Source organism: Musa acuminata, chromosome BXJ2-9 (genome assembly GCF_036884655.1).
Source record: "Musa acuminata AAA Group cultivar baxijiao chromosome BXJ2-9, Cavendish_Baxijiao_AAA, whole genome shotgun sequence".
In the NCBI taxonomy this organism is placed as follows: Eukaryota; Viridiplantae; Streptophyta; class Magnoliopsida; order Zingiberales; family Musaceae; genus Musa; species Musa acuminata.
The window spans coordinates 12,832,804-12,904,416 of record NC_088346.1 but is presented as its reverse complement, the minus strand read 5'-3'; the positions used below and the strand labels follow the sequence as shown (position 1 = coordinate 12,904,416).

Here is a 71,613-nt window from a genome sequence, read left to right as displayed (position 1 = left end):
ATATATATATATATATATATGTATATGTATAGTAATATCGAGATGTAAATTCAAAATTTCTTCTCAATATTCTTGAATATGATTAATTTTTTAATAGGACCCCAAAAATAAAATAAAATAATTCCACTCAAAAATAGTGTAGCTTAGGTTTTTTTAAAAAAATTATACCTTAAAAACTTCAGAATATAATATCATTTAAATGGTCTTTCTCCCACAGGACAGTAAATTCATCTTAAATTGGGTGAAATAAAAAAATATATACAATTTTCTATTTTTTATAGGACTAAGATAAATGAAAAATACTTATTTTAAAGCCTTAAGAATATAAAAATTATCATTTAAGCATCGGTAAGTTATTTAAAAGGTATGAGATGTGAGTTCATATCTCGTATCTCATAAGCAATTAAGCATTTAATCGTTTAAATATAATTTCATATCTTTTTGTTTTTTGAAAACTTATGAATGAGTTTATACCATTCTTGGATCCTCAAAAATAGTATAATTCAGATCCCAAAAAAAAATTATGCCCATAAGACTTTAGAAAATCATATGTGAGTTCAAGACCTCATTCAAAAATAATAAAACATAAAATCCTTTTTTTTTATCCTCAAAACTTCTAAGAATCTATTATAATAATATTCAAGTAGTTTTGGCCCAAAGGGGTTGTAAATTCGCCTATCCTATTATTTTTTTTTTAAAAGGGTATAATTTTAAGGTTTCAATGGCTAAAATAAATAGAAAAAAAATCCCTATTTGAAAGGTTTAAAAATAGAAAAAAAAATTATTTATAAGGTTTTATATAAATTCGAGAATTTATAAAATTAATATTGAACATTTATTAATTTATTTAATAACTTTATTGTTATTTATTTAAAATGTATAAATAATATTATCATATTATTTTTTCATAATATTCTACAATATGAATAAATTTTATTTTTCATAATTTTATATATTTTATATATTTTTATATTTTAAGATTAATGTTATAATTATTTTATATTTTGCTAATATGAATGAAAATATACCAATATTATTGACTATTATTTATTTTGGACCGATATGATGTTGACTTACATTGGTCAATATCATGGTAAATTTGTATTTGAGTATGACCTTTATGGCATTTTTGGCCAACTCAAAAAGTAATGTTCGCTTAAATGGGTCAATACAATGGTAAATTTGTATTCGCGTATGACTTTTAGGGCATTTTGTCCAGCTAAAAAAGTACGGACTTTCTAAGGAATTTGTCCTATTTTAATTTTATATATATATATATATATATATAATATTATTATTATTATTTAAGTATGACATCTTTGTTTTTATTTGGATGGGTTTAGATGGGCAAACAAACATTGTATGATATCGAATGTGATGGGATCTCATCACATCATTTTTAAGCCTTTATTTAGTTTTAGAGGCCTCCAAATGTGATCTTATAGTAATGGAGTAGGAAACTTACAGTACGTTGAAAAGGAAAATTAGACTTTTTTTTTTAAGGACTCCAAAATCCATAATGAGTAATCTTTTAAAAATATTTTTTTAAAAAAAATCATTATTTTCTCATAACTCTTAAGAATGTGAAACTCCATTTAAAGAGGCTTTGTAATTAAAAAAAAAATCAAAACCTAAACATGAATTATATCACACAGCAACCACATTTCTAATTAGCAAAATCAACACCTTACCTTCATATCTTGTTTTTGTTTCTCACTTTTGATTCAATCATCCCAAGCGATCGGTCAAACGGGCTTTGATCATTTTGTTTTAATTTAAAATTATTTGTTCAAATCGGAATCGGAATCAAATATCTCACTTTCCAAGAATATAATTTCTGGCAGAATGAATTATGAATATTTCTTGTATTTTTGTTTTTAAATTATCAAAATTGAAAATGATATGATTAGGAACATAACCAAAGAGAATGACTGTGAACCGTAGGAAGAAAGTGGAGTGACAAGGCCTAGTTAATCTCTAGAATGTTAATTTATGAACCTCTAAAATGTTAAAGTATAGACCTCATTGTGTTTACATATTTTTATATAATAAGTCATGAGGATGGAATTTGATTGTTGGGCTCACTGTAAAAAAATTATCTAATAAGGATGTGAAATATTAAATCTCGATCTTTCATTGTAGATATGATATATTATCATCAGATCATGGTTTTAGGTATAAGATTTATGGAGTAATATTTTGAATTTGACAAAATATAGACCATCCAATTTTTACTTCCTATGTGTGTTCTTTATGTCCTCATGGACAACAATTGCTGCAGAAGGTAGACATGACCAACTATCTATACATGATCATTCTAGAGAAGTAAAATTTGTATGTGAGTATTCTCTAATGTGTTCATGGAATCTGGTGAGCTGTCTATACTGTTAACACAGCAGCAATGAATACCCCTCTATTCTCACGACACCAGAGATTAAATTTCCTTTAATGTTTGGATGTTACATCCGATGGAATTTGATGGATGTTGCTTTCTTTATTATGGCTCCAAGCTTGGCCTAAGATGACATCCACAAAGGCTGTTTTCCAAATCAATAGGATGATCTTGGCATTTGATTTGCTAATTAAATTGATGACCATTCATCTACTTTTCATTAATATAAATCATAATCAGCAGATCACAAGTCTCGGTACAACAATGCTCAGAGAAGAAACTCTGCAGATGAAAACATTCATATCTCTGTACTATCCCATATCTATGAGATCAAAGTAGAGATATACTGATTAGAGCCCTTTTTTTGTCCTTTCTTCCTTTTAATTTAGGGATTACTGATATTACTGATGTAGTTGAGAAAAATTCAAGACAAGCCTGAAATAAAAACCTATTGAACTTGAGGTTCTTGTGAGGCTGTACTGTTCTCAACCAGCATGGCATTATAATAAGAAACATAGACACCAATTTGCAATGTGAGGCAGGCCAGCATTGGACCACCATTGTTACAATTTGTTTGCGTTTGTCATTTGATGCAGAAAAGTGCAGCATACACAACTGTGATCAGACAAATGCTACCACCGCCATGCCTGCAACAGGGCACAAGAATCAGGAGCACCCCCACACACACCCACCCACCCACACTGGTAAAAACTCTACCTTTGCATGAGACATGCATGAAAGATTACCTTGGGTAAGGATAGTTCATAGTTTATACAGTACTATATATCTTTTCTGTGCAACAGGGTTTATATATATTTATTTTCTTAGGATGTAAACAAAAGTAGGGATTTGTACATGGATAGAAAATTCGGAGAACAGTTTATGTTAGGATCCTTCAAAGACATACACTGTCCTATGGAGAAACAATCTATTGGGTCTTCTTGATAAGAGTTTGAGCTACAGAAATAATATTTTGATCTCCTCAGATCCTATACTGTAGAGAAACAGTGCAGATGAGTTGCACCAATCAAATGTGAGATATTTATGAAGGTTGATGGTTTATGTTCTTTGATTGCTGCTGAGCCCTCATTTTTCTCCATTCTCTGCCTCGATATTGAAGCACATGAACATTAAATTCTGGTCATATCACTTTTATTATACGAATCACCACAGACCGGATGGCTCACGGGGACTACAACTCACATCTTTGGTAGTTGGTTCTCCTTCCTCAGACCCACCAATGTACTGGAAATGCTGGAGACTTAATTAGTTCTTTCTTGTACTTAATGCCTTAGGCCCATGCATGCTAAATCCTGTCTTATCTTGCTTCCCCATCTGCCGCATGCAGAATAAAGAGTGAAAATATTTGGGTTAATCAGTGCAGTTCTGGTATTAGACAACGAACAAGTCAAGAGATTAGAATATATATATATATATATATATATATATATATATATATATATATATATATTTTTTTTTTTTTTTATAAGGGATCATTTGATCGGTCAGGTGCGGTCCGTAGGTTCGTGAGGAATTATCCGTTGTATGATAGGTGTACCCGTACAGTTTTATCCTTTTCGAAGCATGAAAACTCTAAAAGATAAGTTTATGAGTCCTTGATTCTCGTAATCATCAACGAAAATGACGTTATCATATATATAGTTGATTGTTACAATAATACTATTACATGAAGAATTAAACTTCTCCTTTTGTTTACATTTGCAATACATTTATGCTTCATGCTTACAGTTTTCCTTTAGAATTGTGAGTAGAATGCAGTAATAATTCACTTGCTTTTGATTCTGGAAAGCTTGGTGGAATCATCAAGAAAGCATGGCAGAACAAAGTTAGAACATGGACAATGAGCAGCAATCAACAGGGAGATCCATCAGCTCATCCACCTGTCCCGAGGCCTCGTCGAAGAGCCATTTCTCCAACAAGGACAATGGCGGTTGGTGGTTCTCCCCACCTTGCTTGGCTTCAGCATCGCCGAAGGACGCCTTCCCCGCGGCGGTCTTCTCCCAGGAACCGCCGCTCACCTTCTCGAACGACAGCAGTGTGCCGAGGTCTTCATGCGTCATGGCCGTGCTGCATCCCTGATCACCCGCAGCTCGACTCTTCTCTCTGACCGATTCTGCTGCAGTGGCGTCATTGTTGCTGCTGTGGCTGTCATCAGCAATGGCACGCTCTTGCAGCTTCCCTTGGGTGTTCTTCTTCGAGGAACGCGTCCATCCTTCGAGAAGCCTGGAGATGTTCCCGGTGCTGCAGGCATAGATAGGGGGTGTCAGGCGCATACTGGGGAGTGGGAACGTGAGGACGGTGATGTCTTGCTTCCTCGTTTCCATGTCATAACCCTCGGGCATGTAGTCCTGACAGCTGGGGCTCGTGCCAGAAGACATGTTGTAGCCATCAGCAGCTGTGTGGGACTTCTTGATCTTCTTCTTGAGGTGTGTGTTCCAGTAGTTCTTGATATCATTGTCTGTTCTCTGGGGAAGGTAAGAAGCTATGGCTGCCCATCTAACTTGGAGATAAAACCGCAACGGAAGAAGGTTAGAGAAACCTAATTCGAAGCTTAACACGCCAATTTGATCATGAAACAGATTGCAATGTAGCAAGATTGTGGGAGAAGTTGAGGAAGATTACTTGTTTCCAAGCAAGGACTGCAGATGGATGATGATTCCCTCTTCGTGTGGAGTGAAGTTGCCACGTTTGATTCCAGGCCTGAGGTAGTTTGTCCATCTTAATCTACAGCTTTTGCTACATCTCATCAGGCCTGCAAATCTCAAGATATCATTACCCGAAAAAGAAAAGAAAAACCTGCTTTAAAAACAGATAAAAATATAGAGAAGCAAGCATTACAACAAGACCACAAGATCATTGGAGCTTGGCATTTAATTAACATTAGTATCATGAGAATAAAGCAAGATAACAAAGAGAAAAGAAGTAAATTCCTTAAAAGAAAGGCAGAGGGAGAAGGGTAGGCATTTACTTAACATTAGTATCATGAGAACAAAACAAGATAACAAAGAGAAAAGAAGAAAATTTCTTGAGAGAGAGAGAGAGAGAGAGCGAGAGCAGTGCAAAGAGAGAGATGACTTGGGAGCAGAAAAGGTATGGCAACTTCACCGGTGTTTGAAGGAACTGATCTCCAGTTTCCAGGGCCATGCTGTTGGATATAGGAGACCAAGATGATGTCCTCCTCAGGAGTCCATGGTCCTTTCTTGATGCCAACCTTGTCACAACAGGGAGGCCTCCCCATTGCTACAGCTTGATGGCTTACTACTGCCTCGATGCCTCCGCCTCTCTTCTTCCCTTTTGTTCTGTCCCCTACAGGTGTCTCATGAGCATGTGAGGCTCTTATATACACACGGAGCTCCTTTTCACCTATCTGCTCCTTTCCCTTCTCTTGCTCACATGAATCATTTGCTTCCCAGAAAAGTAGAAACCACCAGATAGCAACTATTAAGCATCGCTCTCTGTGAAGAACCCTAGCTAGAATGCTGCATACTGAACTGGAAATGGCAGCAGACGAAATAAAGAACTCATGCATATAATTCCACCAGTTGGGTAGATCGATCCTAGTGTATCTGTCACTGCAGAAAGCTATACATAGGTTCAACAACGATCACACATAGCATGATGAAACAAGGAGTACGATTGATCCTTGTCATGGGTTGGCCGATCGAGAGTTACAAGTACCATGAACACATGCAACCCTCACGTACATGCAGGATAAGTGAACAACGGAGTTGCGTCTACATAACGCAAGACATGAATAGAGTTACCCGAAGATGCATTCCATGTGCAGTCGCTTTTGCTTGTGTACAAGTGCGTACGTATGTGTGCATTTTGATGTTACTGCATCCACCCAAGAAGAAAAATGCATGGGACCTCATGGATTTGATGCATTAGCATATGAACTCAACAAGCAAAAGAAAAAAACTCCAAAGTATACTAAACGCAGATGAAATTTGGAGGTAAATTATTTCCATGCAAGATATAAAGAGAAAGATACAATTCAGATTCTCGAAATGTGATCGTTATCACAGGTTTGATCATTGTCTGTAGATGAATCACAATGTTAATTGCAGATGAATCAATTCAAAATAGACAGGCTGCTAATCCATGGCCTCTCATATTTCACCGTATGAGCTCGGAACACAGTGTAGAGATCATTGCTAGGAAACCTCATGTCACATGATGAATTCTCCCTCCGCCATCCATGGTATACATTGAAACACAAAGTCAATCGAATGTATATAAGAAAAATACGAATATACTGTAGCCATCTGAATGTACATTGATCTTGTAGTGGATCTTCCGTGCCTAATAGATGGAATCAATACAAAGCATTAAAACTTGATAATGGATTAAATAAATCAATAGCTTAAATAGGTTTTCAGCGCCAATGATCAAAAGATAGGTTCAAAGGGTACACTTATAAATTGATCAGGTAACAGTCTAAATCATTCTATCTAATCTTCTTTATGGTACATTTATGATCTCCACCTTGACCAGGTCAGTGTTGATAAACAGTCAGTTCTTTTGAAAAGGATGAATGCAATATTATCAGTTGGTGCATTCTTTTATATTCTTCAACTTAGATTTATAATCCTTCGTCAAGTAGCTATTCAGCCATTTGTGACAATTGCTAGAATTCCGGAACGTTGAACCAATCGGGAGCATATACAGGAGAAATGGAAAGACATTAATTGATGAAGGATACAACAGCATTTAAACACTTGGAGGTTCGTAGAAAACTGAATCAATCATGTGATTGAGGAAGGTCAACCATTAGGGAACACATCATGTTGAGAGGCTGAGGAGAAAATTAAAAATAAAATCCAAAGGTTGATAATTAAAAAAATCTACGAGAAAAAAAATTAATATGGTTTGACAATTCTCATCTACATCCATAAAAAAATAAATTAAATTCTTTAATATCAGTTATAATATATTTAAATTATCGTCACTTAAATATGATTCTACTTATATACCCTCTTATATAAACATCCAATACAGAGAAATTCAAGAATACCCAAGGTATTTTGTCTCTCCTCTCATCAGAATATTGAGACTCAAGATATATTTATAGGAATAAGTCATAATCATGTAATGATTCTTTTTACTTGAAATCTTAATTAAATCTAAATTCTAATGTACCAAGGAGTTTGAATTTATTAGAATTTCTCCTAAGTAATTAGAATCTTCTAAAATACTTATCAACCTTAACAATCTTTACCTTGGTAAGTATTTTTTCACTTTGTGTCTCCTTCAAAAATTAAACCATTGGTTTGAAGAATTTATCACAACTACACAAACTAAATCAGTTTATTGCCCAACACCCGATTTCAATAAACCAGTCGATGCATCCTATGTCGTTGAAATCGAATCAATATCACTACTTGATTTCAAAGAGAGACATCTCACCATCTTACTACTAGTAGGATTTTTCTCATCATAATTGTTTGTATCCTAAAATCATAAATATTATCTTTCATTTTTTTATCATAAACATAACACGTTACTAAAGATACCTACCATCCCTACATGTGTATTCTAGTTTTAGTTGTTTGAGATATTTATAGTAATTTTTTATATACGATATAACCCTAGATGCAATCTTCCTTTCATTAGGATCATGCAACCTCGAGTAACTTCTAAAACTCTACCTCCAACCTTGTAGTCACTGTAAAAATCTAAAAGACTCAAAAATATTAAATTCTTTAGTATCTTTGAAATATAAACCACATCCTTCGAAGTTTGCACCATTTCATTAAATGTCTTAATCTTTACTTTACTGACACCCATGACCCCTATCGTCAAATTATCACACAAACTCAACTTATTAGTCATCTTATCATTTAGTCAATCAACAATGCAATCCCTTTGAGTGTAAACACAGGTAATGATAGGGCATATTTTGGCCCTAGATGAATCACCAACAACATCACACACCGTCAGACACCAATGCAACGCCACACGCCATCGAAACCACGGGGTGCATGCCATGTCAAGTTCAGTACCAATACACTATGCGACTTGACCTCCCCGAGAGCTCGGGGAGGTGCCGTTTGCTCTTGGGGCAGTGTCGTCTGACGCCACTCGTGCACTCCCAAAGATGTCATCTCGTTAGAGAAGTCGTCCCGCCCCCACGAAAGTCAGCGGCCACGCCAAACCGAGGCGCAACCAACCATCGCACATAAGTATAAATACCCTTGTCCGATGCCCAGCCGAAGGGGAAAAAAAAGGAGAAGAAACACAAAAGGGCGAACTGAACTGGCTTGCTCGTCGGAGGGGCCAAAGTCGGGAAGCACCTGACGAAGGCCATTTTATAGGGAGGTGGTCACCCCCGACTGGCGGGCGTCTTCTCCCCGAAGTCATCATCTAGTGCATAGAAGAGGGTGGTCCATCGGTTCGGATCCCAACCAACGCTAGCCTGCGCCTCCCATCCCAAAGGCACGCCCACGTTGCGAAGAAAGGTTGCTAACCACCTCGGGGACAAGAGGACACATCCCGGCACAAACGACACTCAAGTCGGTAGACCTCGGAGCGCCAACCCCTAGCCACTCGCGTGGACTCAACCGACTCTGCCGGTCCAACTCTCGCCCAAGACGCTCAAGAGACGCAGCCACCTCATCATCCTATTCATTCCACCAGAAGTTCCCAACGTTAGCCCGCGGACCAAACCATATTGACTCACTAGCCACGATACTTTTGTTCCCTAACAAGTAACATAAGTAGAATATAAAAATAAACTCCTTTAGAAAAATGCATTGTTACCTTTAGAGATTGTGATGACATCTTAATCATCATTTATTAAAAGAGAACATTTATCGGTCTCTTCTTTTATGTTTTTTTTCCTAAATAATTTTGCCTAACATATCCATACTCTTTGGATCTATAAAATTAAATATCATCCAAAGACTCTTGATCTTGACCAACCATATTGAGATCCACCCCTATTAGAAAATTATACTTTCATCCTGAGTAATTAATGCATCATCATCTATATTCTCATATTTATCCATTTTCGTTGGTAGGATGACACACTAAAGTTTCTTTAACTTATTATAGAGTTATTATATCATTCCCATATAATATCATTTTTATAAAGTCATCATAGGAGTCCATGAATTATGTAAGAAGCAACAATACTTATCTTTGTTATCGATCTTCACGTTAACTTTCTTCAGTTGATCTAAGATTTTTTTTAATATGTTTAGATACTCAACTAAGTGTTTATCTTCTTTCCTCCTCAACCTATATAACTTATTAGTTAAGTTTTTAGCTAGATAAAACTTTTCTAATTATCCTAAATAACCATGATAGAGCCTTCATCAATAACATTATTGATAATATTACCAGTGATGTAAAGATGAATAGTACTTACATATTTTACCTCAAGCTCCTCTAATCTTTGTCACTCATCTTTTCTAATTTGTCTGCTTATTTCTTTAGTATTCTTACTGGACCTTACCGAATAAGAAGATCATTTACTTATTTTATCATAGTTTCACGGACTTAGATTTGCCTAAGTTATGTGACACGCTTACGTGTCTGTTCGCTCAATCTCTTAGTAACCTCTTAGGATCCCTTTAAGGACCTAAAAATCGAAGATAGATAAAAAAAAAAATATTATACTCAGAACCCCACAAGTAGACATTTTAGTTTATTCCAGATAAAAGTTATAAATATAGACTTTACAAGGTCCGAGTAATCCTATGATATTTTTAAAGAATTCTAGGAGGTCCACTATGGTTAAAAGTTTTCACAATTTCTCACATGACACTATTGTAGAATAAGATAGCGAATCAATCCTAGATACTATCCCAAAAGCCTATCAAATTATATGCCACCTAGGTAGCACTAAAGTGTTATATTTGCTAATACTTTGCACTACTATATGGAATAAAAAAAATCTAATGATTGTTTAAATGATTTATTTTTAAGTAATTATCTCCACGCGATGACTATATATAATCTATGTGTAAAAGATTGAAACGACTACAAAAGCCATCCACAATGAAGCTACCAAGTCTACTATAAACCCGCTAAATGTTATGTAAAGTATAAACAAAATCGAAAGACATAAACACATAGAAATATTGTATCGAATATATTATGTACAGACTTGTATGTGATATTCTTCTCTACTTATCTGTAATATTCTTCTCGTCGAAACCTTTATTAAAACTACATCTCCTCGCCTTTGTTAATTCTCAAATCTTCTATTTTAGTTACAATGCACCTTCCTTGGTTTTCAGTTGCTATCCACCATTATTGTTAAGTAGTCGAACTTTGATTCACCAATGCTGCTTCAACTTACAAGTAACTCTAACTCCAATTTGGGGTTGGCCGAGTTTGGCTTATCTTCGTTGATTCCTATAGGTCATTCAAATGAAAGAAAAGACATTCCTTGTTATGCATCATTCTCTTAAACGTCTTGTGTCGCTTAAGTTGGATGAATATTTGTTAGAGATTTAACGAGCAGTATCTCATAAACTTTAAAGTTTTTAAGTTTATCTTTCGTAAAATTTACCCATCGATTATTCTTCTATTTAATTATCGCTTTCAAGTAGGATTGCTTTTGATTAGCATTCTATTGAGAAATGAAGTAAATAATTTACTTCTAGTGGAATCAATCACCATTGATGAAGATTTGATATCTATTGTCTTCCACTATAGCTCTTTGAAGGGTCTTTAAACAAGTATAGAGCTTCTGTATTGGATAACCAAGAGAATTTGGATACTCAATTTTACTCATTCTCTTAAAAGTTGAGAAGGCTAAGGGTACTTGATTTTACTTGCCTCCTCGAGAATTATACTTTATATATCAAGTTGGTTACTAGCCTTTGATAGGTGTCCTGCAAGCCAATCACGTGAGTGATAATACGTGTGACACGCTACGCAGTCTTTTTGTTTATTATTATTTATTAATATTTTCTCACTTTATGTTGTCTGTTGCATATATTGTGATGTTCATAGATCTGTACAATGAGAACTGGATCATGATGAGATCACGATAATGAGACAGATTCATCTTTAGACATAAATACTAATGTCTAAATATTAAATAATCTTAGTCATAGGTTACTTGAGAGAGATATTGAGATAACCAAATAGACTAGTATGTTATATACCCGTCTATGTAATGAAGGCGACTGATATCATAACTGCTCGTGTAGGGACACTAGGGATATAGTGCAGGTATTCATTGGAGAATGAGTTTACTGATTGATTTACTCATGAATTGTTGGATGGTTGATGATACCTTATTGTCAGATAGTGATTTCTTCATCCCAATTGTATATCTGATCTTTAGACTTGAGATATCAAAAATGTCTTATATGAGCACTTTATTTTTTTATACTGGACTTATAGGTATGAAAGTCTCAAACCTAACACAACTAGTCATTGGGAGTGACAGTCAACCTTACGAGAATAATTGAGTGTCGATAGAGGATCATCCGCTCTCGGTGTTATGAGAGAAATATCCTATATATTCTTGCTCAAGCAAATCTCTAGCTAGGGTCATTTGGTTTGAGAGAGAAAGAGTTCTCCAAAAGAATCTGATTAGAGTGAGACTCGAGTAGATTTTGTATGAACTTGATAATACCATGCCTAGTATATGATCTCTAACATATTAGATGGATGATAGACTATAGATACACAATAACTAAGGATAGATAAGTCCAATGGATTGGATTCCCCTATATCATTTGGAGATTGCAGCGTAGTGGCCTAGTACGTTCGTAGTCGATGAGTCAAGTGAATTATTACAAAAGATAATAATTCACTAAGTCAAAAGGTGTTCTGGAACGTATGACTCCCGGCCAGCTCGATATTAGGCCTAGAGGGTGTCACACATATGGTAGGTATTGCAACGAGTATAGATTCGAATATAAGATATCTACCGGAGCCCCTATCTTATTAGATACCCAATAAGCCCTTGAATTATTAGATTTTATGGATAAGATCTAATAAGAGCTAATGAGAGATTATTTTATAGAGATCCACAAATCTAAAAGGCTTTAGTAGTTGGATGAAGATTCAGTACCCAATAGGATATGATCCATTATAGTTAAGTTGATAGAGACATCTATAAATAAGAGGGAACAAAAGGGGCATAGGCTAGACATTTTTTAGTTGTCACCACCTATTCTCCTACCTCCTTCTCCTCCTTAGTTGACAACCCCATTTTGGCTCGCGAGGAAAGTAAGAAGGGCCAGCCCCTTCTTGATCTTGTGGTACACATGGAGAAAAAGATCGTGCAGTGATTTGAGAAACGTCTTTGTTGCATCTACCATGTAAATCACTACTAAGGAGGATGACAATTGACCTCCTTTATCCACTCCTACAGATATGAGATTTTGCAGGGATATATGATTTCTCTAGGTAATAAATTTGCCTTGATGCGTTCGATTTTTATTTTTTGTGTTTTGTTTCCCGCACCAATCTTCGCATTATGATAAAACCTTTTTCTTTGGAAAATTTAGGATTTTGTCTTTATGTTCTGTATGTAATGTTCTGTCTAGGTTTCCCAACATAAAGTACCCAAAGTGTTTACACTCCTTACACTGAATTAGCTACTATGATTATCTTATTATCACTATCGAACTTTTGGAATGCGAGAATTTTGCATAAAAGAAGTAAAATTTTACCCCAACTAAAGCAAGTCTTTGTTGGTTTTAGTTATCTCTGGGATTATACTATCTTCTATATTATTTTTACCACTACTCCTTTGAATAGAAATGGATACAATACTGTGTACTTCCTACTTATTTCTTAGTGGAGCACTTGCACATCGACCTAAAATCCTTATTTTTGACTTAATAAGAAGATACCAATCTTATAAAGTTTTTTAACCTCCGCCCTTTTGTTTTATCTTGGTACTTGGAGTGTTTTTGCCTTCTTCACCTCATCAGCTCCTTTCATGACTATGCTCTCTCCCTTCATAAAAATAATGAATCGATGACTTCACATAAGTCTCGACCCTACTATAAGTTAGTGCTTTTAAGCCCATGGTGCTATAATTCATTACTTCATATATACATCCATTTTCTTCATGATCAGTAGACTCACCCCTATGGCATTATGGTACTCTTGCAAATCCACCTCCATTTTTACTAATATTTGGTTTTTGGTAATTAAACCCTTTCATACTCATCGTTGCTTCCTCACTCTTCTTTACCACCTCTTTCAATGCCTCTATATTCTCTTTGGTTAATAAAAAGATAAACTACACCCCCATGTTTGGCCTCTGATATTATGTCTCGTGGCTCATGTCGTTCTCCTTTGTATCCTTAGTGGAAATATTTATTTACTTGGACTTATCCTTTGATCGAGATCCCTCGAGCAAATATAAGCTTTAGAGCATTCTAACTTTTCAACTATTCCAATCATACCTTTGTATGATCAAGTCCCTTCTATAGGACTCATCGATACTTATATTTGAAATTCTCCCTCGGTGGTACATGACCCTCATATGTTGATGACCAAAGCTTTCATCCGATATAAAATTCAATACACTCATGAATGATCCACATTTATGATATCATGACATTCACTTCTTGAATCTATTGCCCTTATTATTATCATATTATTCACTAAAGCAGAGCTCCTAGCAGCACTTGATTATATCTTTGTATGATCAAGTTCCTGAAAGGACTTCTCCTGTTGTATTGCATTGTCTCAAATTGTTCCATCATGATCTATTAAATCATTTCACTTCATAGTGGCATCTTCATTATATTCTAATCTTTATGTGATAAACTCGATCTATGATCTCTCCTTGTGTGACCTCCATCAATACATTGTAGAGCCTTTGTCATTTCTTATTGTGTTCTCTCATTTAGCAATCGACCTTTGTCCACTTGCTTTCGAGTCATACACAGACGAAGGGCAACTCTGGGATAGTTCGTTGCCTAATAGATCTCAAAATCCATCAACTTCATTAGTGGTTTAATGTGCCATCGACTGGATCTGAGACCTCTACCCCTAGCATAAGCTCCTATTGTGGCATCTCAAATGGTAATACTATGATATATCCTTCAAGAGCGCCCATTTTTATGTTCTATTGTCTCATGTCAATGTCATCTATCTCCAACTTTATCTCCGTAAGTTGAGGCATCTTATCTCCTTCATTAATTGTCTCGTTGAGATAAGATGCTTGTACCTTAAAGTTCTCTTTTAATTTTAACACCATACAAAATAAGTTCGCTCCTCAAAATGAATAACCCAAGGAACGATACAGTAAGAGTTCATATTATTCACCTGAATCCAATAAAAACTTCACTCCATATCCCGTAATGTTATGTCTAAACACCTTACCAAACATATAGCAATCGACAAATTGACCGCTTTGGCCAACTCAGTTGCAACTGGAGTTGACATCAATTTAATAATAGCAGACCACCATCAATTATATCTCTGATTGATTGTGCAAAGCTAACAAGTCGAAACAGTTGTTTTATTTGATGTAACTACTGTGGACTTCGAAATATGAATTTATCAACACTTATATTTTAGTTAATACATCTCAGACATAAAGATTAAGAGGTAACTTAGTTGGCATTAGTCATGAATTTGAACAAGTGTTTTTTTGTGTTTGCATCAATTTTGGTCGCCAATTCGAACTATGACCAAAAAAAAAAATTCACATACGTGAATCCTTTTTTATCATTAAACTTTGTATAAATGGATATCCTTAGTTAATCAAGGCTGTTTAAATCTTAATTTATAGTTTTAGTTCTCTCTATATCTCCATATTGTCTCATCTTGCCTATCCATAGTGTCCATAGATATATCTTTATGCATAATTTACATTGCTTTATATGATATTTTCTCGTTTTACCTGACATAATTTCTAATCTCATAATCATATTGAAAGGATAACAAATGTAAAAGCTATTCAAAAAATAGTTTATTGTCATATTTTGAAAAGGAAGACATTATTAGAAGTTGATGCTTATGGTGAAGCTTTGAATTACTCAAAATGAAACAAGATTAATGCTTAATATGTTGCCTATGTGTAACACTCCATGAGATGTGATTTAAATGTCCATAAATTTCTCTGAAATTAAATAATATTTTCAAAATTAAATCGGAAAAGGGACAATATACTTCTCTGGTGGTTAGATAATTAATAGCATCAGAATGCCATCTCATAATAGCCCAAACAATGATGACCAAAAGAGTACATGTTGAGATAGCGATACAGTTATGTAAGTGATGGCTTCAATATAAGAAACGTGGCAAGTTACATACCATTCTTATTGTAATTGGGGAATGCAGAAGAAACTATACATATCACTGGCATGGAAGACACAATTTATGGTGCAAATGTCTTCTTCCTCACTTTTATTGATGTCTTTCCCACTATAGTTCTATGCTTTTGTTTCAATGTTATTCATGTATGGTAATTGGAAGCTACTACAACCCAAAACCCTAATTTGGTTTGTGGACTAATGACAACATACATAGTTTGTCTCTTTAATCAGTTGGATTAAAGTAGAGTAAGTAAGTATTCAATGCCTTATATATTGTCATACACATAGAATTTGATTCTTATAATTGTTGATGGACTTGTTCAATTATGTTTTTCTTACTAAATTTACAAATGTTAAGGATAAAAAATGAGGGGAAAAAGAAAAGTAGATTCAAGTATTGGCTTAAAGTGTTTTCATGAATACTTCTATCTACAAGACTTAATCAATTAGAAAAAGCTTGCATATGGATCTTACATATTAAATCTATGACTTGAGAATTTAATATATTTTTGATAAATCTTGTGGTATAAACAATCCTTGAAAATTTTCAAGGTGATTCAGATGAGCAAACTTATTTCTTTCTTATTATATCTTAAACATAAACTTGATGATAATATATCATATCCATTTACTAAAGATTATGAGTTTAAAATTTCATCTAATGTTTTTTAAGATGTAAGAAATCTACTGATGGTGTTGTATCAGATCCAAACTCTCCTATTATTAATTTCAATTTGCATTTAAAGCTTTATTAAACCCATTAACATTTAAGGGTTGTTAGCGTCTAACTTTAAAAGTTTTTATCAAAAGAGAAACTCAAGTTTATGAAAAGTTTAAAAGTGTTGTCTCATTCTTTGTTGACATTGGTATTTAACATTATTTTATATAGGATTCAGTAATTGTTAGATTATATAATTCTATTTAATTGGATAAAATATATTATAGTTCTGATTAGGGTTATTAACTAATAGAAAAATATTTGGATTCTTCGTAAGATTGTAGTCTCTGCTTTATCTCTCATTAGAGTTGTACGAAGGATAAAAAATGAAGAGAAAGAGAGTCTAGTTCATTATGTACACGTATATTATTGCTATCTATGGATAAGACTATAAAATACATTCTCGAATCAAATAAATGTATGAAATCTAAAGATACACACATATAATCTTTAATCTATAATTATTTGATTTTAATTTTTGATATTAAATTTATTGATTATAGTTTTATGCTTATAATTAGTATTAAAGTCATGTTTTGAATTTAAATAACTTAGATCATAAAAATATATAAATTTATTTTATATAGATCTGTTTGTGAGTATCATTCACGATATTATCGATCTAGTTGTTTGTCTCATTTGCTTAGTCACTTGCTTACGGGTGGTGAAGTTTTCCTTACATAGGTGAAATCACGGAAGGAAACTTGCTGTCAAATCTTGGTTGATGAGCTACGTTGGTAACTTACTGTCGAGGATGACTATTGAAGGTCACAGCCTACATCGATCGTTAGCCTTATCGTAGGCAGCGATTGCGAAGGCATTGCAACGATAAGGCCAGTTGCTGTCAATGGCAGTGATGGCGTTGGGCGAATGGTTGCTGGTCGCATCGCGATAAAGGATTTGTCCAGCACGCACAACAAGTGGCAGTGGTTTGAGGGTTGTGGCCATTGGAGGTGGCCTGTGGCATTAGTTTGGGTGCTCCTACCGGTGGCGACCAAGGGCAACGATGTCGTGTGTCACAGGAGTTGGCAATGAGGATCTCTCCAAAACAGCACCACACAAGTGTTGTGTCCTTGGGCACTAGTCACGACCAACGTTGCCGAGGACTGTGACGTGGCATGGTGCATGCGAGCGGCGGACACCAACACACGGTCGATGTTGCAGACAGCATCGCCGATGATTGCACGGGTATAGGAGGTGGTGGTGGTGGTGGTGGAGCTGATCATAGCAGGGCATTAGCCTTGATCGGAGATAGCAGAGGCAATGTGCGACGATGGTACGGTGTCGCTCGCACACGGGCATGGTCATCGGACCGATGTGATACTAGGATGCTGACCGTTAAACCGATGGGAAGCCATGCACGACGAAGCTTGCTGTGGAGAGGAGATCTCATATGTGGTAGAAAAACCCGCAATAGGGATGCACAATTGACCTAATTTTGTTTTAGTCAAACCCTAATCTTGACCAAATACTGCCGTAATTCAATTCTGACTTTTTTTTTTATGTAGTCAAGGTTCTAGTTTGACAGATCAAACTTAATTTTAACTTGGTCAAATATGTTCAAATTGTTTTTCACCTAATTTTGACTTATCTCAATCAAATGTTTGATCGAAAGCTCAATTTTGACCTGATTTGAAATTTTGATCGGATTTTTATTTTGACTCTCATCAAAATATAATATTGATTTAGGACAACCTTAGTTTTGACTTAACTATATTTTGACTATTTGATTTATTAGGTTAGTTATTGGGCCCAATTTTGGGCGGTCCAATTAAATAGGTTTCATAGGCCCATTTGGACCTTTTGTAGAATTATATATATATATATATATATATATATATATATATATATATATATATATAAAATGAATTTCTTTTATAGTTTTTTATATAACATATAAGTAAAAATTTTATTTTTTGTAATAGTTAAATTTTAATTTTAATTTTTGAATATTTATTTAGTTATTCACATGTGTATACTTAAAATTATAAAATAATATTTAATTTTTACATAAAGATATATATTTTTATTTTATCATGATTATAGGGGGTAATTATAGATTATCCCCTATAATTAACTATAATTAGTATCTCAGTCTTATACTTTAAAAAATAATATTGAGATCTTTATACTTATGAAAATGAAACATTTAATCTCACTTATTCTCACATAGTTAATTTCATCGATAGAAAAAATTGTACGTGTCGTCACATGCAAAAAAGACACGAATGAAAAAGATAAAAAAAAATAATTTTATTATTTTTTAAATTATTACTTTCATATAAACTTCTCACTCACAACGTGGAGGCTTTCACAAAAACTGCTTTCCTCTCCTCCGTGCTTAAAATGAATAATATCTTTTGTAATTCAAGAGGTCTTATCTTTCATGACATGATGTCATTAGATTTATGGCTTGTATGCCTTGAAATAATTGAAATAGTTTGCACTATTTTGTTCTTCCCTTATTCTTTCTTGTTTACAATGATAAAATGAAAAAAGTTATGATCAATGCATGGTAGAATACAATTTGACAAATTAATACCATTATGATATGAAATATTTATGATTTACAATGATGCATGCAATAATTGTGCTTTCTAATTATGATGTGATGTATTACATATGATGTAAATCATGATTTAAAATGCTATGAGTTGTTGCTAAAATGATGTATGTTGATTTAATGCTTTGTGTCATGAATGTTCTAAATGATGAATGTTTGGTATCATGATCAAAATATTAATAAATAGTTAAAAATTTTAGTATCATATATGATATGCTCATAATGTTGATTGATTTATTTAATATCGTGCATGAATGAAATATAAGGTTTTTGAAAAGATGCATGTTTTAATTTGAAAATATAATGATGCACGAATAAGATTTATACTTACTTTTGTCATAATTGATGTAAAGGGTCTTCCCTTCTTTTTGACAATGACAAAGGGGGAGATAGCTAGCTTGCACAAGATAAGAGAAGCAAAAAATTACAAACGTACACATTACAAAAAGGGGCAAAACTTATTAGCTTGCTCATCTCAAAAGCAAGAAATGCTATCTTGTAATCTCAAGCAAATGTGTTATCTTGCCTATCTCAAGAAGCAAAACTTGCAACTTGCATATTGCAATAGGAAGCAAGAATCATGAGCTTACATAAGAAAGCTATCTTACATTTGCTTTCGAAATTTTTGCTAGCTTGTATGTAGTAAAACTTGCATATCGTAAAAATTACAACAGTTGCTATCTAAAGATGCTAAACATACTAAACTTGCACTTTGGAACGGAAGCAAAATTGCAAACTCAAACACAGCAAAGGAAGCAAAATTTGATAGCTTGCAACTTATATATTTCAAGAAGCAAGAGTTGCTTTTTGAACATCTCAAAACTGCTAGCTTGCATGTTCTAAAATGTTGTAAAGTAAGACTTGCTATCTTGTATATCTAAAACTTGATAGCTTGCATATTTTAATATGATATAGCACTTGCTAATTTTTTGCTAGCTTGCATGATGTAGCATTTGCTAAATTTTCAAGCTTACAAATTGCATGATGATAAGTTGAATTCTAATGTGATAATATCAAAATACTTGATATTATATTTTTCATGCAATAAGTTGAATTCATATCTCTCGAACACATAGAAAGTGACACTTCTCCTTTTTGTTGATGACAAAGGGGGAGAAGTATGATCATGATATGCATGATGATATGTTATAAATATTCATGATGAATATTTGCAATGACTTGAATTCGGCTTGAATTCAATATTCTATCAATATAACATATTGATAGGGGGAGTTTGTTTAAACTCCGGGAGTTAAGGTTAACTTCGTCATCAAATGTTTGTCATCATCAAAAAGAGAGAGATTATTAAATCTCGTATTTTAATGATGAAACCACTTGATATGTGTTTATGATTTAATATGTGTTTTGAGTGATGCAGGATGCTTCGATCAGGATGAGACAATTAAAGCAGGAAAATCATGTTGTGCCGAAGGAACATGTCAGGAGATTGGACGTCGGGCCGGTAGATCGGTCGACGTATCGATGGAAGGCTTCGGGTCATGGATTCGGGCATCGGGCCAAGAAGAGCGGGTATTGCGCTAAGGATATTGGAGTTGCGGAGCCAACTAGCCGATTGGGCAATAGGCCGCAAGAGAGGACGATGCACCAAAGAATAGGACGAAGCATCGAGGGACCAATGACATGCCGGACAACTTGATTAATTGCTTAGGATAAATTATCTCGATCAAAGTTTTGTTTTACATGTGTAGGATTAACTACGATAGCTTGAAGACATAAAGCAAGTCTACCGGATTAAGTTCGATGGGTGTTCGAGAGTCCGAAGATTCGTCGGAGATGCTGCCGGAACCAACCGAGAGGAAATCGAGGACTTGTCGGAGTTTTTGGAAGTCCGCCGAAGAGATCGTCGGAGGTTCACGGAGATCACCGAGAAGGCTCGGCTACTCGCTGAACTCGCCACAAGATCAGGAGCCCGCTAGGAGTCCGCCGGAAGAAATCCGAGGGTGTATCAGAAGTCCGCCGGAAGATCGCCGAAAAGCTCGCCGGAAGGAAACTCGACGTTGCTGATTATAAAAATCTGCTTAGGAATATGTCTTAACTTCGTAGTTTGCATATAATTAGGGTTAGGATTAAGAAATAATCTTATATCTTGGTTATGGGCCAAATGGGCCCAAATATGACTTGGTTTGGGCCATATCTAAAGCCCAACCAGTGACCTATAAGGTCGGGCTGTGGAACCGCCGGACTGGGTGGTGGCACCGCCTGGCACCGCCTAGCACCCGAGAGGTTCGGCAGTGGCACCGCCAGTACACTGTCAGTGTCAGACACTGACAGGCGATGGCACCGCCAGCATCGAGAACCTAAAAGTAATTCAAATTTGGAGCATAAATTTGGATCCTCTTTGGGCCTATAAATACCCCTCAATTCTCAGAGAGAACAACCTTTGAGAAGTTAGAGATTGAAAAAAAGCCTTAGCAAAGTCTTTAGCAAGTCTTGTTTTCAATAACTTAAGTGTTTACCTCCTTCTTTCTCTTTGAAAAATCTATAAGAGTGTGAACCACTTGTAAAAGTTTGTAAGAGGGGTATTTGTCCTTCCCCTTCAAAGTGATTTGCTAGTGGAAGTTGGGAGCCTCATCGAAGAAGGCTTCGCAAGTGGATGTAGGTCATTTGATCGAACCACTTTAAATTGGTGTGTTCTTTAAATGTGTGAGTGTTTACCTTTCTGAAACCTTTATTTACATAGCAGCAAGTTTTTGGTTTTCTATCTCCTTACTTTACTCGAACTACTTTTACAAGTCATTCTTTGTCGAATTGAAATCTCTACGCATTTATGAAATCGTTTTCAATTTTAATCCGCTGCACTAATTCACCCCCCCCTCTTAGTGTCGCTCCGATCCTAACACTTCTCACTCACAACGTGGAGGCTTTCACGTAAACCGCTTTCCTCTCCTCCGGTTCCCTCCCCTTCAGTTGTGCTGCGGGCGGTAGACTAATGGCGGGGTCGATGGCATGCGAGGTAGGTGGCGTTTCAGAGTAGATATAGGTGCCACCTTCAACCATAATCAATTTTCTCCTGCCATCCTCTTTCTAACCTACTCACCTGCCGCATTTGCTCGCTCGTCACCCCTCTTGTTGATCCTGCTCACCCACCGCACTTGCTTGCCCATCGCTTTGTTTGTAGAAGTAGAACCCTACTTATGCAGTGATCATCTTCTTATCGTTCCACCAATGGCCGACGTTGAGGACCACATCAATGTTGACCCAATGCTTGCAGTGTCAATGTTGGGGCATTGAGATGGATGGCAACACGAACGTGGTCAAGGGAGGCAAGGCAGGGTGACTGACAGTTGCAAGGAAGGGCATGGTCTAGTAGTTTTTTCATTTTTGTTTGTTATAGTAGTTTTTTCTTGCATCCATTCATATGTTTCTAGTATTCTATAGTCTCTTATTTAAATTATTCAAAATAGTTAAAATATATGTATTAAATGTTGATCTAGCCTTGCTTATTGAAAGATTTGCATGACTGATGAAAGTATTGTGAAATAAATTAATGAAATATATATTTAAAAATGATCTAATAGATATCGTATATATAATATTCATAAGAATAATAATTATAAATAATATTAAAACTTCTTTACCGCTTGTCACCCGAACATATGAATATTTGAGGATTATTAAAAATAAGTTTAAGTATACTAATAAGTAATTGGCTGACATGGCTCATTGATAGTACTCAATGATCATATTCATATGGTTAATAAGACTACAAAACTTAAAGCATTAGATTTGAATATAAATAAGTTTTTTCTCATGTAGTTAATTCTTAATTATCTTTCTTCTAACTTATTCAATATTTACTATAATATATATAATGATAAACAATAAATATAAAGAATAAGTTGACTAGTGTATGTATTTAAGAAAAATTAAGATAATAAGATGACTTACTTCCAACGCCTCCGTTGCCTCACAAAGCAAAGGAAGGGAAGGGGGCAACCTATGATCATGTTGTCATTAGCTCTCCCACCTCATTCCTATCCTCTATTTCGTGAGTTAATAGAGGCATAGGTAATGAGCTACTTTATTGTCACTAATGATATAAAGGAACAATGATTGTTTGTCGCTTAGGATGAAGACGAAGAGCAAGATAAAAAAAGGACAAACACAGAGATGAAGGATACGATAAAAAAAAAGGATGAACCATGCAACAATGAGAAAGCGAGAAAAAGGCACGATCGACATTGGTGGGGTGGAGACAATGGCAAGGAAGTGGAAGATCTTTTTTAGACTTAAAAAATAGGATGCTATTTGAGGGAAAAAAAAAAGAAAAAGAAGGGCGTTATCTTAGAAAAACAAAAGGAGAAATATTTTCAGAAAAACCGGTCAAAGAAAGAGGGAAATGAAAAACAAATGAAACGGTATCGTGTTCCGTTGACTTGACTTTCCGAGATGGTATCGTCTTCCCTCTGTCTCTCTCACTCCCTTCCATTGCTAACATTGCTTCAGGAGCTCCATTGAAATGGCGCGGTGGGCCACCGTCATTCAGCTCTTCTCTCTCGCCACCTACGTTGGCCCTGTCGTTGAGAAGATCACCGAGAAGGCCGTGGAGGGCGGCGTCATCGGCCTGCAGTGGGTCTGGGCCAACCTCGAGGCCCTCTTCGACGTGGAGGCTGAACTCGACAAGCTCCGCCGCACCGCCAAGCGCATCAGCGCCATCCTCAAGGACGCCGAAGAGACCCGCTTCATCGAGGACCAAACCGTCCGCGAATGGCTCTCCGACCTCAAAGACTTCGCCTTTGACGTCGAGGACCTCGTCGACGAGTTCCAGATCGGCCTCGATATCGCCAAGCTGGAGAAGGCTCGTCTCTCCCCTGGCTCCCGGAAAAGGAGGCGGCCGTGGGACATTCTTCCTCCTTGTCTCACTTGGGTCTACCGTAAATGGACGATCTCGGTAAAGATCAAGGAGATCAAGGAAAAGTATGAGGAGATCAAGCAGCGCAGGAATGATTTCCAGTTAAGAGAGGGAGAATCGAGGAGGAGACAACAAGACAGTACACAACAAACTCCTCAACATACTGGCTCGCTTCGTGGCGACTCTCTAGTTTTCGGCTTGGAGGAGAAGAAAAATGAGATTTTGAAGCATTTGAGGCAGGGCGGCGGTGTCAGTGGCGCCCCTAATCCTTCCCAAAGAGAGGGGAGAAGTGTGCTTGTCGTTGCAATCATCGGACCAGGAGGAATCGGGAAGACAACTCTGGCCAGGCTTGTCTTCAACGACGAGGAAATCGAAAGATCTTCTTTTTTGAAGATCTGGGTTGGTGTTTCGCGCGATTTCGACGTGTGTAGGATCACAAAAGAGATCATTACATCGATCACCGAAAAGAGTTGCTGTGGTTTGAGCTTGGATTTGCTGCAGCGTGAGCTTCGGGAGCTGATCCTCGGAAAGAAGTTCTTGCTCGTGCTTGATGGTTTGTGCAACAACGACCTTTCGTTCTGGGACACGCTGCAGGCTCCTCTGATGGCCGGAGGCGAAGGTAGCAGAGTCCTGATCACCGCCCGGAGTGAGCAGGTTCTGACATACATGCGCCCACGCCCTTCGTCCATAATATGGTTGAATGGGCTGGGTGAAAACGATAGCTGGCTCCTGTTCTGCAGCTACGCATTCCGACAAGCACCTACCGATCATGACGTTGGTAGAGAAATTGTGAGAAGGTGCCATGGTTTGCCCTTGGCAATTATCTCGATCGGTGGCCTCTTGTACTCCAGAACTGAAGAAGAGTGGCGGAGTATCCTCAGCGACATACCAGATCCAGAAGACGAAGCGCATGGCATCTTGTCGACATTAAAGGTAAGCTATGACTATTTGCCCTTGCATCTGAAGCAGTGCTTTGCATTCTGTTCCATATTTCCTAATGGTTATGAGTTCGACAAAGAGGAATTGGTAGAGTTCTGGGTCGCAGTGGGCTTAGCCAAACCTAGGGACTGCAGATCAGCAGAATATATTGGGTATAAGTACTTTGATTCTCTGCTCCGATGGTCACTTTTCCAAGGTTGTAATGGTCGTCACCACCAGAAACAGAAGTACAAAATGCCTGGCCTAATTCATGAACTAGCACAATCTGTTTCTACACATGAATGTCTAAGAATCGAGAATGATGCATCATTCAGTGAATCTGAGAATGCACGCTATGCATTGTCATGTAACTTCCCCATGGAGCTTCCAATATTTCGGAAGTTATATCAGAATAAGAAACTTAGAACATTTATATTGCTCGGTGAAAATGGCACTCCCACAAAGCAGGTGCCGCGTGATCTTTACATGAACTTAAGATGTCTAAGGGTGTTAGATTTGAGGAGAAATGAGTTGACAGAATTGCCAGATTCGATTGGAAATCTTATTCACCTGAGGTACCTTAACCTTTTAGGTACTCAAATTGAGAGGTTGCCTGAATCATTGAGTAGCCTCTACAATCTGCAACTGCTAGAACTTGGTGACTGTAAGAAGCTTGTGGAGCTACCCAGAGGCACGAGCAACTTAATTAATCTACGATATCTGGGTCTGCGTCTAGATTGGGAAAACTGTAGACATAGATGGAGTGATATTGTTATGCCACCAGGACTTGGCAGATTGACTTCTCTGCATACTCTTTCAAGGTTCTCAGTTTCCTCGGAGAGAGGAGGCGGGATAAGTGAACTGAAGGGCTTGAAACTTCGAGGAGAAATTTGCATCTCAAAGCTTGAAATTGTTGATGTGAGGGATGCCATGGAGGCCAGTTTAGGTACCAAACAACATCTCGAAACTATGATGCTGCGATGGACTAACTGCAGAAGCCCTGCTTCACAAAGTGGAGGTGGAAGGGATGTGATCGAACAGCTCTGCCCAAATAGCAACCTCAAACACCTATGGATAGAAAATTACAAAGGTGCTGAATTCCCGAGCTGGCTTGGAGACCAGTCCATGAATTTGGAAACATTAAGACTTTATGGTTGTGAAAGATCGGAGAGGCTCCCACCTGTAGGAAGGTTGAGGAATCTCAAATGTCTGTTCTTGGAAGGACTGCACACAGTCACAGACCTCGGTTCACTTTCTGGTGATGGTAATTTTGCAGGATTTCCATCATTGGAGATGATCACCATATCAAATTTGAAGACTCTTGAGAGGGGGTTTGAATTAGTACAAGATGAAATGCCTTGCCTCAGAAAGCTGGTTATATCAGACTGCTCCAACTTACTACAACTTCCACAACTTCCAAACTCGCTTGAAGACATTGAGATTAGAGAATGTCCAGCATTATCTGCTCTACCTATGCTTTCGTCCCTTCAACAATTGGTACTCGCAAAATGTGGACTTGCAATAATTGAATCAATTCATCAGTTCACCTCTCTTTCTTCTCTGACTATTTCCCAATTTCCACGACTTGGATCTATAACAAGAGAGCACCTTCAAGACCTAAGGTCCCTTAGGAAACTGAAGATTGACCAGTGTGACAATTTTGTTTCACTTTCTTCTCAGCATCTTGTTTCTCTTGAAACTTTGGAAATATCTCAATGTTGTACATTTTCTTCCTTGGCTGGAGAGGGACTGCCAGCGTCACTCGAAGATCTCCGACTACAATCTTGTGGCAACCTCACATATTTTCCGGGGGAAGGAATGCCTGCCTCACTGCAGCGCTTGGCCATTGGTGGATGCCCAACTCTAGAACAAAGATGTCAAGTAGGTGGACGTGATTGGCACAAGATACAGCATATCCCCCTAAGAGAAATTGGTGAGAACTCTACAGTCTAAGCTAGGGTTTGTGAAGGCCCCAGCACAAAAATTAGGAAACTGATATGAAGGTATGTAATGTTGCTTTATATAATCTGCCAATCCTTTGTTTCTTTAATTTTCTTTTAGTACCCAAGTCTCACATTTATTGAATTACAACTAGCATGTCAATAGAAGCATAAATGATATGTATATGTTACTCTCACTTCATGATATGATTTGTGATGTCTATACTTCATAAATATGATAAATGACATGCTTATGTTTTCTACTTTGAAGATTGAAGTACATGTTTTCCAAAAATATCATTCTTAGTATTCTACGAAATATTGGCTAAGTATGCATTAATATTAATGTTTACGTTAAATATAGTGCAACAACCCAATGTGTACTAGCAAACTTGAATATAAGATTAAGTTATGATAATAAGTATGGATATAGTGACTAAAAGTTGTAGATGAATTTTAATCAGTCTTAAGTGAATCTTAAGACTTGAATGAGTTTGAACACGATTAAAGTAAGGAAGTTTAAGTTTTAGACCTTATGTATGTAGAAAATAATAAGCTACTCAAGCATGGATAAAATAATAAAAAATTCAATGGAGATATAAATTAAAGAAAAGTGTGATGCTAAAAATACTAAGATACATAAGTGAGATTGAAAGATGAATTTAGATTAAAACATGGTAGATACTGTCTTGAGTTTTTATATAAGTTTTAAGATATTAAGTCATAAGCAATATTATGATAAGATTGATGACATGATTATATATTAATCTTGATTAATTTCAGGATTAGATACGTGAAGTTTGTAGAACTAAACTTTTCATTTAGAGGGAAGAATGTAATATTTTTGTCTTTCTGAGGACCTATTTATAAATATAGATATTATAAGGATTAAATTACAAAAGGTACAAAAAGAAAAAAAAAAAGGGAGTGGAGAGGTGTTTCTTCCCATCTCCTCCCATGCATCTCTTAATAGCCTTTGCCTTCCTCACGAGGAAAACAGAGACTGCATCTATGGGAGAGAAGGGAAGCATCTCTTAATAACCTTTGCCTTCCTCACGAGGAAAACAGAGACTGCACCTATGGGAGAGAAGGGAAGAACAGAGACTGGAGAAGGGAAGAATAGATAAGAAGGAAAGAGAAAAAGAGAAGGGAGTAAGGAGAGAGGAAAAGGAAGAGAAGGGAAGAGTAGAGTAGAAGAAAAGAGACGGAGAAGGGAGAAAAGAGAGAGAGGAAAGGAAGAGAAGATAGAAGCATACGATTGTGAGATAAGAGAAAAAAAGAGAATAAAGAAGGAAATGGAAAAGAAAAGAGGAAGAAGGAGAAGGGAGGAAGAAGAAGAGAGGAGGAAAGAGATAGATCTATGGGAAGAAAGAAAGAAAAAAAGGAATGAAAGAAAGGAAGAAAAATATAAAAAAAGATAAAAGAAAAGAAAACTTAAGAGGAGGTTTAATGGGATTGAACCATAGACCTCAAGCTATTCTCTCAGTTTTTCTCATGGAGACCAATAAACCTTAGCCCTAAGGAAGAAGAAGGTTTACCATTCCCTAGCACACTCGATCATTAAGAAATGTAACCTTTCACTAGCATATTCATTTTTTGAGTTAAATCAGGTAAGTATAAGCTTAATTCATGATAAAATAGTGATCGTATATATTATCATATGCATAATGCATTTTGAAAAGTATATTTGGAATGATATGATCATCTTGATCTAAATATAAATGTATGTATCTTGTAAGCATAAAAATATGTGAATTATGATAAAAATGTCTTATATGCAAGCATATATGATCATGTGCGGTGTGGGAGTACAAAGATATGTTTCAACGGGCAATGTGCGTATACTATGACGTGCGGTATAGGAGTGCACGTATGCATTATGACGTGTAGTGTGGGAGTATACATATGTATTATGACATGCAATATAGAAGTGCACGTATATATTATAACATGTAGTATAGGAGTGCAAGTATATATTATGACGTGTAGTGTGGGAGTAATTATAACGTGTGGTGTAGAAGTGTACGTATATATTACGATGACGTGTGGTGTGGAGGTGTATGTATATGTTATGATATGAGATATAGAAGTCCATGAATTTGCTATGTTTCCTACATGTGTATATAAGCATTTCGAATTATTCCGATGTAGAATTTTATATCCTGATTGTACATATACTATGTTGTAGAGTTATGCTTACTAAAGAAGTCACAGGATGATGTGTTTATTTTTAATTGTCTTATGATGATGATTTTAAAATATAATATACATGGAATGATGTATGCTCATATGAATAAAACTATAAAGATTTATATTTACTGAGTTATTACTTACTATAGACCCTATCTTGCATATAAGGATATTAGTACCCCACCCAAGTGATTAGATAGGGAAGTGAGTACATGCAAGGCCATGCTACTGTAGATATGAACGATGACCTATGGACATTTTATGTGTATAAATTTTGGACATGTTATATTTGGGCTTTCTTTTGATTAAATATTATAATTATGTGCAAGTGTCAAAAATATTATGTACACAAGAAACCTTATCCTTTTGTTTAATAAGATAGCATGTTTTAATTTTAAGATTGCCTACTTTGGGTTGCATTCATATCAATAGTAATAATGAAAATTTGAAATAATGTATCATACTTTAATCATGCATATAGGATATGGGTTAAACTAGGGTTATAATATTACACTTTCTTTCTTAGGGCTTTGACAGATCTACCCTTTCAAAGTTTAAAAATAATATATTTGTTCCATTAAAATTTAAACTTGCATATATATCCATCTAAATGTTTAGACCTTATATATAAATATCTTTAAATATATAGATTCTTTATGTGTGCCACTCCCGTTAGCATGCTTCCAATCAAGTCATGGTGAGTGAGTAATCTTTGTGGATTGAAAGCACATGCTATTCAATGGCACACTATTAACCATGGCTACTGGTCAATTTTAAAAATATTAAAATTTTAAAAATACATAACACATGCTTTAATATATGACAAGGATAAAACAATGGACAAACATTCTCTGTAATTGAGAACTTAAATTTAAAGGGACAAATAGAAAAACTACTAATTTTTAGGAATATATGTAATATTTTTAGAGGATGTTAATGGCATTTGGAGTTTCAACATTGGTACACTAATGGTGAATAGTTGTAAATGTCTTTGTGCAACTATCCCGTCTAGGACTTCCCCAACATTGGTACAATATATGTAATATTTACGAAGGATCATATTGATGGACTCTCTCTTTTCCTTTTCAAATTTTGATAATCATAATTCTTTACATTGTCATCCATTCACGGTGTAAGAAGTTTTGAATTGATTATGATTTTTCAATATATCAAGAAATTTGACTGAGCAAAATTGTTATATTGCATGTCGTTGCAATGAGAAAAAAATTTGTTTAGAGCCACTCCAGAAGATGCATTCTGGTGGTGTTATCAATTTTTTGAACTTAGATGAGATTTAGCTCTGATTCTTGGCAAATAGAGGCACATAAGTTTTGAAACGATCAATTACCTCGTATTATCACGAAGGAAACTCATTTGTACTGTGTATTTCTTGAGCTTTGTTTCGTTGTATCATGAATTTGAAAGTCTTAGAATGTAGTGCGACATCTTTCATCATCTTTTGAGCAAATTAGTCAATGTACTGTGAGAGCTTCATACAACTGACAGAAAATATGCATTTGTGAGGTGCATTTCATAACAGGCATATGTGCAATAAAGCTCTCGAAAGCATCGTTTTTGTTTACTTGTCAAGCTAAAGTTGTGGTGATATACCTTCCGGCGTGTTCTTGTTTTGTCGTGCCAAATACACACCCATACCTTCATTAGCCACTATGCATATTTTGCAGAGATTATTGGCATTGAGCATGTCTTCAGTGGCCTATAATCATTTTTACTATCATTGATTAAACTTCTGACCCAGATTGAATTAGGTTGTTACAAGTTCAGGTTAGGCTTTTGGTTGAACTAAGTCTATTGTTGGTCTTAATGGAAATTTTCTTGGACTTAATATTCGATGGGTTTAGAGGCTGAATTTCTAGTAAAAACTAGTTTGGAACTATGTTTCTGGATATAATTCGTTTGATTGACTGACTTGATTCATTGGGATGATTACATTGGATGCGTTTGAAAGGAACAGAAAAATGGTTAGGAGTTGAATTGAGTCAACTTGGTCTTTTCTGAACTGTCCAAACTGTGCAAAAATGCTTCACAGAAATCAGGGACTGTCAAGTCAACTTGTTCTTGTTTGGAGTGTCTAAATTTGGTCTCACAGAGGCCAAGCCTCACAGTGAGGTGGTTTCAGATGAACATAGATTAGCAAATGCAAAATATGTGCATAAGACAATACCATGTTCAAATCTCTGTTCTACAAAACATGGAACTTTATAAGAAAAAACTGTCCAGTTACATGAGTAAATTGAGATCCATGCATATTCATCAATCTCAATTGCAATGTTGTTTACTGGTGATATGGTTTTTATCTGCCAACTTTTCAAAAATTCACAATACAAAGGGAAAATAGGGTCTAATGCCAACCTATAATTGTACCTTTTACTTGCCAGCACACCAACCAAAAGCTGCCCTTCGTATTGCTTGCCTAATCTCTTATATTGGGAAATTTTGTGAAAATAGAATTCTGTTGCCAGAGGATATACTTTATTCTGATTTTATGCACACAGCTGCACTAAACAAAGAAGAGACATTACATCATTTATGCAAAGTCATTCATATGGATCAGCGGATGTGAAACCCCTGATTCAGCAATTGTGGTGTCCTTGCAGTTCAGTTGTTCTTTCATCTCGTTTGCTGATGAAATCTTGGTATCTACTCTTCTGGGAGATTCAGCATCACTCGAGGGAGATGAATCAGATGAGGATTCTAACTGATGTTTGGTTACTGAGAACTCTGGTTGGAGAACAGAAACATGGGCTTGTTCTTGGAAGAAGACAGAAGAAGCTGATTCCATGAAAGCAGACATCTTCTGATCATCCTCTTTCATCTTTTCAGCATACTTGTTGAGATCAAACCCGGCTGGATTATGGCCCCCGAATGCAGATTCCAGTTTGTCCATTTCGAAGAGGTCAGTCATTATTTTCTGACTCTCCGTGTTATCAGAGTAAACAAATTTCACCTTTTTGTGAGTCTTATGCTCAAGAAAGGGCTTCACCATCTGCAAAATAGGAGAAGAGGCAGAAATAAACTTTTACACATAAGGAAATCTAAAAGATGTAAAGCTGTTAAATTTCATCCAAATGCATTAAATAGACATATATGTATTATATACACACATATATTTATATGTTATTTAGAGACAAAAAATCAGAGGTATATGATTTTTTTTGTTCTAGCATCACTTTTGGATAATCTATGATTTTGTTTTTGTTAGTTTACTCCAAGAAAAGTAGGTTTTGTGGATGATATAGCATGTGAAATTAAGGCCATACCTTCCAAAATGATTCAAAAATCCTTGGAGGATTATACAGGATTCCCAGTCCCAGCCTTTCGGGATAGTAGTCCTGCAAAATATGAGCTGTTTCACGAGTCACTTTTACTGATACACTTGCCATAGTCCAGCCTTGAAAATCTATGAGCCACACCATTTGCTCCTGATTTGCTGCTAAATTGAAAATGGCATTCTCCATACAGTAGACCAGGTATCTGATTTGTCCTTTACTTGAGCTAGTATTCTGCTCAAGTTTTCATATCGCATCAAGATCTAAACAATGAAATCTAAAATTGAATACTCAAAAATATGTTACTTTGGCTACTCGAACCTGAAATCCAGGCCTCATAACAAGAACAGCTCTTCCATTCTTGTCAAGGTAGTCAGCCCTGTAGATTTTTCCAGTCTCAGCTTCATGAGCAACATCCTCCTAGAAGATGGAAAGGGAGTTTCATTGGTATCATGTGAAAAAGTATGAACATGGGTTAGTAATCTTAAATTTGTTTAGTTTATTTATCATTTCAAGTCACATGTCAAAGTTCCTTAACACAATTTGCATTTCACTCAAGCTTCCATTATAAGATTCAATGAACATTGAGGTATATTTTGTTACAGTATTCTCATTAAATTACTTAGTTTCTTTCCAGAAATATATCTGATAATTATAGTACTTTAGTCAATATATTCCTCATGGTAATCTTAAGTAGGTTATTTCTACTCTGTGGAGGATTGAAGTTAATTTTCATGATTTATCAGGTTCTTGAAGTAACTTTGTAGACCAGATGAGCACTTTAACTAGACTGGCACATCTTTACAAAAAGAAATATATGCATACCCAGCGAATGGTTTCTGGCTTATATTCCAATCTCCACTTCAGAGATTCCTTCAGCATCTTACTTGCCCTTTCCACATTCCAGTTTCTTGCACGTAGATACCTCGATACCGAAGCATCTGAACAGAAGTTTGGAAGCATATTGACCATTGGACCCAAGATTTCACGAACTTCATTTATCTAAATGGCAGGACACATGACCAATTTTCTCATCAGAAGGAATACTGGATGTTGAAAAAGATTACGGTAGTCATAGGTGCTATAGACTACATAGTATACGCATTTGAGATATTTTAAGTCACAATAAAGTAAACAACAGATTGAAAAACAAAAGCATTCACAAAGCACACTTACCTTAGCTTTCCGCTCTTCGATGGACAAGGATTTCTCAATGCCATTCCCTTTTGATTTTACTATATTCATCCTCACACAATTGACCAACTGTAGGAGGCTTCAAGAACAAATTTCCAAGTAAATGCATTAGCATAAAGTATTAAGAATTTGCACTCATTTGCTAAAGAAATTGCATAAAATAAGTAGCGACAGCTCTCAAACATAATTTAGTTGCATAATGACCAATTTCTAGGCATTTATTTATGTTGAGGAAAGATTGAGAAGTAAAAGATAGAAAGACTTATCTGACACTTATTCCTCATACAAAGTAGAAGTCAGAACATATATTCCCGGATGTATGTTCAGATCTGGGAATATTGTGCAGCATAATACTATTTAAGCATAAGTGGCACGTTCTGACCAAAGCGACCATGATGAACCATAGTGATCGACATGTACGGTACTAGAAACATGATTCATGCTAGGCACAGGATTCGTACCTAATGGGATGGACATGTGAATACCAACGGCATGCACTGGTGGCACATTGTACCCCCCATGCTAGTGAAACTAAAATCACTAAATCAATTCACATACAAAAATGATTTTGATAGCTTTTTTTTATTTCCATCATAGATACGTATAGATGTTTCATATGATACAAGCATCCATCTGAATTAAGTTAGATTTCTCGAGTTCTGTGGTTCATGAGTGTCTTTAGCTGTGTGTGTGCCTTTTGCCGTCTGCTATATCACAATCTTTTTATTCTAAAATTAGATATCTGACAATCATGTTCCAACTCACTTTTCTGATAGATCAAGTTGAATAGCTAATCCATTATTTCATTTACAGGTGGTGTATGATTAAAAGAGAGTTCAAAATTCGCTTGCACCCAACTATTATGCATCTGCAGTTGCTGGATGAAATCGAACATCTAAATACCATTTGGAATGTGAAAATTTCAGAAGACTGAAACAGATTGTGTAAATAGAACAATGGAATCATGACAAAGGGCATCAAAACTATACAGTTGAATGATCTGGTATCCTGATCGCTTCTGAAGATTTGTATCAAGGAAGTCAATAAGCAATTGTACAGACAGAACTAAGGTGAGTTAGCAAGATCAACTAGCTGAAGCTACATTAACACTTGTGAGTTGAACCTTTTCTCTTGTCTTTGTTTCATGATCTATGGATCACCGATCATGGAAAAAGATACGGTGATCATCTACTCATCGTAACGTCTACCACATGTGTGTGACCCCCTAGGCCCAATATCGAGCTGGTCATGAGTCACACCTATCAAAACTCCTTCTAGATAGATGAATTATTATCTTTATAATAATTCACTCGACTCATCAATTACGAACGTACTATACCACTACGTCGTTGTCCCTAGACGACACAAGTCGATTTAATTCATTAAACCTATCTGTCCTCGGTCACTATGTACATATAGTCCATTATTAACCTAATATCCTAGAGATCGTATATCGGACATGGCGTTGTTAGACTCATATGGTTTCTACTCGAGTCTCGCTCTAATCGGATTCTCTTGGAGAATTCTTTCTCTCTCAATCCGAATGACCCTAGCTAGGTATTTATTTGAGCAAGGACACGTGAGATATTCCTCTTATAATACCGAGAGTGGATAATCCTCTATCGACACTCAATAATTATCATAAGGTTGGCTACCACTCCCGATGGTCGACGGTGCTAGATCTTGAACCTTCGGACCTATAAGTCCGGTATTAAAGAATGAAGTACTAATACAGGATATTTTGGTGTCTCAAATCTTAGGACCAGATACGCCACTAGGACTACGGAATCGTTGTCTGACAATAAAGCATCATCAACCATCCAGCATCCCATAAGCAGATTAATCAGTGAACTCATTCTCTAATGAGCATTTTTATTGTATCCTTAGTGTCCCCACAGGTGCAGCTATGAGGCTAGCTACATCCATCATATGGACGGGTATACAGTACACTAGTATATCCAATTATCTCAATATATCTCTCGAGTAACATATGACCGGGATTATTTAGGGTTTGTGTTTAAAGGGGAATCGGTCTCATTATCATGATCTCATCATGATCTGATTCCTATTGTACAGATCCAAGGACATCACAATATATACATGTGTTTATGCAACAATCAATATAAAGTGATAAAATGTCAAAATAAAATAAGCAAAAAGACCGTGTGTTAAGTCATACATGTCATCACTCACGTGATTGATTTGCAAGGCACCTATGACTAGTAGAAGACACACGCTTCTCCAATGATGTTGCCTCCATCTTTTATTTTGATGTCGTCGTTCATCCCATCCAGCCAATTATTGATGATGATGAGGCTGAGGAAGAGGGATGCATCTCATCGGAGCTTAGCATCACCACACGGTAGTTGTTCCCTTTAGTCGTAGGGTTGTTGTGATTCAGCCTCATGTAGCCATGGACTCATTCTCCTCCTCGCCTTTCAACTAATGTTGTTGGCTTCCGAAAGGTAATGACGGATGGTTTGGTAAAGTTGGAGGCCAACCTCCTATTGCAATGGCGACAACAACGGCAAGTGAAGAAGAGCAGAAGAGGACCGAGGTCTCATAGTTTACAGTATCGTGGAGTCACCTTCTACTAGAGAACCAGCCTCGTGCACCATTGACGTTATCATTGGTCTGCTCTCCGCAACGCAACCGAAGGGGAGGAAAGCGATTTCCATGAAAGCCTCACACCGCAAGCGAGAAATTAATACTTTAAAAGATAATAAAATTATTTTTTTATTCTTTCCATTCGTGCCCTTTTTACACATAACAACATATGTTATTTTTTTATCAACGAAGTTAATGACGTGAGGAGAATTTGGGTTAAATATTTCACTTTCGTAAGTGCAAGGATCTCAATGCTATTTTTTAAAGTATAAGGATCGAAATGCTCATCATAGTTAATTATAAGGGACAATCTATAATTACCCCTGATTATAGTTGTCATATGAGTTTTCCTTTATCCTAATTAATATTCATTATTTATTATGATAATTATTTTATTATTATTAAATTATTAAATTATTTTTCATAAATTATATTAATAAAATTTTTATGGATATTATTTATAACTTATATCTCTAAGAATTATCTAACTAAAAGCTACTAATATGACTTAGGATAATATAATTATGGGGTATTATTTATAAGAAATATTTTTATCATTTATAGGTTGTTTTAATCTATAATTTATATTCTTGTGTTAGTCTTATGTTTGTCAAAATGATTTGGACTAATAATTTATAAAAATTATATTAAAAATAAATATTAAATGATATTAAAGAATTTAAATTATGTGATGGGACTGAATAATACTATTTTGGATATACTTGATTGTATACCCAAGAGTAGCAATACTATTTTACAATGATAATAATAGTTCTTCATAACTATAATATTTTTGAGTGAATACTAGATATATCAATATTTCACTAAAAGATGAAATATGAATTATATTAATAGTTCATCATATTATTGGAAACTCAAAGTATTATTATTATTTTATTTTTGTTTATTATAGTAGTTTTTCCTTGCATTTATGCTTTTAGTATTTCTGTATTCTTTGATTTAAATTATTCAAAATGATTAAAATATATATATTACATCTTGATCTAGCCTTACTTATTGAAAGACTCGAAAGTATTATGGAATAAATTAATAAAATATATACTTCGAAAAAATCTAATAGATATAGTCTAATATTCATAAGAATGATTATTATAAATAAGTAACTAACACACATGAATATTTGAGGATTATTAAAAATAAGTTTAAATATATTGATAAATCATTGGTTGACACATTAATAAAAAAATTAATTATGACTTAATGATAGTCGAAAGATTCATGATCATATTCACAATATGACTAATAAGACCGTAAAACTTAAAGCATTATATATGAATATAAATGAGTCTTTTCTTACGTAATTAATTCTTATCTTTCTCTTTAGTTTGACTCAAGATTTACTATAATATATGTAATGAATAAGCTGATTAGTATATGTATTCAAGAAAAATTAAGACAATAAGATAACGGGTCAACGTTAGCTCTCTCACCTCCCTTCCATCCTTTATTTACCGGGTCAACGTAAGCGTAGGGGACAACCTTATTGTAAACAATGGTATAAAAAAATAATGATTATGACGAGCGATGTAACAAGTCAAATGTGAGAAGTGAGGAAGCATCGACGACATTGGTGGGGCGGAGAAAAAGAAAGAATATTTTTTAAACTAAAAAAATAGGATGCTATTTGCGGGAGAAAAAAAAAAGAAAACGGGGCGTTATCTTAGAAAAACAAAAAGAGAGATATTTTCAGAAAAATCGGTCAAAGAAAGAGGGGAATGAAAAACAAATGAAATGGTATCATGTTCCGTTGACTTGACTTTCCGAGATGGTATCGTCTTCTCTCTCTCTCTCTCTCTCTCTCACCCCCTTCCATTGCTAACATTGCTTCAGGAGCTCCATTGAAATGGCGCGGTGGGCCACCGTTATGCAGCTCTTCTCTCTCGCCACCGGCGTTGGCCCTGTCGTTGATAAGATCGCCGAGAAGGCCGTGGAGGGCGGCGTCAACGGCCTGCAGTGGGTCTGGGCCAACCACAAGGCCCTCCTCAACGTGGAGGCTGACATCGACAAGCTCCGCCGCGACCGCGAGCACATCAGCGCCATCCTCAAGGACGCCGAAGAGACCCGCTTCATCGAGGACCAAACCGTCCGCGAATGGCTCTCCGACCTCAAAGACTTCGCCTTTGACGTCGAGGACCTCGTCGACGAGTTCCAGATCGGCCTCGATATCGCCAAGCTGGAGAAGGCTCGTCTCTCCCCTGGCTCCCGGAAAAGGAGGCGGCCGTGGGACATTTTTCCTCCTTGTCTCACTTGGGTCTACCGTCAAAGGACGATCTCGGTAAAGATCAAGGAGATCAAGGAAAAGTTTGAGGAGATCAAGCAGCGCAGGAATGATTTCCAGTTAAGAGAGGGAGAATCGAGGAGGAGACAACAAGACAGCACACAACAAACTCCTCAACATACTGGCTCGCTTCGTGGCGACTATCAAGTTTTGGGCTTGGAGGAGGAAAAAAAAGAGATTTTGATGCATTTGAGGCAGGGCGGCGGTGTGAGTGGCGCCCCTAATTCTTCCCAAAGAGAGGGGAGAAGTGTGCCTGTCGTTGCCATCATCGGACCAGGAGGAATCGGGAAGACAACTCTGGCCAGGCTTGTCTTCAGCGACGAGGAAATCGAAAGATCTTCTTTTTTGAAGATCTGGGTTGGTGTTTCGCGCGATTTCGACGTGTGTAGGATCACAAAAGAGATCATTAAATCGATCACCGAAAAGAGTTGCTGTGGTTTGAGCTTGGATTTGCTGCAGCGTAAGCTTCGGGAGCTGGTCCTCGGAAAGAAGTTCTTGCTCGTGCTTGATGGTTTGTGCAACAACGACCTTTCGTTCTGGGACACGTTGCAGGCTCCTCTGATGGTCGGAGGCGAAGGTAGCAGAGTCCTGGTCACCGCCCGGAGTGAGCAGGTTCTGACATACATGCGCCCACGCCCTTCGTCCATAATATGGTTGAATGGGCTGGGTGAAAACGATAGCTGGCTCCTGTTCTGCAGCTACGCATTCCGACAAGCACCTACCGATCATGACGTTGGTAGAGAAATTGTGAGAAGATGCCATGGTTCGCCCTTGGCAATTATCTCGATCGGTGGCCTCTTGTACTCCAGAACTGAAGAGTGGAGGAGTATCCTCAGCGACATACCAGATCCAGAAGACGAAGCGCATGGCATCTTGTCGACATTAAAGGTAAGCTATGACTATTTGCCCTTGCATCTGAAGCAGTGCTTTGCATTCTGTTCCATATTTCCTAATGGTTATGAGTTCGACAAAGAGGAATTGGTAGAGTTCTGGGTCGCAGTGGGCTTAGCCAAACCTAGGGACTGCAGATCAGCAGAATATATTGGGTATAGGTACTTTGATTCTCTGCTCCGATGGTCATTTTTCCAGGGTTGTAATGGTCGTCACCACCAGAAACAGAAGTACAAAATGCCTGGCCTAATTCATGAACTAGCACAATCTGTTTCTGCACATGAATGTCTAAGAATCGAGAATGATGCATCATTCAGTGAATCTGAGAATGCACGCTATGCATTGTCATGTAACTTCCCCATGGAGCTTCCAATATTTCAGAAGTTATATCAGAATAAGAAACTTAGAACATTTATATTGCTCGGTGAAAATGGCACTCCCACAAAGCAGGTGCCGCGTGATCTTTACACGAACCTAAGATGTCTAAGGGTGTTAGATTTGAGGAGAAATGAGTTGACAGAATTGCCAGATTCGATTGGAAATCTTATTCACCTGAGGTACCTTAACCTTTTAGGTACTCAAATTGAGAGGTTGCCTGAATCATTGTGCAGCCTCTACAATCTGCAACTGCTAGAACTTGGTGACTGTAAGAAGCTTGTGGAGCTACCCAGAGGCATGAGCAACTTAATTAATCTACGATATCTGGGTCTGCGTCTAGATTGGGAAAACTGTAGACATAGATGGAGTGATGTTGTTATGCCACCAGGACTTGGCAGATTGACTTCTCTGCATACTCTTTCAAGGTTCTCAGTTTCCTCGGAGAGCGGATGCGGGATAAGTGAACTGAAGGGCTTGAAACTTCGAGGAGAAATTTGCATCTCAAAGCTTGAAATTGTTGATGTGAGGGATGCCATGGAGGCCAGTTTAGGTACCAAACAACATCTCGAAACTATGATTCTGCGATGGACTAACTGCAGAAGCCCTGCTTCACAAAGTGGAGGTGGAAGGGATGTGATCGAACAGCTCTGCCCAAATAGCAACCTCAAACACCTATGGATAGAAAATTACAAAGGTGCTGAATTCCCGAGCTGGCTTGGAGACCAGTCCATGAATTTGGAAACATTAAGACTTTATGGTTGTGAAAGATCGGAGAGGCTCCCACCTGTAGGAAGGTTGAGGAATCTCAAACGTCTGTTCTTGGAAGGACTGCACACAGTCACAGACCTCGGTTCACTTTCTGGTGATGGTAATTTTGCAGGATTTCCATCATTGGAGATGATCACCATATCAAATTTGAAGAATCTTGAGAGGGGGTTTGAATTAGTACAAGATGAAATGCCTTGCCTCAGAAAGCTGGTCATATCAGACTGCTCCAACTTACTACAACTTCCACAACTTCCAAACTCGCTTGTAGACATTGAGATTAGAGAATGTCCAGCATTATCTACTCTACCTATGCTTTCGTCTCTTCAACAATTGGTGCTCACAAAATGTGGACTTGAAATAATTGAATCGATTCATCAGTTCACCTCTCTTTCTTCTCTGACCATTTCCCAATTTCCACGACTTGGATCTATAACAAGAGAGCACCTTCAAGACCTGACGTCCCTTAGGAAACTGAAGATTGACCACTGTGACAATTTTGTTTCACTTTCTTCTCAGCATCTTGTTTCTCTTGTAACTTTGGAAATATCTCAATGTCATGCATTTTCTTCCTTGGCTGGAGAGGGACTGCCAGCCTCGCTCAAAGATCTTCGACTACAATCTTGTGGCAACCTCACATCTTTGCCAGAGGAATGAATGTCTGCCTCACTGCAGCACTTGGCCATTGGCGGATGCCCAACTCTAGAACAAAGATGTCAAGTAGGTGGAGGTGATTGGCACAAGATACAGCATGTCCCCCGTAGAGAAATTGGTGAGAACTCTACAGTCTAAGCTAGGATTTGCGAAGGCCCCAGCACAAAAATTAGGAAACTGATATGAAGGTTTGTATTGTTGCTTTATATGATCTACCAATCTTTTGTTTCTTTATTTTTCTTTTAGTACTCAAGTCTTACATATATTGAATTACAACTAGCATGTCAATAGAAGCATAAATAATATGTATATGTTACTCTCACTTTATGATATGATTTGTGATGTCTATATTTCATAAATATGATAAATAATATGCTCATGTTTTCGACTTTGAAGATTGAAGTACATACTTTCCAAAAATATCATTCTCAGTATTCTACGAAATATTGGCTAAGCATGTATTAATATTAATGTTTATGTTAAATATAGTGCAATAACCCAAGGTATACTAGCAAACTTAAATATGAGGTTAAGTTATGGTAATAAGTATGCATATAGTGACTAGAAGTTACGATTGAATTTTAATCAGCCTTAAGTGAATATTAAGACTTGAATGAGTTTGAATACAATTAAAGTAAGGAAGTTTATGTTTTAGACCTTATGTATGTAGAAAATAATAAGCTACTCAAGCATGGATAAAATAATAAAAAATTCAATGGAGTTGTAAATTAAAGAAAAGTGTGATATAAAAATGCTAAGATACATATGTGAGATTGAAGAATGAATTTAGATTAAAACATGGTATTGTTGTCAAACTAAATTTGGCTCAAATTGGCTCAAATTGACTTATATGGATATATAAAGACATGAATAAAATTTTCAGATTATATATTATTATTTTAAAATTTTTCTTAAGCAAAGTTATCATGAGATTTGAAGTTGGTTATAATTTATTGTATCAAGCAATGCTTCGAGGTCTAATGGAAAGTATTAGTTTCAAAGATATTTTTGAGGGCTTTTGATAATTGAAGTTATCTTAGTTATTTAGTATAGAGCAGAAATATTTATATTTGAGAATCAATCTTTGATATGGATAATGTCTTGAGTTTTTATATAAGTTTTAAGATATTAAGTCATAAGCGATATTATGATAAGATTGATGACATGAATATATATCAATCTTGATTAATTTCAGGATTAGATATGTGAAGTTTATAGGACTAAACTTTTTATTTAGAGGAAAGAATATAATATTTTTATCTTTCTAGGATCTATTTATAAATATAGATATTATAAGGATTAAATAACAAAAGGTTAAAAGACAAAAAAGGGAGGGGAGGGGGGTTTCTTCCCATCTCCCATGCATCTCTTAACAGCCTTTGCCTTGCGAGGAAAACAGAGACTGCGTCAATGGGAGAGAAGGGAAGAATAGAGAAAAAGAGAAGGGAGAAAGGAGAGAGGAAAAGGAAGATAAGTTTGTGTCTGTAGAAGAGAAGAGAAGGAAGAGAAGATAGAAGCATTCGATTGTGAGATTAGAGAAAAAAAAGAGAATAAAGAAGGAAAAGAAAAAGAAAAGAGGAAGAAGAAGAAAGGAGGAAAGACATAGATCTCCGAGAATAAAAGAAAGAAAAAAAAGAATGAAAGAAAGGAAAAGAAAGGAAGAAAAATAGAAAAAAAAGATAAAAGAAAAGAAAACTTAATAGGAGGTTTAATGGGATTGAACCATAGACCTCAAGTGATCCTCTCAGTTTTTCTCATGGAGACCAAGACACCCTAGCTCTAAGAAAGAAGAAAGGTTTATCGCTCCCTAGTACACTCGATCATTAAGAAACGTGACCTTTCACTAGCATATTCATTTTTTGAGTTAAATTAGGTAAGTATAAGCTTAATTCATGGTAAAATACTGATCGTATATATTATCATATGCATAATGTATTTTGAAAAGTATGTTTTGAATGATATGATCATCATGACCTAAATATAAATGTATATATCTTGTAAGCATAAAAATATGTGAATTGTGATAAAAATGTCTTATATGCAAGTTTATATGATCACGTGCGGTGTGGGAGTACAAGAATATGTTTCGATGTGCAATATACATATATGACTTGCGATATAGGAGTGCACGTATGCATTATGACGTGTAGTGTGGGAGTACACGTATGTATTATAATATATGATATAGAAGTGCATGTATATATTATGACGTGCAATGTGGGAGTATATGTATATATTATGACGTATTGTCACGGACAAACTTCGAAACAGGATGTTTGATATAATGCTTATGTATGTCCGTGTCTTTTGGCATGTTCATGTCTTGTACAGCATGTAAAGGGGCGGCCGAAGGCTTAATAGTCCCATTTTAGTTGGGTTGGTGGCCTCTTTAGGCTTGTAAAAAAAGGTTGTGTAATGTGGACACGTGCAAGAGATTTTCGGTCTGTAATGGACCATTTTACCCTTTGTGGTGCCACTTTTCAGAGCTTGTAAAGTCTGTTTGTAATTTGCATTGCCTATGAAGTGTTTTTCGGAGATGTTTGCTTGTGGATCCCGATTGAGGCGTTCTCTCTAGCCCGTTCTCTCTTTTGTTGGTTCTAAGGGACAATGGGAGGCTTCGGGGAGGCTGACCTTTGCGGACGGACACGCAAGGGTGCCGCACGAATTAGGCAAAACCAGCTAAGTCCGTGACAGATGGTATCAGAGCGGGACAAGCACTCATAGAAACACTTAGCATGCAAACGTTGGGGACCTAGCGAGGCTGCGTTGAGGGCAGTCAGCACACGCACGACCGTTTGGGGGAAAACGGGCATGGAGATGTAGGGAAAAGGAGTCGCTTAGAGGAGCGGGCATCTGAGATTGGCATTCAAAGGAATGGCCAACCCTTCACGCAAGAGGCACCACGAGAACAGGCAAGCTTGGATGAATGTGGAGCGCACAAAGGTTGGGATGGCTGAGTTTGAGCTACGGCTCAACGTTGACAACCATACTTGATGGTGCTCAAGGCAAGCGAGGCGCTTGGTAAAGGATGAGACTATCCAAGGTGGAATGAGTTGCTCAACGACCAAAAGAGTTATGCAAAGCTCACAGAGGTGAGGGGAATTGCTAACTCGAAGAATTTGGTACTCATGCATGGGCTTGTATGCGGACGATGGAATGTTCGTGGCCATCCCAAGGCAACCGTAACTCGACGCCATGGAGCATTGAAACTTTCTCTTCGGCATGTGAAGGATACGTCCGTAGGAGGCTGAAGTGTGCAATGAGTTCAGCATGTTGCTAGGCCTTGAGTGGTGCAGCGGGGGCTGTATTGACGTGGAGTCGCAATCTAGCAAGTGCATTTGCAGGAGGCAGAACAATGCACAGTTTGTTCAGCAGATCGGAGTAGTCCAAGGGGATGGTGGTCTCCGAAACGAAGAGAGATGTTGCTCTAATGGGACAGTTATCCAGGAGGGATAAGTCCCGGCTCTCCAGAGGGAGAATCATGTGAGACGAACCTCACATGTTGAGGAGGAGTACCTCAACAAACAACAACTCCACGAAGCTCGATGGACTGATCAAGCGGCGAGGAGTTGTCGCATGATCTCGCTTGAGAGAATGCATTGGAGGATGCATTGCGAGATCAAGTGGGGGAGCGACCCAAAGCAACTTAAATGAAGGCACACTTGGAGTCGATGTGGAGATCGGACTCAAGGGAGGGCTGACCCGTGGAATGGTGGGCGCGAGGGCCACCATCGACTCAATGCAAAAACGAGGAGTGGAGCAACTTGGGTGTAACTTGGCGAAGTACTCAAGCCGCATGAAGGGAGCCAGCATATAAGTTGGAACATGGAGCAGAGGCACAGTGCTTTCCTTAGACAGAGGTCAAGGACATGAACTCTTGCAGAGGCAAGAGTATGATCATGTTGTTCCATGGGTCCTTCATTCTGACGAAGCGGACTCATCTTGCATGGTGCCAAAGACGAAGGGAGCTTCTGGGCACATGCACCTTATCTCGGAGGAGCATTTGATGGAGGAACTAAGGCAACTCAATTTGCGGAGGCGAAGTTGGGTTCAGAAGGCCTTAGCACGGGGCAAGAGGACGCAGAGGCGGGTACTCTTGAAGAATATGCCATAGTGTTGCCATTCAAGTTGTCATGAAGGAAGCGGTGCGCAGCGGAGATTGTGCTGGTAGGGGCAGAGGCCCAGGATCCAGACAATATTGCACAAATTACAGTGAAGTCGGTGGACTTCGGGAGCTACTAGGCGACGGACTGTCTTAGAGCGGTGCTTCATCTAGGTGTGACCCAAGAGTGGGTGGATGAAGGTCGATTGCCAAAGGAGCGAACAAAATCGAAGGTGGAGGAGACCCTGCGATGTATTGGCAGAGGCCACACTTGGAGGGTTCACAATTCGAGTTTATTCCACAAGGATCCGAATGCAATGGAGATGTCACCAGGAGGCGACATTGTGCAGCGGATCGTGGTGGAACAGTTCGTGGCAATGCGATACACACGACATAGTCCCGTGGCAATGCGAAACCGAGTACCCCAATTCTCTTATCTATCCAGCAGAGGAGCTCTGCATAAGTTCAAAGACCCTTCGAAGATAATGGAAGACAATAGTTGTCAAATCCTCACCAATGGTGATCAGTGGTACTGAGAGTAGATTGTCCGCTTCATTTCCCAACGAAATGTCAATCGAAAGCGGAAGTGATGCGAACCTACTTAGATGTGACAACTAAGTGAAAGAAGAGTCAATGAGCAAATTTTGTGGAGGAAGGACCTAAAACTTCAGCAGTTTGTGAGACGATGCTCGTTAAAAGCTCCAACAAGCATCCACCCAGTTCAAGCAGCATGAGGAATTTGAGAGACTGGCGCAGTAAGGATGGTCTTTTCCTTCATCTGGGGGATCCGTAGGAATCAACAAGGATCAACACAACTCAGCCAACCCCACACCAGAGTCAGAGTCATTGGTGAGTTGAAGCAGCATGGCGGATCAAAGGTTCGACTACTCAAAAACAACGGCGAAGAGCAGCTGGAAGCCAAGAGGCGCATTGTAGCTAGAGCGGAAGATTGAAGACTCAGCAAAGGCAAGGAGTTACAGTGTTCACAAAGGCTTCAACGAGGACGTCGAAGGAATAAGTGGGGGAGAATGTCACGAACAAACTTCGAAACAGGATGTTTGATGTAATGCTTATGTATGTCCGTGTCTTTTGGCATGTTCATGCCTTGTACAGTATGTAGAGGGGCGGCCGAAGGCTTAATAGTCTCATTTTAGTTGGGTTGGTGGCCTCTTTAGGCTTGTAAATAAAGGTTGTGTCATGTGGACACGTGCGAGAGATTTTCGGTCTGTAATGGACCATTTTACCCTTTGTGGTGCCACTGTTCAGAGCTTGTAAAGTCTGTTTGTAATTTGCATTGCCTATGAAGTGTTTTTCGGAGATGTTTGCTTGTGGATCCCGATTGAGGCGTTCTCTCTAGCCCGTTCTCTCTTTTGTTGGTCCTAAGGGACAATGGGAGGCTTCGGGGAGGCTGACCTTTGCGGACGGACACGCAAGGGTGCCGCACGACTTAGGCAAAACCAGCTAAGTCCGTGACAGTATGGTGTGGGAGTGTATGTATATATTACGATAGCGTGGGGTGGGAGTGTATGTATATGTTATAATATGAGATATAGAAGTCCATGATTTTTTTATGTTTCCTACGTATGCATATAAGCATTTCGAATTATTCCGATATAGAATTTTATGTCCTTATTATACGTATACTATGTTGTATGGTTATGCTTACTAAAGAAATTATAGGATGAGGTGGTTATGCTTGCTAAAGAAATCACAGGATGAGGTGTTTACTGTTAATTGTCTTATGATGATTTTAAAATATGATATACATGAAATGATGTATGCTCACCTGAATAAAGCTATAAAGGTTTGTATTTACTGAGTGATTACTCATTATAGACCCTATTTTGCAGATAAGGATATTAGTATCCCACCCAAGTGATTGGATAGGGAAGTGAGCACATGCAAGCCCATACCACTGTAAATATGGACGATGGCCTATGGACATTTTATATGTATAAATTTTAATCATGTTATATTTGGGTTTTCTTTTGGTTAGATGTTATAATTATGTATAGGTGTCAAAAATATTGTGTCTATGAGAAACCTTGTCATTTTATTTAGTAAGATAGCATACTTACTAAATATCAATAATAATATTGTGTACACGATTATCTATTTTATGATTATCTATTTTCCGTTGCATTCATATCAATAATAATAATGAAAATTTAAAATGTGGTATCATACTTTAATCATGCATATAAGATATGGGTGAAACTAGGGGTATAATGTTACACTTTCTATCTTAGGGCTTTGACAGATCTATCCTTTCAAAGTTTGGAAATAATATATTTGTTTCTTCAAAATTTAAACTATCATACATATCCATCTAAATGTTTAGACCTTATATATAAATATCTTTAAATATATAGATTCTTTATGTGTGCCACTCCCGTTAGCATGCTTCCAATCAAGTCATGGTGAGTGAGTAATCTTTGTGGATTGAAAGCACATGCTATTCAATGGCACACTATTAACCATGGCTACTGGTCAATTTTAAAAATATTAAAATTTTAAAAATACATAACACATGCTTTAATATATGACAAGGATAAAATAATAGACAAACATTCTCTATAATTGAGAACTTAAATTTAAAGGGACAAATAGAAAAACTACTAATTTTTAGGAATATATGTAATATTTTTAGAGGCTGTTAATGGCATTTGGAGTTTCAACATTGGTACACTAATGGTGAATAGTTGTAAATTTCTTTGTGCAACTATCCTGTCTAGGACTTCCCCAACATTGGTACAATATATGTAATATTTACGAAGGATCATATTCATTGATGGACTCTCTCTTTTCCTTTTCAAATTTTGATAATCATAATTCTTTACATTGTCATCCATTCACGGTGTAAGAAGTTTTGAATTGATTATGATTTTTCAATATATCAAGAAATTTGACTGAGCAAAATTGTTATATTGCATGTCGTTGCAATGAGAAAAAAATTTGTTTAGAGCCACTCCAGAAGATGCATTCTGGTGGTGTTATCAATTTTTTGAACTTAGATGAGATTTAGCTCTGATTCTTGGCAAATAGAGGCACATAAGTTTTGAAACGATCAATTACCTCGTATTATCACGAAGGAAACTCATTTGTACTGTGTATTTCTTGAGCTTTGTTTCGTTGTATCATGAATTGGAAAGTCTTAGAATGTAGTGCGACATCTTTCATCATCTTTTGAGCAAATTAGTCAATGTACTGTGAGAGCTTCATACAACTGACAGAAAATATGCATTTGTGAGGTGCATTTCATAACAGGCATATGTGCAATAAAGCTCTCGAAAGCATCGTTTTTGTTTACTTGTCAAGCTAAAGTTGTGGTGATATACCTTCCGGCGTGTTCTTGTTTTGTCGTGCCAAATACACACCCATACCTTCATTAGCCACTATGCATATTTTGCAGAGATTATTGGCATTGAGCATGTCTTCAGTGGCCTATAATCATTTTTACTATCATTGATTAAACTTCTGACCCAGATTGAATTAGGTTGTTACAAGTTCAGGTTAGGCTTTTGGTTGAACTAAGTCTATTGTTGGTCTTAATGGAAATTTTCTTGGACTTAATATTCGATGGGTTTAGAGGCTGAATTTCTAGTAAAAACTAGTTTGGAACTATGTTTCTGGATATAATTCGTTTGATTGACTGACTTGATTCATTGGGATGATTACATTGGATGCGTTTGAAAGGAACAGAAAAATGGTTAGGAGTTGAATTGAGTCAACTTGGTCTTTTCTGAACTGTCCAAACTGTGCAAAAATGCTTCACAGAAATCAGGGACTGTCAAGTCAACTTGTTCTTGTTTGGAGTGTCTAAATTTGGTCTCACAGAGGCCAAGCCTCACAGTGAGGTGGTTTCAGATGAACATAGATTAGCAAATGCAAAATATGTGCATAAGACAATACCATGTTCAAATCTCTGTTCTACAAAACATGGAACTTTATAAGAAAAAACTGTCCAGTTACATGAGTAAATTGAGATCCATGCATATTCATCAATCTCAATTGCAATGTTGTTTACTGGTGATATGGTTTTTATCTGCCAACTTTTCAAAAATTCACAATACAAAGGGAAAATAGGGTCTAATGCCAACCTATAATTGTACCTTTTACTTGCCAGCACACCAACCAAAAGCTGCCCTTCGTATTGCTTGCCTAATCTCTTATATTGGGAAATTTTGTGAAAATAGAATTCTGTTGCCAGAGGATATACTTTATTCTGATTTTATGCACACAGCTGCACTAAACAAAGAAGAGACATTACATCATTTATGCAAAGTCATTCATATGGATCAGCGGATGTGAAACCCCTGATTCAGCAATTGTGGTGTCCTTGCAGTTCAGTTGTTCTTTCATCTCGTTTGCTGATGAAATCTTGGTATCTACTCTTCTGGGAGATTCAGCATCACTCGAGGGAGATGAATCAGATGAGGATTCTAACTGATGTTTGGTTACTGAGAACTCTGGTTGGAGAACAGAAACATGGGCTTGTTCTTGGAAGAAGACAGAAGAAGCTGATTCCATGAAAGCAGACATCTTCTGATCATCCTCTTTCATCTTTTCATCATACTTGTTGAGATCAAACCCGGCTGGATTATGGCCCCCGAATGCAGATTCCAGTTTGTCCATTTCGAAGAGGTCAGTCATTATTTTCTGACTCTCCGTGTTATCAGAGTAAACAAATTTCACCTTTTTGTGAGTCTTATGCTCAAGAAAGGGCTTCACCATCTGCAAAATAGGAGAAGAGGCAGAAATAAACTTTTACACATAAGGAAATCTAAAAGATGTAAAGCTGTTAAATTTCATCCAAATGCATTAAATAGACATATATGTATTATATACACACATATATTTATATGTTATTTAGAGACAAAAAATCAGAGGTATATGATTTTTTTTGTTCTAGCATCACTTTTGGATAATCTATGATTTTGTTTTTGTTAGTTTACTCCAAGAAAAGTAGGTTTTGTGGATGATATAGCATGTGAAATTAAGGCCATACCTTCCAAAATGATTCAAAAATCCTTGGAGGATTATACAGGATTCCCAGTCCCAGCCTTTCGGGATAGTAGTCCTGCAAAATATGAGCTGTTTCACGAGTCACTTTTACTGATACACTTGCCATAGTCCAGCCTTGAAAATCTATGAGCCACACCATTTGCTCCTGATTTGCTGCTAAATTGAAAATGGCATTCTCCATACAGTAGACCAGGTATCTGATTTGTCCTTCACTTGAGCTAGTATTCTGCTCAAGTTTTCATATCGCATCAAGATCTAAACAATGAAATCTAAAATTGAATACTCAAAAATATGTTACTTTGGCTACTCGAACCTGAAATCCAGGCCTCATAACAAGAACAGCTCTTCCATTTTTGTCAAGGTAGTCAGCCCTGTAGATTTTTCCAGTCTCAGCTTCATGAGCAACATCCTCCTAGAAGATGGAAAGGGAGTTTCATTGGTATCATGTGAAAAAGTATGAACATGGGTTAGTAATCTTAAATTTGTTTAGTTTATTTATCATTTCAAGTCACATGTCAAAGTTCCTTAACACAATTTGCATTTCACTCAAGCTTCCATTATAAGATTCAATGAACATTGAGGTATATTTTGTTACAGTATTCTCATTAAATTACTTAGTTTCTTTCCAGAAATATATCTGATAATTATAGTACTTTAGTCAATATATTCCTCATGGTAATCTTAAGTAGGTTATTTCTACTCTGTGGAGGATTGAAGTTAATTTTCATGATTTATCAGGTTCTTGAAGTAACTTTGTAGACCAGATGAGCACTTTAGCTAGACTGGCACATCTTTACAAAAAGAAATATATGCATACCCAGCGAATGGTTTCTGGCTTATATTCCAATCTCCACTTCAGAGATTCCTTCAGCATCTTACTTGCCCTTTCCACATTCCAGTTTCTTGCACGTAGATACCTCGATACCGAAGCATCTGAACAGAAGTTTGGAAGCATATTGACCATTGGACCCAAGATTTCACGAACTTCATTTATCTAAATGGCAGGACACATGACCAATTTTCTCATCAGAAGGAATACTGGATGTTGAAAAAGATTACGGTAGTCATAGGTGCTATAGACTACATAGTATACGCATTTGAGATATTTTAAGTCACAATAAAGTAAACAACAGATTGAAAAACAAAAGCATTCACAAAGCACACTTACCTTAGCTTTCCGCTCTTCGATGGACAAGGATTTCTCAATGCCATTCCCTTTTGATTTTACTATATTCATCCTCACACAATTGACCAACTGTAGGAGGCTTCAAGAACAAATTTCCAAGTAAATGCATTAGCATAAAGTATTAAGAATTTGCACTCATTTGCTAAAGAAATTGCATAAAATAAGTAGCGACAGCTCTCAAACATAATTTAGTTGCATAATGACCAATTTCTAGGCATTTATTTATGTTGAGGAAAGATTGAGAAGTAAAAGATAGAAAGACTTATCTGACACTTATTCCTCATACAAAGTAGAAGTCAGAACATATATTCCCGGATGTATGTTCAGATCTGGGAATATTGTGCAGCATAATACTATTTAAGCATAAGTGGCACGTTCTGACCAAAGCGACCATGATGAACCATAGTGATCGACATGTACGGTACTAGAAACATGATTCATGCTAGGCACAGGATTCGTACCTAATGGGATGGACATGTGAATACCAACGGCATGCACTGGTGGCACATTGTACCCCCCATGCTAGTGAAACTAAAATCACTAAATCAATTCACATACAAAAATGATTTTGATAGCTTTTTTTTATTTCCATCATAGATACGTATAGATGTTTCATATGATACAAGCATCCATCTGAATTAAGTTAGATTTCTCGAGTTCTGTGGTTCATGAGTGTCTTTAGCTGTGTGTGTGCCTTTTGCCGTCTGCTATATCACAATCTTTTTATTCTAAAATTAGATATCTGACAATCATGTTCCAACTCACTTTTCTGATAGATCAAGTTGAATAGCTAATCCATTATTTCATTTACAGGTGGTGTATGATTAAAAGAGAGTTCAAAATTCGCTTGCACCCAACTATTATGCATCTGCAGTTGCTGGATGAAATCGAACATCTAAATACCATTTGGAATGTGAAAATTTCAGAAGACTGAAACAGATTGTGTAAATAGAACAATGGAATCATGACAAAGGGCATCAAAACTATACAGTTGAATGATCTGGTATCCTGATCGCTTCTGAAGATTTGTATCAAGGAAGTCAATAAGCAATTGTACAGACAGAACTAAGGTGAGTTAGCAAGATCAACTAGCTGAAGCTACATTAACACTTGTGAGTTGAACCTTTTCTCTTGTCTTTGTTTCATGATCTATGGATCACCAATCATGGAATAAGATACGGTGATCATCTACTCATCGTAACGTCTACCACATGTGTGTGACCCCCTAGGCCCAATATCGAGCTGGTCATGAGTCACACCTATCAAAACTCCTTCTAGATAGATGAATTATTATCTTTATAATAATTCACTCGACTCATCAATTACGGACGTACTATACCACTACGTCGTTGTCCCTAGACGACACAAGTCGATTTAATTCATTAAACCTATCTGTCCTCGGTCACTATGTACATATAGTCCATTATTAACCTAATATCCTAGAGATCGTATATCGGACATGGCGTTGTTAGACTCATATGGTTTCTACTCGAGTCTCGCTCTAATCGGATTCTCTTGGAGAACTCTTTCTCTCTCAATCCGAATGACCCTGGCTAGGTATTTATTTGAGCAATGACACATGAGATATTCCTCTTATAATACCGAGAGTGGATAATCCTCTATCGACACTCAATAATTATCATAAGGTTGGCTACCACTCCCGATGGTCGACGGTGCTAGATCTTGAACCTTCGGACCTATAAGTCTGGTATTAAAGAATGAAGTACTAATACAGGATATTTTGGTGTCTCAAATCTTAGGACCAGATACGCCACTAGGACTACGGAATCGTTGTCTGACAATAAAGCATCATCAACCATCCAGCATCCCATAAGCAGATTAATCAGTGAACTCATTCTCCAATGAGCATTTTTATTGTATCCTTAGTGTCCCCACAGGTGCAGCTATGAGGCTAGCTACATCCATCATATGGACGGGTATACAGTACACTAGTATATCCAATTATCTCAATATATCTCTCGAGTAACATATGACCGGGATTATTTAGGGTTTGTGTTTAAAGGGGAATCGGTCTCATTATCATGATCTCATCATGATCTGATTCCTATTGTACAGATCCAAGGACATCACAATATATACATGTGTTTATGCAACAATCAATATAAAGTGATAAAATGTCAAAATAAAATAAGCAAAAAGACTGTGTGTTAAGTCATACATGTCATCACTCACGTGATTGATTTGCAAGGCACCTATGACTAGTAGAAGACACACGCTTCTCCAATGATGTTGCCTCCATCTTTTATTTTGATGTCGTCGTTCATCCCATCCAGCCAATTATTGATGATGATGAGGCTGAGGAAGAGGGATGCATCTCATCGGAGCTTAGCATCACCACACGGTAGTTGTTCCCTTTAGTCGTAGGGTTGTTGTGATTCAGCCTCATGTAGCCATGGACTCATTCTCCTCCTCGCCTTTCAACTAATGTTGTTGGCTTCCGAAAGGTAATGACGGATGGTTTGGTAAAGTTGGAGGCCAACCTCCTATTGCAATGGCGACAACAACGGCAAGTGAAGAAGAGCAGAAGAGGACCGAGGTCTCATAGTTTACAGTATCATGGAGTCACCTTCTACTAGAGAACCAGCCTCGTGCACCATTGACGTTATCATTGGTCTGCTCTCCGCAACGCAACCGAAGGGGAGGAAAGCGATTTCCATGAAAGCCTCACACCGCAAGCGAGAAATTAATACTTTAAAAGATAATAAAATTATTTTTTTATTCTTTCCATTCGTGCCCTTTTTACACATAACAACATATGTTATTTTTTTATCAACGAAGTTAATGACGTGAGGAGAATTTGGGTTAAATATTTCACTTTCGTAAGTGCAAGGATCTCAATGCTATTTTTTAAAGTATAAGGATCGAAATGCTCATCATAGTTAATTATAAGGGACAATCTATAATTACCCCTGATTATAGTTGTCATATGAGTTTTCCTTTATCCTAATTAATATTCATTATTTATTATGATAATTATTTTATTATTATTAAATTATTAAATTATTTTTCATAAATTATATTAATAAAATTTTTATGGATATTATTTATAACTTATATCTCTAAGAATTATCTAACTAAAAGCTACTAATATGACTTAGGATAATATAATTATGGGGTATTATTTATAAGAAATATTTTTATCATTTATAGGTTGTTTTAATCTATAATTTATATTCTTGTGTTAGTCTTATGTTTGTCAAAATGATTTGGACTAATAATTTATAAAAATTATATTAAAAATAAATATTAAATGATATTAAAGAATTTAAATTATGTGATGGGACTGAATAATACTATTTTGGATATACTTGATTGTATACCCAAGAGTAGCAATACTATTTTACAATGATAATAATAGTTCTTCATAACTATAATATTTTTGAGTGAATACTAGATATATCAATATTTCACTAAAAGATGAAATATGAATTATATTAATAGTTCATCATATTATTGGAAACTCAAAGTATTATTATTATTTTATTTTTGTTTATTATAGTAGTTTTTCCTTGCATTTATGCTTTTAGTATTTCTGTATTCTTTGATTTAAATTATTCAAAATGATTAAAATATATATATTACATCTTGATCTAGCCTTACTTATTGAAAGACTCGAAAGTATTATGGAATAAATTAATAAAATATATACTTCGAAAAAATCTAATAGATATAGTCTAATATTCATAAGAATGATTATTATAAATAAGTAACTAACACACATGAATATTTGAGGATTATTAAAAATAAGTTTAAATATATTGATAAATCATTGGTTGACACATTAATAAAAAAATTAATTATGACTTAATGATAGTCGAAAGATTCATGATCATATTCACAATATGACTAATAAGACCGTAAAACTTAAAGCATTATATATGAATATAAATGAGTCTTTTCTTACGTAATTAATTCTTATCTTTCTCTTTAGTTTGACTCAAGATTTACTATAATATATGTAATGAATAAGCTGATTAGTATATGTATTCAAGAAAAATTAAGACAATAAGATAACGGGTCAACGTTAGCTCTCTCACCTCCCTTCCATCCTTTATTTACCGGGTCAACGTAAGCGTAGGGGACAACCTTATTGTAAACAATGGTATAAAAAAATAATGATTATGACGAGCGATGTAACAAGTCAAATGTGAGAAGTGAGGAAGCATCGACGACATTGGTGGGGCGGAGAAAAAGAAAGAATATTTTTTAAACTAAAAAAATAGGATGCTATTTGCGGGAGAAAAAAAAAAGAAAACGGGGCGTTATCTTAGAAAAACAAAAAGAGAGATATTTTCAGAAAAATCGGTCAAAGAAAGAGGGGAATGAAAAACAAATGAAATGGTATCATGTTCCGTTGACTTGACTTTCCGAGATGGTATCGTCTTCTCTCTCTCTCTCTCTCTCTCTCACCCCCTTCCATTGCTAACATTGCTTCAGGAGCTCCATTGAAATGGCGCGGTGGGCCACCGTTATGCAGCTCTTCTCTCTCGCCACCGGCGTTGGCCCTGTCGTTGATAAGATCGCCGAGAAGGCCGTGGAGGGCGGCGTCAACGGCCTGCAGTGGGTCTGGGCCAACCACAAGGCCCTCCTCAACGTGGAGGCTGACATCGACAAGCTCCGCCGCGACCGCGAGCACATCAGCGCCATCCTCAAGGACGCCGAAGAGACCCGCTTCATCGAGGACCAAACCGTCCGCGAATGGCTCTCCGACCTCAAAGACTTCGCCTTTGACGTCGAGGACCTCGTCGACGAGTTCCAGATCGGCCTCGATATCGCCAAGCTGGAGAAGGCTCGTCTCTCCCCTGGCTCCCGGAAAAGGAGGCGGCCGTGGGACATTTTTCCTCCTTGTCTCACTTGGGTCTACCGTCAAAGGACGATCTCGGTAAAGATCAAGGAGATCAAGGAAAAGTTTGAGGAGATCAAGCAGCGCAGGAATGATTTCCAGTTAAGAGAGGGAGAATCGAGGAGGAGACAACAAGACAGCACACAACAAACTCCTCAACATACTGGCTCGCTTCGTGGCGACTATCAAGTTTTGGGCTTGGAGGAGGAAAAAAAAGAGATTTTGATGCATTTGAGGCAGGGCGGCGGTGTGAGTGGCGCCCCTAATTCTTCCCAAAGAGAGGGGAGAAGTGTGCCTGTCGTTGCCATCATCGGACCAGGAGGAATCGGGAAGACAACTCTGGCCAGGCTTGTCTTCAGCGACGAGGAAATCGAAAGATCTTCTTTTTTGAAGATCTGGGTTGGTGTTTCGCGCGATTTCGACGTGTGTAGGATCACAAAAGAGATCATTAAATCGATCACCGAAAAGAGTTGCTGTGGTTTGAGCTTGGATTTGCTGCAGCGTAAGCTTCGGGAGCTGGTCCTCGGAAAGAAGTTCTTGCTCGTGCTTGATGGTTTGTGCAACAACGACCTTTCGTTCTGGGACACGTTGCAGGCTCCTCTGATGGTCGGAGGCGAAGGTAGCAGAGTCCTGGTCACCGCCCGGAGTGAGCAGGTTCTGACATACATGCGCCCACGCCCTTCGTCCATAATATGGTTGAATGGGCTGGGTGAAAACGATAGCTGGCTCCTGTTCTGCAGCTACGCATTCCGACAAGCACCTACCGATCATGACGTTGGTAGAGAAATTGTGAGAAGATGCCATGGTTCGCCCTTGGCAATTATCTCGATCGGTGGCCTCTTGTACTCCAGAACTGAAGAGTGGAGGAGTATCCTCAGCGACATACCAGATCCAGAAGACGAAGCGCATGGCATCTTGTCGACATTAAAGGTAAGCTATGACTATTTGCCCTTGCATCTGAAGCAGTGCTTTGCATTCTGTTCCATATTTCCTAATGGTTATGAGTTCGACAAAGAGGAATTGGTAGAGTTCTGGGTCGCAGTGGGCTTAGCCAAACCTAGGGACTGCAGATCAGCAGAATATATTGGGTATAGGTACTTTGATTCTCTGCTCCGATGGTCATTTTTCCAGGGTTGTAATGGTCGTCACCACCAGAAACAGAAGTACAAAATGCCTGGCCTAATTCATGAACTAGCACAATCTGTTTCTGCACATGAATGTCTAAGAATCGAGAATGATGCATCATTCAGTGAATCTGAGAATGCACGCTATGCATTGTCATGTAACTTCCCCATGGAGCTTCCAATATTTCAGAAGTTATATCAGAATAAGAAACTTAGAACATTTATATTGCTCGGTGAAAATGGCACTCCCACAAAGCAGGTGCCGCGTGATCTTTACACGAACCTAAGATGTCTAAGGGTGTTAGATTTGAGGAGAAATGAGTTGACAGAATTGCCAGATTCGATTGGAAATCTTATTCACCTGAGGTACCTTAACCTTTTAGGTACTCAAATTGAGAGGTTGCCTGAATCATTGTGCAGCCTCTACAATCTGCAACTGCTAGAACTTGGTGACTGTAAGAAGCTTGTGGAGCTACCCAGAGGCATGAGCAACTTAATTAATCTACGATATCTGGGTCTGCGTCTAGATTGGGAAAACTGTAGACATAGATGGAGTGATGTTGTTATGCCACCAGGACTTGGCAGATTGACTTCTCTGCATACTCTTTCAAGGTTCTCAGTTTCCTCGGAGAGCGGATGCGGGATAAGTGAACTGAAGGGCTTGAAACTTCGAGGAGAAATTTGCATCTCAAAGCTTGAAATTGTTGATGTGAGGGATGCCATGGAGGCCAGTTTAGGTACCAAACAACATCTCGAAACTATGATTCTGCGATGGACTAACTGCAGAAGCCCTGCTTCACAAAGTGGAGGTGGAAGGGATGTGATCGAACAGCTCTGCCCAAATAGCAACCTCAAACACCTATGGATAGAAAATTACAAAGGTGCTGAATTCCCGAGCTGGCTTGGAGACCAGTCCATGAATTTGGAAACATTAAGACTTTATGGTTGTGAAAGATCGGAGAGGCTCCCACCTGTAGGAAGGTTGAGGAATCTCAAATGTCTGTTCTTGGAAGGACTGCACACAGTCACAGACCTTGGTTCACTTTCTGGTGATGGTAATTTTGCAGGATTTCCATCATTGGAGATGATCACCATATCAAATTTGAAGACTCTTGAGAGGGGGTTTGAATTAGTACAAGATGAAATGCCTTGCCTCAGAAAGCTGGTCATATCAGACTGCTCCAACTTACTACAACTTCCACAACTTCCAAACTCGCTTGAAGACATTGAGATTAGAGAATGTCCAGCATTATCTGCTCTACCTATGCTTTCGTCCCTTCAACAATTGGTACTCGCAAAATGTGGACTTGCAATAATTGAATCGATTCATCAGTTCACCTCTCTTTCTTCTCTGACTATTTCCCAATTTCCACGACTTGGATCTATAACAAGAGAGCACCTTCAAGACCTAGGGTCCCTTAGGAAACTGAAGATTGACCAGTGTGACAATTTTGTTTCACTTTCTTCTCAGCATCTTGTTTCTCTTGAAACTTTGGAAATATCTCAATGTTGTACATTTTCTTCCTTGGCTGGAGAGGGACTGCCAGCGTCACTCGAAGATCTCCGACTACAATCTTGTGGCAACCTCACATATTTTCCGGGGGAAGGAATGCCTGCCTCACTGCAGCGCTTGGCCATTGGTGGATGCCCAACTCTAGAACAAAGATGTCAAGTAGGTGGACGTGATTGGCACAAGATACAGCATGTCCCCCGTAGAGAAATTGGTGAGAACTCTACAGTCTAAGCTAGGATTTGCGAAGGCCCCAGCACAAAAATTAGGAAACTGATATGAAGGTATGTATTGTTGCTTTATATGATCTACCAATCTTTTGTTTCTTTATTTTTCTTTTAGTACTCAAGTCTTACATATATTGAATTACAACTAGCATGTCAATAGAAGCATAAATAATATATATATGTTACTCTCACTTTATGATATGATTTGTGATGTCTATATTTCATAAATATGATGAATAATATGCTCATGTTTTCGACTTTGAAGATTGAAGTACATACTTTCCAAAAATATCATTCTCAGTATTCTACGAAATATTGGCTAAGCATGTATTAATATTAATGTTTATGTTAAATATAGTGCAATAACCCAAGGTATACTAGCAAACTTAAATATGAGGTTAAGTTATGGTAATAAGTATGCATATAGTGACTAGAAGTTACGATTGAATTTTAATCAGCCTTAAGTGAATATTAAGACTTGAATGAGTTTGAATACAATTAAAGTAAGGAAGTTTAAGTTTTAGACCTTATGTATGTAGAAAATAATAAGCTACTCAAGCATGGATAAAATAATAAAAAATTCAATGGAGTTGTAAATTAAAGAAAAGTGTGATATAAAAATGCTAAGATACATATGTGAGATTGAAGAATGAATTTAGATTAAAACATGGTATTGTTGTCAAACTAAATTTGGCTCAAATTGGCTCAAATTGACTTATATGGATATATAAAGACATGAATAAAATTTTCAGATTATATATTATTATTTTAAAATTTTTCTTAAGCAAAGTTATCATGAGATTTGAAGTTGGTTATAATTTATTGTATCAAGCAATGCTTCGAGGTCTAATGGAAAGTATTAGTTTCAAAGATATTTTTGAGGGCTTTTGATAATTGAAGTTATCTTAGTTATTTAGTATAGAGCAGAAATATTTATATTTGAGAATCAGTCTTTGATATGGATAATGTCTTGAGTTTTTATATAAGTTTTAAGATATTAAGTCATAAGCGATATTATGATAAGATTGATGACATGAATATATATCAATCTTGATTAATTTCAGGATTAGATACGTGAAGTTTATAGGACTAAACTTTTTATTTAGAGGAAAGAATATAATATTTTTATCTTTCTAGGATCTATTTATAAATATAGATATTATAAGGATTAAATAACAAAAGGTTAAAAGACAAAAAAGGGAGGGGAGGGGGGTTTCTTCCCATCTCCCATGCATCTCTTAACAGCCTTTGCCTTGCGAGGAAAACAGAGACTGCGTCAATGGGAGAGAAGGGAAGAATAGAGAAAAAGAGAAGGGAGAAAGGAGAGAGGAAAAGGAAGATAAGTTTGTGTCTGTAGAAGAGAAGAGAAGGGAGAAAAGAGAGAGAAGGAAGAGAAGATAGAAGCATTCGATTGTGAGATTAGAGAAAAAAAAGAGAATAAAGAAGGAAAAGAAAAAGAAAAGAGGAAGAAGAAGAAAGGAGGAAAGAGATAGATCTCCGAGAATAAAAGAAAGAAAAAAAAGAATGAAAGAAAGGAAAAGAAAGGAAGAAAAATAGAAAAAAAAAGATAAAAGAAAAGAAAACTTAATAGGAGGTTTAATGGGATTGAACCATAGACCTCAAGTGATCCTCTCAGCTTTTCTCATGGAGACCAAGACACCCTAGCTCTAAGAAAGAAGAAAGGTTTATCGCTCCCTAGTACACTCGATCATTAAGAAACGTGACCTTTCACTAGCATATTCATTTTTTGAGTTAAATTAGGTAAGTATAAGCTTAATTCACGGTAAAATACTGATCGTATATATTATCATATGCATAATGTATTTTGAAAAGTATGTTTTGAATAATATGATCATCATGACCTAAATATAAATGTATATATCTTGTAAGCATAAAAATATGTGAATTGTGATAAAAATGTCTTATATGCAAGTTTATATGATCACGTGCGGTGTGGGAGTGCAAGAATATGTTTCGATGTGCAATATACATATATGACTTGCGATATAGGAGTGCACGTATGCATTATGACGTGTAGTGTGGGAGTACACGTATGTATTATAATATATGATATAGAAGTGCACGTATATATTATGACGTGCAATGTGGGAGTATATGTATATATTATGACGTATTGTCACGGACAAACTTCGAAACAGGATGTTTGATATAATGCTTATGTATATCCGTGTTTTTTGGCATGTTCATGCCTTGTACAGCATGTAAAGGGGCGGCCGAAGGCTTAATAGTCTCATTTTAGTTGGGTTGGTGGCCTCTTTAGGCTTGTAAATAAAGGTTGTGTCATGTGGACACGTGCGAGAGATTTTCGGTCTGTAATGGACCATTTTACCCTTTGTGGTGCCACTTTTTAGAGCTTGTAAAGTCTGTTTGTAATTTGCATTGCCTATGAAGTGTTTTTCGGAGATGTTTGCTTGTGGATCCCGATTGAGGCGTTCTCTCTAGCCCGTTCTCTCTTTTGTTGGTCCTAAGGGACAATGGGAGGCTTCGGGGAGGCTGACCTTTGCGGACGGACACGCAAGGGTGCCGCACGACTTAGGCAAAACCAGCTAAGTCCGTGACAGATGGTATCAGAGCGGGACAAGCACTCATAGAAACACTTAGCATGCAAACGTGGGGGACCTAGCGAGGCTGCGTTGAGGGCAGTCAGCACACGCACGACCGTTTGGGGGAAAACGGGCATGGAGATGTAGGGAAAAGGAGTCGCTTAGAGGAGCGGGCATCTGAGATTGGCATTCAGAGGAATGGCCAACCCTTCACGCAAGAGGCACCACGAGAACAGGCAAGCTTGGATGAATGTGGAGCGCACAAAGGTTGGGATGGCTGAGTTTGAGCTACGGCTCAACGTTGACAACCATACTTGATGGTGCTCAAGGCAAGCGAGGCGCTTGGTAAAGGATGAGACCATCCAAGGTGGAATGAGTTGCTCAACGACCAAAAGAGTTATGCAAAGCTCACAGAGGTGAGGGGAATTGCTAACTCGAAGAATTTGGTACTCATGCATGGGCTTGTATGCGGACGATGGAATGTTCGTGGCCATCCCAAGGCAACCGTAACTCGGCGCCATGGAGCATTGAAACTTTCTCTTCGGCATGTGAAGGATACGTCCGTAGGAGGCTGAAGTGTGCAATGAGTTCAGCATGTTGCTAGGCCTTGAGTGGTGCAGCGGGGGCTGTATTGACGTGGAGTCGCAATCTAGCAAGTGCATTTGCAGGAGGCAGAACAATGCACAGTTTGTTCAGCAGATCGGAGTAGTCCAAGGGGATGGTGGTCTCCGAAACGAAGAGAGATGTTGCTCCAATGGGACAGTTATCCAGGAGGGATAAGTCCCGGCTCTCCAGAGGGAGAATCATGTGAGACGGACCTCACATGTTGAGGAGGAGTACCTCAACAAACAACAACTCCACGAAGCTCGATGGACTGATCAAGCGGCGAGGAGTTGTCGCATGATCTCGCTTGAGAGAATGCATTGGAGGATGCATTGCGAGATCAAGTGGGGGAGCGACCCAAAGCAACTTAAATGAAGGCACACTTGGAGTCGATGTGGAGATCGGACTCAAGGGAGGGCTGACCCGTGGAATGGTGGGCGCGAGGGCCACCATCGACTCAATGCAAAAACGAGGAGTAGAGCAACTTGGGTGTAACTTGGCGAAGTACTCAAGCCGCATGAAGGGAGCCAGCATAGAAGTTGGAACATGGAGCAGAGGCACAGTGCTTTCCTTAGACAGAGGTCAAGGACATGAACTCTTGCAGAGGCAAGAGTATGATCATGTTGTTCCATGGGTCCTTCATTCTGACGAAGCGGACTCATCTTGCATGGTGCCAAAGACGAAGGGAGCTTCTGGGCACATGCACCTTATCTCGGAGGAGCATTTGATGGAGGAACTAAGGCAACTCAATTTGCGGAGGCGAAGTTGGGTTCAGAAGGCCTTAGCACGGGGCAAGAGGACGCAGAGGCGGGTACTCTTGAAGAATATGCCATAGTGTTGTCATTCAAGTTGTCATGAAGGAAGCGGTGCGCAGCGGAGATTGTGCTGGTAGGGGCAGAGGCCCAGGATCCAGACAATATTGCACAAATTACAGTGAAGTCGGTGGACTTCGGGAGCTACTAGGCGACGGACTGTCCTAGAGCGGTGCTTCATCTAGGTGTGACCCAAGAGTGGGTGGATGAAGGTCGATTGCCAAAGGAGCGAACAAAATCGAAGGTGGAGGAGACCCTGCGATGTATTGGCAGAGGCCACACTTGGAGGGTTCACAATTCGAGTTTATTCCACAAGGATCCGAATGCAATGGAGATGTCACCAGGAGGCGACATGGTGCAGCGGATCGTGGTGGAACAGTTCGTGGCAATGCGATACACACGACATAGTCCCGTGGCAATGCGAAACCGAGTACCCCAATTCTCTTATCTATCCAGCAGAGGAGCTCTGCATAAGTTCAAAGACCCTTCGAAGATAATGGAAGACAATAGTTGTCAAATCCTTACCAATGGTGATCAGTGGTACTGAGAATAGATTGTCCGCTTCATTTCCCAACGAAATGTCAATCGAAAGCGGAAGTGATGCGAACCTACTTAGATGTGACAACTAAGTGAAAGAAGAGTCAATGAGCAAATTTTGTGGAGGAAGGACCTAAAACTTCAGCAGTTTGTGAGACGATGCTCGTTAAAAGCTCCAACAAGCATCCACCCAGTTCAAGCAGCATGAGGAATTTGAGAGACTGGCGCAGTAAGGATGGTCTTTTCCTTCATCTGGGGGATCCGTAGGAATCAACAAGGATCAACACAACTCAGCCAACCCCACACCAGAGTCAGAGTCATTGGTGAGTTGAAGCAGCATGGCGGATCAAAGGTTCGACTACTCAAAAACAACAGCGAAGAGCAGCTAGAAGCCAAGAGGCGCATTGTAGCTAGAGCGGAAGATTGAAGACTCAGCAAAGGCAAGGAGTTACAGTGTTCACAAAGGCTTCAACGAGGACGTCGAAGGAATAAGTGGGGGAGAATGTCACGAACAAACTTCGAAACAGGATGTTTGATGTAATGCTTATGTATGTCCGTGTCTTTTGGCATGTTCATGCCTTGTACAGCATGTAGAGGGGCGGCCGAAGGCTTAATAGTCCCATTTTAGTTGGGTTGGTGGCCTCTTTAGGCTTGTAAATAAAGGTTGTGTCATGTGGACACGTGCGAGAGATTTTCGGTCTGTAATGGACCATTTTACCCTTTGTGGTGCCACTGTTCAGAGCTTGTAAAGTCTGTTTGTAATTTGCATTGCCTATGAAGTGTTTTTCGGAGAAGTTTGCTTGTGGATCCCGATTGAGGCGTTCTCTCTAGCCCGTTCTCTCTTTTGTTGGTCCTAAGGGACAATGGGAGGCTTCGGGGAGGCTGACCTTTGCGGACGGACACGCAAGGGTGCCGCACGACTTAGGCAAAACCAGCTAAGTCCGTGACAGTATGGTGTGGGAGTGTATGTATATATTACGATAGCGTGGGGTGGGAGTGTATGTATATGTTATAATATGAGATATAGAAGTCCATGATTTTTTTATGTTTCCTACGTATGCATATAAGCATTTCGAATTATTCCGATATAGAATTTTATGTCCTTATTATACGTATACTATGTTGTATGGTTATGCTTACTAAAGAAATTATAGGATGAGGTGGTTATGCTTGCTAAAGAAATCACAGGATGAGGTGTTTACTGTTAATTGTCTTATGATGATTTTAAAATATGATATACATGAAATGATGTATGCTCACCTGAATAAAGCTATAAAGGTTTGTATTTACTGAGTGATTACTCATTATAGACCCTATTTTGCAGATAAGGATATTAGTATCCCACCCAAGTGATTGGATAGGGAAGTGAGCACATGCAAGCCCATACCACTGTAAATATGGACGATGGCCTATGGACATTTTATATGTATAAATTTTAATCATGTTATATTTGGGTTTTCTTTTGGTTAGATGTTATAATTATGTACAGGTGTCAAAAATATTGTGTACATGAGAAACCTTGTCATTTTATTTAGTAAGATAGCATACTTACTAAATATCGATAATAATATTGTGTACACGATTATCTATTTTATGATTATCTATTTTCCGTTGCATTCATATCAATAATAATAATGAAAATTTAAAATGTGGTATCATACTTTAATCATGCATATAAGATATGGGTGAAACTAGGGGTATAATGTTACACTTTCTATCTTAGGGCTTTGACAGATCTATCCTTTCAAAGTTTGGAAATAATATATTTGTTTCTTCAAAATTTAAACTATCATACATATCCATCTAAATGTTTAGACCTTATATATAAATATCTTTAAATATATAGATTCTTTATGTGTGCCACTCCCGTTAGCATGCTTCCAATCAAGTCATGGTGAGTGAGTAATCTTTGTGGATTGAAAGCACATGCTATTCAATGGCACACTATTAACCATGGCTACTGGTCAATTTTAAAAATATTAAAATTTTAAAAATACATAACACATGCTTTAATATATGACAAGGATAAAATAATAGACAAACATTCTCTATAATTGAGAACTTAAATTTAAAGGGACAAATAGAAAAACTACTAATTTTTAGGAATATATGTAATATTTTTAGAGGCTGTTAATGGCATTTGGAGTTTCAACATTGGTACACTAATGGTGAATAGTTGTAAATTTCTTTGTGCAACTATCCTGTCTAGGACTTCCCCAACATTGGTACAATATATGTAATATTTACGAAGGATCATATTCATTGATGGACTCTCTCTTTTCCTTTTCAAATTTTGATAATCATAATTCTTTACATTGTCATCCATTCACGGTGTAAGAAGTTTTGAATTGATTATGATTTTTCAATATATCAAGAAATTTGACTGAGCAAAATTGTTATATTGCATGTCGTTGCAATGAGAAAAAAATTTGTTTAGAGCCACTCCAGAAGATGCATTCTGGTGGTGTTATCAATTTTTTGAACTTAGATGAGATTTAGCTCTGATTCTTGGCAAATAGAGGCACATAAGTTTTGAAACGATCAATTACCTCGTATTATCACGAAGGAAACTCATTTGTACTGTGTATTTCTTGAGCTTTGTTTCGTTGTATCATGAATTGGAAAGTCTTAGAATGTAGTGCGACATCTTTCATCATCTTTTGAGCAAATTAGTCAATGTACTGTGAGAGCTTCATACAACTGACAGAAAATATGCATTTGTGAGGTGCATTTCATAACAGGCATATGTGCAATAAAGCTCTCGAAAGCATCGTTTTTGTTTACTTGTCAAGCTAAAGTTGTGGTGATATACCTTCCGGCGTGTTCTTGTTTTGTCGTGCCAAATACACACCCATACCTTCATTAGCCACTATGCATATTTTGCAGAGATTATTGGCATTGAGCATGTCTTCAGTGGCCTATAATCATTTTTACTATCATTGATTAAACTTCTGACCCAGATTGAATTAGGCTGTTACAAGTTCAGGTTAGGCTTTTGGTTGAACTAAGTCTATTGGTGGTCTTAATGGAAATTTTCTTGGACTTAATATTCGATGGGTTTAGAGGCTGAATTTCTAGTAAAAACTAGTTTGGAACTATGTTTCTGGATATAATTCGTTTGATTGACTGACTTGATTCATTGGGATGATTACATTGGATGCGTTTGAAAGGAACAGAAAAATGGTTAGGAGTTGAATCGAGTCAACTTGGTCTTTTCTGAACTGTCCAAACTATGCAAATATTCTTCACAGAAATCAGGGACTGTCAAGTCAACTTGTTCTTGTTTGGAGTGTCTAAATTTGGTCTCACAGAGGCCAAGCCTCACAGTGAGGTGGTTTCAGATGAACATAGATTAGCAAATGCAAAATATGTGCATAAGACAATACCATGTTCAAATCTCTGTTCTACAAAACATGGAACTTTATAAGAAAAAACTGTCCAGTTACATGAGTAAATTGAGATCCATGCATATTCATCAATCTCAATTGCAATGTTGTTTACTGGTGATATGGTTTTTATCTGCCAACTTTTCAAAAATTCACAATACAAAGGGAAAATAGGGTCTAATGCCAACCTATAATTGTACCTTTTACTTGCCAGCACACCAACCAAAAGCTGCCCTTCGTATTGCTTGCCTAATCTCTTATATTGGGAAATTTTGTGAAAATAGAATTCTGTTGCCAGAGGATATACTTTATTCTGATTTTATGCACACAGCTGCACTAAACAAAGAAGAGACATTACATCATTTATGCAAAGTCATTCATATGGATCAGCGGATGTGAAACCCCTGATTCAGCAATTGTGGTGTCCTTGCAGTTCAGTTGTTCTTTCATCTCGTTTGCTGATGAAATCTTGGTATCTACTCTTCTGGGAGATTCAGCATCACTCGAGGGAGATGAATCAGATGAGGATTCTAACTGATGTTTGGTTACTGAGAACTCTGGTTGGAGAACAGAAACATGGGCTTGTTCTTGGAAGAAGACAGAAGAAGCTGATTCCATGAAAGCAGACATCTTCTGATCATCCTCTTTCATCTTTTCAGCATACTTGTTGAGATCAAACCCGGCTGGATTATGGCCCCCGAATGCAGATTCCAGTTTGTCCATTTCGAAGAGGTCAGTCATTATTTTCTGACTCTCCGTGTTATCAGAGTAAACAAATTTCACCTTTTTGTGAGTCTTATGCTCAAGAAAGGGCTTCACCATCTGCAAAATAGGAGAAGAGGCAGAAATAAACTTTTACACATAAGGAAATCTAAAAGATGTAAAGCTGTTAAATTTCATCCAAATGCATTAAATAGACATATATGTATTATATACACACATATATTTATATGTTATTTAGAGACAAAAAATCAGAGGTATATGATTTTTTTTGTTCTAGCATCACTTTTGGATAATCTATGATTTTGTTTTTGTTAGTTTACTCCAAGAAAAGTAGGTTTTGTGGATGATATAGCATGTGAAATTAAGGCCATACCTTCCAAAATGATTCAAAAATCCTTGGAGGATTATACAGGATTCCCAGTCCCAGCCTTTCGGGATAGTAGTCCTGCAAAATATGAGCTGTTTCACGAGTCACTTTTACTGATACACTTGCCATAGTCCAGCCTTGAAAATCTATGAGCCACACCATTTGCTCCTGATTTGCTGCTAAATTGAAAATGGCATTCTCCATACAGTAGACCAGGTATCTGATTTGTCCTTCACTTGAGCTAGTATTCTGCTCAAGTTTTCATATCGCATCAAGATCTAAACAATGAAATCTAAAATTGAATACTCAAAAATATGTTACTTTGGCTACTCGAACCTGAAATCCAGGCCTCATAACAAGAACAGCTCTTCCATTTTTGTCAAGGTAGTCAGCCCTGTAGATTTTTCCAGTCTCAGCTTCATGAGCAACATCCTCCTAGAAGATGGAAAGGGAGTTTCATTGGTATCATGTGAAAAAGTATGAACATGGGTTAGTAATCTTAAATTTGTTTAGTTTATTTATCATTTCAAGTCACATGTCAAAGTTCCTTAACACAATTTGCATTTCACTCAAGCTTCCATTATAAGATTCAATGAACATTGAGGTATATTTTGTTACAGTATTCTCATTAAATTACTTAGTTTCTTTCCAGAAATATATCTGATAATTATAGTACTTTAGTCAATATATTCCTCATGGTAATCTTAAGTAGGTTATTTCTACTCTGTGGAGGATTGAAGTTAATTTTCATGATTTATCAGGTTCTTGAAGTAACTTTGTAGACCAGATGAGCACTTTAGCTAGACTGGCACATCTTTACAAAAAGAAATATATGCATACCCAGCGAATGGTTTCTGGCTTATATTCCAATCTCCACTTCAGAGATTCCTTCAGCATCTTACTTGCCCTTTCCACATTCCAGTTTCTTGCACGTAGATACCTCGATACCGAAGCATCTGAACAGAAGTTTGGAAGCATATTGACCATTGGACCCAAGATTTCACGAACTTCATTTATCTAAATGGCAGGACACATGACCAATTTTCTCATCAGAAGGAATACTGGATGTTGAAAAAGATTACGGTAGTCATAGGTGCTATAGACTACATAGTATACGCATTTGAGATATTTTAAGTCACAATAAAGTAAACAACAGATTGAAAAACAAAAGCATTCACAAAGCACACTTACCTTAGCTTTCCGCTCTTCGATGGACAAGGATTTCTCAATGCCATTCCCTTTTGATTTTACTATATTCATCCTCACACAATTGACCAACTGTAGGAGGCTTCAAGAACAAATTTCCAAGTAAATGCATTAGCATAAAGTATTAAGAATTTGCACTCATTTGCTAAAGAAATTGCATAAAATAAGTAGCGACAGCTCTCAAACATAATTTAGTTGCATAATGACCAATTTCTAGGCATTTATTTATGTTGAGGAAAGATTGAGAAGTAAAAGATAGAAAGACTTATCTGACACTTATTCCTCATACAAAGTAGAAGTCAGAACATATATTCCCGGATGTATGTTCAGATCTGGGAATATTGTGCAGCATAATACTATTTAAGCATAAGTGGCACGTTCTGACCAAAGCGACCATGATGAACCATAGTGATCGACATGTACGGTACTAGAAACATGATTCATGCTAGGCACAGGATTCGTACCTAATGGGATGGACATGTGAATACCAACGGCATGCACTGGTGGCACATTGTACCCCCCATGCTAGTGAAACTAAAATCACTAAATCAATTCACATACAAAAATGATTTTGATAGCTTTTTTTTATTTCCATCATAGATACGTATAGATGTTTCATATGATACAAGCATCCATCTGAATTAAGTTAGATTTCTCGAGTTCTGTGGTTCATGAGTGTCTTTAGCTGTGTGTGTGCCTTTTGCCGTCTGCTATATCACAATCTTTTTATTCTAAAATTAGATATCTGACAATCATGTTCCAACTCACTTTTCTGATAGATCAAGTTGAATAGCTAATCCATTATTTCATTTACAGGTGGTGTATGATTAAAAGAGAGTTCAAAATTCGCTTGCACCCAACTATTATGCATCTGCAGTTGCTGGATGAAATCGAACATCTAAATACCATTTGGAATGTGAAAATTTCAGAAGACTGAAACAGATTGTGTAAATAGAACAATGGAATCATGACAAAGGGCATCAAAACTATACAGTTGAATGATCTGGTATCCTGATCGCTTCTGAAGATTTGTATCAAGGAAGTCAATAAGCAATTGTACAGACAGAACTAAGGTGAGTTAGCAAGATCAACTAGCTGAAGCTACATTAACACTTGTGAGTTGAACCTTTTCTCTTGTCTTTGTTTCATGATCTATGGATCACCAATCATGGAATAAGATACGGTGATCATCTACTCATCGTAACGTCTACCACATGTGTGTGACCCCCTAGGCCCAATATCGAGCTGGTCATGAGTCACACCTATCAAAACTCCTTCTAGATAGATGAATTATTATCTTTATAATAATTCACTCGACTCATCAATTACGGACGTACTATACCACTACGTCGTTGTCCCTAGACGACACAAGTCGATTTAATTCATTAAACCTATCTGTCCTCGGTCACTATGTACATATAGTCCATTATTAACCTAATATCCTAGAGATCGTATATCGGACATGGCGTTGTTAGACTCATATGGTTTCTACTCGAGTCTCGCTCTAATCGGATTCTCTTGGAGAACTCTTTCTCTCTCAATCCGAATGACCCTGGCTAGGTATTTATTTGAGCAATGACACATGAGATATTCCTCTTATAATACCGAGAGTGGATAATCCTCTATCGACACTCAATAATTATCATAAGGTTGGCTACCACTCCCGATGGTCGACGGTGCTAGATCTTGAACCTTCGGACCTATAAGTCCGGTATTAAAGAATGAAGTACTAATACAGGATATTTTGGTGTCTCAAATCTTAGGACCAGATACGCCACTAGGACTACGGAATCGTTGTCTGACAATAAAGCATCATCAACCATCCAACATCCCATAAGCAGATTAATCAGTGAACTCATTCTCTAATGAGCATTTTTATTGTATCCTTAGTGTCCCCACAGGTGCAGCTATGAGGCTAGCTACATCCATCATATGGACGGGTATACAGTACACTAGTATATCCAATTATCTCAATATATCTCTCGAGTAACATATGACCGGGATTATTTAGGGTTTGTGTTTAAAGGGGAATCGGTCTCATTATCATGATCTCATCATGATCTGATTCCTATTGTACAGATCCAAGGACATCACAATATATACATGTGTTTATGCAACAATCAATATAAAGTGATAAAATGTCAAAATAAAATAAGCAAAAAGACCGTGTGTTAAGTCATACATGTCATCACTCACGTGATTGATTTGCAAGGCACCTATGACTAGTAGAAGACACACGCTTCTCCAATGATGTTGCCTCCATCTTTTATTTTGATGTCGTCGTTCATCCCATCCAGCCAATTATTGATGATGATGAGGCTGAGGAAGAGGGATGCATCTCATCGGAGCTTAGCATCACCACACGGTAGTTGTTCCCTTTAGTCGTAGGGTTGTTGTGATTCAGCCTCATGTAGCCATGGACTCATTCTCCTCC

The 71,613-nt window shown here is 37.4% G+C and overlaps 7 protein-coding genes across 9 annotated transcripts; 3 read left to right on the top strand and 4 right to left on the bottom strand.

Annotated features, from left to right (window-relative positions):
* Window positions 1–4,024: 4,024 nt before the first annotated feature.
* On the bottom strand, window positions 4,025–5,875 carry LOC103998190 (transcription factor MYB60-like). The gene is made up of 3 exons (XM_009419591.2): window positions 5,519–5,875; window positions 5,036–5,165; window positions 4,025–4,909 (listed from the first exon to the last, which is right to left on the bottom strand). The coding sequence occupies exons 1-3, from the start codon at window positions 5,649–5,651 to the stop codon at window positions 4,240–4,242; spliced, it is 933 nt and encodes a 310-aa protein (XP_009417866.2). The 5' UTR covers window positions 5,652–5,875; the 3' UTR covers window positions 4,025–4,239.
* Window positions 5,876–23,216: 17,341 nt separating this feature from the next.
* On the top strand, window positions 23,217–32,052 carry LOC135623198 (putative disease resistance protein RGA3). The gene is made up of 2 exons (XM_065125859.1): window positions 23,217–26,738; window positions 31,484–32,052. The coding sequence occupies exon 1, from the start codon at window positions 23,425–23,427 to the stop codon at window positions 26,686–26,688; it is 3,264 nt and encodes a 1,087-aa protein (XP_064981931.1). The 5' UTR covers window positions 23,217–23,424; the 3' UTR covers window positions 26,689–26,738; window positions 31,484–32,052.
* Window positions 31,067–33,449, bottom strand: LOC135623199 (uncharacterized). Its single transcript, XM_065125860.1, has 5 exons — window positions 33,332–33,449; window positions 32,981–33,157; window positions 32,477–32,575; window positions 32,147–32,389; window positions 31,067–31,872 (listed from the first exon to the last, which is right to left on the bottom strand). The coding sequence occupies exons 1-5, from the start codon at window positions 33,398–33,400 to the stop codon at window positions 31,414–31,416; spliced, it is 1,047 nt and encodes a 348-aa protein (XP_064981932.1). The 5' UTR covers window positions 33,401–33,449; the 3' UTR covers window positions 31,067–31,413.
* Window positions 33,450–37,724: 4,275 nt separating this feature from the next.
* Window positions 37,725–52,380, top strand: LOC103998194 (putative disease resistance protein RGA3). 2 transcript variants are annotated; one of them, XM_065125856.1, is made up of 3 exons: window positions 37,725–41,131; window positions 49,391–49,689; window positions 52,070–52,380. In XM_065125856.1, exon 1 carries the CDS (start codon window positions 37,821–37,823, stop codon window positions 40,944–40,946), a length of 3,126 nt encoding a protein of 1,041 aa, XP_064981928.1. In that variant the 5' UTR covers window positions 37,725–37,820; the 3' UTR covers window positions 40,947–41,131; window positions 49,391–49,689; window positions 52,070–52,380. The 2 variants fall into 2 exon arrangements, with proteins under 2 accessions (XP_064981928.1, XP_064981929.1); XM_065125857.1 differs by lacking the exons at window positions 49,391–49,689; window positions 52,070–52,380 and adding an exon at window positions 46,896–47,061.
* On the bottom strand, window positions 48,974–52,076 carry LOC135623197 (uncharacterized). The gene is made up of 4 exons (XM_065125858.1): window positions 51,239–52,076; window positions 50,888–51,064; window positions 50,384–50,482; window positions 48,974–50,296 (listed from the first exon to the last, which is right to left on the bottom strand). Exons 1-4 carry the CDS (start codon window positions 51,305–51,307, stop codon window positions 50,042–50,044), a joined length of 600 nt encoding a protein of 199 aa, XP_064981930.1. The 5' UTR covers window positions 51,308–52,076; the 3' UTR covers window positions 48,974–50,041.
* Window positions 52,381–55,630: 3,250 nt separating the features above from the next.
* LOC135586312 (putative disease resistance protein RGA3) lies at window positions 55,631–67,885 on the top strand. Of its 2 annotated transcripts, none has more exons than XM_065125851.1 (2): window positions 55,631–59,038; window positions 67,317–67,885. In XM_065125851.1, exon 1 carries the CDS (start codon window positions 55,728–55,730, stop codon window positions 58,986–58,988), a length of 3,261 nt encoding a protein of 1,086 aa, XP_064981923.1. In that variant the 5' UTR covers window positions 55,631–55,727; the 3' UTR covers window positions 58,989–59,038; window positions 67,317–67,885. The 2 variants fall into 2 exon arrangements, with proteins under 2 accessions (XP_064981923.1, XP_064981924.1); XM_065125852.1 differs by lacking the exon at window positions 67,317–67,885 and adding an exon at window positions 64,822–66,755.
* LOC135623196 (uncharacterized) lies at window positions 66,900–69,996 on the bottom strand. The gene is made up of 5 exons (XM_065125853.1): window positions 69,165–69,996; window positions 68,814–68,990; window positions 68,310–68,408; window positions 67,980–68,222; window positions 66,900–67,705 (listed from the first exon to the last, which is right to left on the bottom strand). The coding sequence occupies exons 1-5, from the start codon at window positions 69,231–69,233 to the stop codon at window positions 67,247–67,249; spliced, it is 1,047 nt and encodes a 348-aa protein (XP_064981925.1). The 5' UTR covers window positions 69,234–69,996; the 3' UTR covers window positions 66,900–67,246.
* Between the last annotated feature and the right edge of the window lie 1,617 nt (window positions 69,997–71,613).

Coding starts and splice junctions, on each gene's coding strand:
- LOC103998190 (XM_009419591.2), bottom strand. CDS start 5,651: ATGGGGAGGCCTCCCTGTTGTGACAAGGTTGGCATCAAGAAAGGACCA. Junction 5,166..5,518: donor ATCAGTTCCTTCAAACACCG/GTGAAGTTGCCA, acceptor TGAGATTTGCAG/GCCTGATGAGATGTAGCAAA. Junction 4,910..5,035: donor CAGTCCTTGCTTGGAAACAA/GTAATCTTCCTC, acceptor TCTCCAAGTTAG/ATGGGCAGCCATAGCTTCTT.
- LOC135623198 (XM_065125859.1), top strand. CDS start 23,425: ATGGCGCGGTGGGCCACCGTCATTCAGCTCTTCTCTCTCGCCACCTAC.
- LOC135623199 (XM_065125860.1), bottom strand. CDS start 33,400: ATGAATATAGTAAAATCAAAAGGGAATGGCATTGAGAAATCCTTGTCC. Junction 33,158..33,331: donor TCGAAGAGCGGAAAGCTAAG/GTAAGTGTGCTT, acceptor CCTGCCATTTAG/ATAAATGAAGTTCGTGAAAT. Junction 32,576..32,980: donor AGCCAGAAACCATTCGCTGG/GTATGCATATAT, acceptor TCCATCTTCTAG/GAGGATGTTGCTCATGAAGC.
- LOC103998194 (XM_065125856.1), top strand. CDS start 37,821: ATGGCGCGGTGGGCCACCGTTATGCAGCTCTTCTCTCTCGCCACCGGC.
- LOC135623197 (XM_065125858.1), bottom strand. CDS start 51,307: ATGAATATAGTAAAATCAAAAGGGAATGGCATTGAGAAATCCTTGTCC. Junction 51,065..51,238: donor TCGAAGAGCGGAAAGCTAAG/GTAAGTGTGCTT, acceptor CCTGCCATTTAG/ATAAATGAAGTTCGTGAAAT. Junction 50,483..50,887: donor AGCCAGAAACCATTCGCTGG/GTATGCATATAT, acceptor TCCATCTTCTAG/GAGGATGTTGCTCATGAAGC.
- LOC135586312 (XM_065125851.1), top strand. CDS start 55,728: ATGGCGCGGTGGGCCACCGTTATGCAGCTCTTCTCTCTCGCCACCGGC.
- LOC135623196 (XM_065125853.1), bottom strand. CDS start 69,233: ATGAATATAGTAAAATCAAAAGGGAATGGCATTGAGAAATCCTTGTCC. Junction 68,223..68,309: donor TTATGAGGCCTGGATTTCAG/GTTCGAGTAGCC, acceptor AAACTTGAGCAG/AATACTAGCTCAAGTGAAGG. Junction 67,706..67,979: donor TTTTTGAATCATTTTGGAAG/GTATGGCCTTAA, acceptor CCTATTTTGCAG/ATGGTGAAGCCCTTTCTTGA.